The following is a 71,084-nucleotide window of genomic DNA, read 5'->3' on the forward strand; positions in this document are numbered from 1 at the left end:
TCATTTTGTTATTCATTTCCTCTAGACACATCTTTTGTTTCTTTACCTCTTTTACGACATTCAAGCTTACTCCTTTGACAACCTATTAGTCACCTCACATCTCTTGTGTGGCTCAGTGTCAAATTCTTTGCACATGCTTTTGTGACATACTTTGGGATGTTTTACTACATTAAAGGTGCTATATAAATACCAGATTTTGTTCAAAAACATGGCGTCTGAGTGGAGTATGCTTGGGAGGAACAGGTGATTTTGGACTTGTGGTTCCCAAAGTTCTCCATCACCGCTGTTTTCCTCACCTCATGTCTGCATCTGTTGCAGACTAATTGATAGAGAATGATTGCTGTGATTAGTCAACCCAATTATTGTTGGATCATGTGATCAAGTTGGTAGAAGGTAAATTAGACAGACCATAGTCTGTTTTTGTTCAGATATTATGCTCCCATTGTTGGAGCACTCCAGACTTGAGTAAAGCATAATTGGATGCCCTCTGCACTCTGCCGCAATAATGTCCCTCAATCCTGACCCCTGTGGCCTCTGAATGAGATAGGAACAGGAGGAGACCGTTTGCCATTCAATGTGATTATGGCCGACCTGTGACCTAACTCCATAAAGCCGCCTTTGCCCCAAATCCCTTCCTACCTACGGGTAACAAAAATCTGGCAAGTTCAGATTTAAAATTAACAATTGTTCCAGCATCATTTGCCATTTGCAGAAGAGAGTTCCAAACTTCTAACACACTTACTAGTAAGGGAGATGCATGAGGGTGTTGATTAATAGATGGGAATATGATGATCTTGCCATCACTGAGACATGGTTGAGGGAAAGGCAGGACTGGCAGCTTAATATCCCAGGGTATAGAATCTCCAGACGTGATAGGGGAGGGGATAAAAGAGGAGGTGGCATTGCACTGTTGATTAGAGGCAATTACTGCAGTAAAGAGGGATGATATCTTAGAAGGTTCCTCTAATGAGCCCATATGGGTAGAACTTAAAAACAAAAAGGGAGCTATTACTTGGCTGGGAGTGTACTACAGGCCTCCAAAAATCTGGCAGTGGTAGAGGAGCAGATATGTAGGCAAATCTCAGAGAGGTGTAATAATAGTAGGGGATTTCAACTTCCCCTATGTTAGAGGGGATAGTATTTGTGCAAAAAGCTTAAAGGGGGTGGAATTCTTCAATTGCATTCAGGAGAGCTTTTTGATTCAGCACGTAGAGAGTCCTACAAGAGGAGCGGTACTGGACTTAATCCTAGAGATTGAAGCTGGACAAGTAGAAGTGTCGGTCGGGGAGCATCTCGGGGATAGCGACCATAACTCTGTAAGATTTAAGGTTGTTATGGAAAAGGACAAAGAGGGTCCGGAAATAAGAGTACTGAATTGGGGGAAGGCAGATTTCAATATAAAACAGGATCTGGCCAAAGTGAACTGGGAGCAGCTTCTTATAAGAAAGTCTACATCAGACCAGTGACAGTCATTTAGAGGGGAAATTGTGAAGGTTCAGGTGCAGCATGTTCCTGGAAAGGTGAAGAGTAGGATCAACAGGGCAAGGGAACCCTGGATGTCAAGGGATATAGAGGATTGGATAAAGAATAAAAAAAGGGGCGTATGGCAGATTCAGAGTGCTGAAAACAGCGGAGGCCCTAGAGGAGTATAGAAAGTGTAGGGGAGTACTTAAAAAAAAAAAGTAATTCGGAGAGCGAAGAGAGGGCATGAAAAATCACTGCAGACAAGATAAAGGAAGATCCCAAGGCGTTTTATAAGTATGTTAGGGGCAAGAGGATAACCTGGGGAAAAGTGGGGCCCATTAGGGATCAAAGAGGCAATCTGTGTGTGGAGCCGGAGGACATAGGTGAGGTTTTGAACGATTACTTTTCATCTGTGTTCACTGGAGAAGGACGATGGAGGTGTAGTGATCAAGGAGGGGGATTGTGATATATTTGATCAAATTAGCATTTAAAAGGAGGACGTTTTAGCCGGCTTAAAAGTGGATAAATCCCCAGGCCCAGATGAGATGTATCCCAGGCTGTTATGTGAGGCAAGGGAGGAGATAGCAGGAGCTCAGACACAAATTTTCAAAGCCTCTCTGGCCACGGGAGAGGTATTAGAGGATTGGAAAACAGCAAATGTACCATTATTCAAGAAGGGTAGTAGGGATAAACCAGGTAATTACAGGCTGGTGATTCTAACATCAGTGGTAGGAAAATTATTGGAAAAAGTTCTGAGACAGGATTAATCTCCACTCGGAGAGGCAGGGACTAATCAGGGATAGCATGGCTTTGTCGGGGGAGATCATGTCTAACTAACTTGATTGAATTTTTCAAGGAGGTGACTAGAGGCTATAGGAAGGATGTAATTGCACTGGAGAGGGTGCAGAGGAGATTCACCAGGATGTAGCCTGGGCTGGAGCATTTCAGTTATGAAGATAGCCTGGGCTAAAAGCAAAATACTGCAGATGCTGGGAATCTGAAATAAAAATAAGAAATGCTGGAAATACTCAGCAGGTCTGCTCCTCTCTCCACAGATGCTGCCAGACCTGCTAGATAGGCTGGGGTTGTTTTCCTTGGAGCGGAGAAGGCTGAGGGGGGACATGATTGAGGTGTACAAAATTATGAGGGGCATTGATAGGATAGATCGGAAGAAATTTTTTCCCTTAGCAGAGAGGTCAATAACCAGGGGGCATAGATTTAAGGTAAGGGGCAGGAGGTTTAGAGGGGAGTTGAGGAGGAATTTTTTCACCCAGAGGGTGGTTGGAATCTGGAACACACTGCCTGAAGGAATGGTAGAGGCAGGAACCCTCACGACATTCAAGAAATATTTAGATGAGCACTTGAAACGCCATAATATACAAGGCTATGGGCCAAGTGCGGGCAAATGGGATTAGTTAGGACGGGTGCTTGATGGTCAGTGTAGGTGCGTTGGGATGAAGGGCCTGTTTCTATGCTGTCAAACTCTGACTATGTGTGAGGATGTTTTTCTTAACTTCACTCTGGAAAGATCTGGATCTAATTTTTAGACTATGTTCCCTCGGCTCCCCAAACAGCAGAAGTAGTTTCTCCCTCTCGACCCTTAATCTCTTGAAAACTTCGATCAAATCACCCCTTAACCTTCTAAATTTCAGGGAATACAACCCGAGTTTGTGTAATCTCTCCCTCTAATTTAACTCTTGGAGTCCGGGTATCACTCTGATAAATCTACCCTGCACCAAGGTTATCCAAGGTTAATATATTCTTCAGGTAAGGTTGGTTATGGACAATTTTGTGCCTTGCCCCTAGGAATTGGACTGAAACCGCCCCCAGCCTCGTGAACCATGCAGCCAGCAGAGAGAGCAGACACAAACGCCATCAGCCCAGTTTGGCTTTGAGCCCAACTCCCAAAGTTTAAAGAACCACCGCCTAACCCATCATTCCAGCCATTTCCTCACTGTAATTGTCAGCAGTGGCTCAGCGGGTAGCACTCTTGCTTCTGAGTCAGAAGATTGTGAGTTCGAATCCCATTCTGGAGGCTTGAGCACAAAACTGGTGCCCTCTTTCACAGTGCTGGGGGAGCGATGCACTGTCAGATGAGTTGCTAAACTGAAAGCCCATCTGCCATTCGAGGTGGATTTAAAAGATCCCTGGCATTATTTTGAAGAGCAGGGGCATTCTTCCCGGTGTTCTGGTCAATATTTATCCCTGAACCAATATCACAAAAAAAAAATCTGGTCATTTATCACATTGCAGTTTATGGGAGATTGCTGTACGTAAATTGGCTGCCACGTTTCCTGCAATACATCGGCTGTTACACTAATAAACTAATATAAGCAATGTCATCTGGCAGAATGAGGCCCAAAGTTCTTGCATGTCTGTCACAGCCTGGGTATGGTTACTGTCAATTTGTATTCAATAGTTACTGTGCTATTATATACAGTGAAAGTCTCATGTAAATGCAGGCTCCAATATCATTTTTACATTTCTTGGGTTTTTTTTTAATGCTTTAAGCCCACTAGTGAACCTCCCATGGCATTGCTTATGGGTAGATGAGGAAGTACGTTTGTTGAAACAGGCAGGGCAGCTACACACCACTTCTGGACAAGCAGGTACACCAAGCTGCCTTTTGATGTGGATTTTAGTGATTAAATTGACTGCTGTATTCGCCGCCTACAGTTCAATTGCCAAAAAAAAAGTTAATAGGCTGTGTAGATCTTTGGGATTTCCTGAGGGCATGAAAGGGAAATGTAAATACAAGTTTCTTGATCGTATGTGTTACAAGCTGTGGTCTTGCACTCCTTCGCACATTGATGGGTTATGTCACATTTCTCCCAGTTGATAATGCAGCTGCCACAGTGAGAGAGAAATAAATCAGGATCTTTGTGGTAACCGGCCAAAGGCTATGTGCAATGTTACTCTCTGTTCACTTGTGCAAACAAACTTGGGCTGCTTTTGTTTGTCGCAGATCATTTAACAGCGAAATGATCTTATTGACTCTGGATAGTTTTATTAATGTTAATGATTAAGCTCAATGTTGTCTAGCCTGCTTGACGACCTCAACCCCTCAATGTGGATTCCTTGAAGGATTGATGCCCCTCTTAAGACGACTTGTTATTGTCTGCGACTCCATGTTGTAGGTTCTGGACCAGTCGTCAATCAGCGTGGATCTTTTCACTTGTTCCACGGTTATAAATGTTTAAGTAGGTGAATAATTGCAACAGTCAGAAACAGGGAGTGGCCTGTAAATACATAGTTTGGGGCATGCTGTAATGTGCATGGTTTGGGCCAAGCCCATATTGACTGGTTGACTATCTCCCTCTGATAACTGTAGGGGTTCTTGTCGACATTGCTTTCACCTCAGAGTCGGGAGCTTGTGGGTTCAAGGCCCACCCCAGAAAGTTGAGCCCTAAAATCTAGGCTGGTGCTCCCAGAGCAGCACTGAGGGAGCACTGCACACTCGGAGGTGCCGTCTTTTGGACGAGTCATTAAACCAAGAGCTGTAGCTTCTCAGGCGGATGTAAAAGTTCACTTTCAGAGAAGAGCAGGGGAGCTATCCCCGATATCCTGGGCCAATATCTGTCCTTCAATCAAGATCACTTAAATTTTTAAAAACTATCTGGTCATCACATTGCTGTTTGTAGGAGCTTGCTGTGCACATTGGTTTCAGCGTTTCCTACATTGCAACACTTTGAAAGCAATTAATTTGATGTAAAGCGTGTTGGGATGTTCTGAGTCCATGAAAGGTGTGATATAAATGCAAGACTCTCTCTTTTATAACGAGATTGACACAGTCGCCAAACAGCTCCCAGTGACTCATTGACATACTTAGATTCCATTAATGCCTTTCGTACTGTTCCATTGGAAAGCCTGGCACTGAAAATTAAAGAATGCGGGGCGAATGGGGATGTTTTACAATGGATCTGTAATTAACAAGCCATAGGCTAGAGTTGCTGGGATGTCGTCTGCCTTGGCTTAACAGTGGGTTCTCACAAGGGTTTATTTCAGGACCTCTTTTGTAAAGGATCTGGAGCTCGGAATCTTGCACGGTCAGGCAGCGTTGATACAAAGGGGCTGCTCTTGTGATTTCGGGTTAGTGTAGAGAGGACTCTACTTTGCATCAAACTGTGCAGTGACTGAGGGTGAAGTAAACAGACTTGTATGACTTCCATATGTGCCAAAGTGCTTTACAAGGAGCAAAATTGTTTAGGAGGCTAGTCACTGGAAAACACGGTGGCCAATTTTTGTAAAGCAAGATCCCACAAACAGCAATGAAACTTAAATGACCAGGTCAACTGTTTTAGGTATTGAGGGATAAATGTTGGCCAGGACCCAGGGGAGAACTCCACTGGAGGGATTCCCTCTCAGGTGAATGTAGAAGATACCACTGCACTATTGGAAGAAGAGGGGTGGAATTCTCCCCTGGGTCCTGGCCAATATTTATCCCTCAACTTACACCTATGAAATAGATTACCTAGTCATTACTGTCTGTGGGATCTTGCTGTGTGTGAATTGATGGTTGGGTTTCCTACATTCTGAAAGTACTCCATTCGTTGTGAACACTTTGGGATGTCTTGAGTCTGTGAAAGGCACTATTCTCATCCATGTTCTTTTCAGACCCCATCCTAGTATCTTTCCAACAGTCCCCCAATCATTCTGAGCTTAGGAGGTATAAAAGCAGGATTTTGAATATCTGAATCCTTTACACATAGAGGGTATCAGAGGGTATCTTCAGTCAGGTCACCTATGAAAGGAGCAGTGATAACCAACAATGGTGAAAACCACTCAACTTTAGAAGGAGGGAAATGCGTTTTTTAATTAATTCACAAGATTTGGGGATCGCTGGCAAGGCTAGAATTTACAGGCCAGACCGGGTAAGGACGGGAGATTTCCTTCCCTAAAGGGCATTAGTGTTTGGCAATCCTGTAGTTTTTTGGTCACTATTACTGATACTAGCTTTTTATTTCAGATTTATTTAGTTAACTGAATTTAAATTGCCCAGCTGCCGTGGAGGGGTTTGAACTCGTGTTGCCAGAGCATTTGTCCGTTCCTCTGGATTACTGGTCCAATATGCAACTGTACCCTTGTCACTCTGCAGACTCGCCCCACTCTACGCAGCAGAATTCAAATTGCTTCCCCCCCCCCCCCCCCCCCCCCACCACAAAGGACATTAAAATGATTTGAGGTCATTTAGTCAGGCAACTGATTTGAAGGGGTTTTTAAAGGGTTAATGTTTTGTGTGTGTTTGGCTTGAATTCAGATTCTGAAATAACCCAGGAAGTCACAGCCAATTGGTTCAGGAGCTTCCTTGGCTCTGGTCCAGTCTAAGTGACACGAGTTTCATGAGCGCTGTGTGGCCGAGGATTACAGCAGAGAGGAGACCGATCGAGGGCAGGTCACCAGGTTTGAGAGGGGAGAGCTTGGATGATTCTGGCAGGTCAGTAGATCTGTGTTAGCAATAGGAGAGCCTGGAAGTTTGTCACTGACTGCAGCCACCTTGCTGCTACACAGTCAAGTGAGGGAATTGCATTTGCGAACTGGCAGATAGTTCAAATCAAAATTGGTCAAGCACCGTAAATCCCGATTTCACTATTTACCTTTTATCATTGGGCTATTCATTTTCTGAAATGCCCCATTGAAGCCTCCGTGTATGAATAACTCACTGCCTTTCAAAGTCTGTTTGTAAAGGAGTGTTTAAAAGTTGCAAAAGGGAGTGTCAGGAAAGTTGTGGAGGGAGTTCATATCAGGAATGAAACTGACAGTGTACAGGAGGAGAGGTGATTCCGATGCAATTATTCTGGCTTTCGGTTGTACGAGCCGAGTTACTCAGATGACCCTGCCTCTATTTAAGCATTGTCTGCATTTCGAGAGCTTAATTAACCAGCCACAAGCTTGCTGTCACTCAGAGTTCACCCCGATGGAGCAGACAAGTTGGTTCAATGAATAAAGTGTTAGAGAGAGAGAGAAGAGTGAGAAATAAGCCTGCTCTTCGACAGCATTTAATGGGTTGTGGATCAGTCCAGCTGTCTTGCCTCTGAGACAGAAAGTTGTTAGTTCAGTTCCACTCTAGAGACTTGAGCACGTAATCTGGGCTGATACTCCCAGTACTGAGGGAGTGCTGCACTGTCAGAGGCACTGTCTTTCAGATGAGGTGGCACAGTGGCGCAGTGGTTAGCACCACAGCCTCACAGCTCCAGGGACCCGGGTTCGATTCTGGGTACTGCCTGTGTGGAGTTTGCAAGTTCTCCCTGTGTCTGTGTGGGTTTCCTCCGGGTGCTCCGGTTTCCTCCCACATGCCGGTTGATAGGTTAATTGGCCATTATAAATTGCCCCTAGTATAGGTAGGTGGTAGGGAGATATAGGGACAGGTGGGGATGTGGTAGGAATATGGGATTAGTGTAGGATTAGTATAAATGGGTGGTTGATGGTCGGCATAGACTCGGTGGGCCGAAGGGCCTGTTTCAGTGCTGTATCTCTAAACTAAAAGGTGTTAAACTGAGGCCCTGTCTGCCCTGTCAACGGCAGATAGGCAAGTTTGAGGTATATGAAGGTAAGTGGGGTTGAGGGATATGACGAGTGTGTTGGTTGGCCTGTTAAAGAGGGATCATCGTGTTGGCTTTAAAGACCATTTTCTGCAAACAATCAGGTTCTGTCTGGGGAAACAAACCTGCAGACGTGAGGTGGAAAGGACCACGCCTTCAAACCTCATACACCCAGTGCTCACCAAACTGGCTCCAGTGTTGTTACAAGTAAACACTCATGACGATACAGTGACGTCTCTGTGACGCACTGCAAGGAATTACATTCTTGTGATAGTTTTTCGTTGAACAAAGAGAAGAGGTTGGACTTAATTACTGAGCCCTTTGTGGAGTGGAGGGGGTTAACGGGAGTTGGGAAATCAGCCAGGTTTCCCACAGCTCGTAGCAAACCAGTGACCCCCTCACCCCCCCCCCCCAAACCCTCGCTGATAGTGAGGTGATCGGCCTCCATCAACCTTGGCTGTGAGGGCTGACGGATAAATACCAGCCTTGCCTGTGATGCCCATGTCCTGATGGTGGCGCTAAGCAAGATTTTGCGCCCATTCCTGTGGGCTAGCGGCAGAAATTTGTGGATGAATGGCAGGAAAGGGCAGGAGCCAGCTCGGCTGTGGTGCCCTCCTCAGTCAAATAGCCATTTTTGCTATGTTGGCTCACACCTGAAGGATGGCACGCTTGGCATCATATTGCTGGGGGTGTGAAGACATATAAAGCCACACCCAAATTCAGCACCTTCGCGGGGGGGGTGCTGGCTGAGGGGGAAGAGGGATTCCTCTCTTCCAGATGTCAAGTGCACACAAGATGATCTGCTGGAGTCTGTTTAACTCCTCCACGACTGTAAATGTTTCGTTGCTGCAGACACAGACGCATAGAGGCCCCCTGTAAATACTGACACACTCCTCGGGGACCCCCCTGTAACTATTGACACACTCCTCGGGGACTCCCCTGTAAATACTGACACACTCCCCGGGACCCCCCTGTAAATATTGACACACTCCCGGGGTCACCCTGTAAATACTGACACACTCCCTGGGGACCCCCCTGTAAATATTGACACACTCCCGGGGACTCCCCTGTAAATATTGACACACTCCCGGGGACTTTAGGGAACCCCCTCACCAGGATTCCGATGACGACCAGCCTGAAATTCTACTGACAATCGGGATAACCTCTCTCTCACTATGATTCCCAGGCAACCTCCGCGAACACGGCACTGCCAATATAAAATGCTGCAGCGTGTGAGACACTACAAGGACCAGAATTACCGGAAACTACGGAAAGCGTGTCAGCGGGAGAAGGTTCTCTTTGAGGACCCTTTCTTCCCCATCACTGATGATTCCATCTATTACAACCGATCCCCTCCTGGGAATATAGAGTGGAAACGCCCGAGTGTAAGTAGGGAATGTTAACTGGTGGCGTTCTTTAATTGATTGAGTCTTTTAAAAAAATTAATTAATTGAATTTAAATTCCACCAGCTGCTGTGCTGGGATTTAGCCTCGAATACCACCACCCCCCCCCATCCCCTCCCCTCTCCTCCACTCTCCTCCACTCCCTCAGTGTGTTGTGAGTCTGTTATCTCTCTCCGTTCAACGAAAGGTCCCACAATGGACCTGTCTGCCTGGGTTTGTGGAGGCCCAGTCAGCGAGGGATCCCGCGCACATGGGAGCGTCGGGTTGTTAGCGATGCCTTCCACAGTTGAACATCCTGCCACCATTTGCTCTTTTGACTCACCTTCTCAATAATGGCCAGTCGGTGAGGGAGGGAAGCGACCAAACCAGAAGTGGTCTAGTAGAGCTGAATGGCCTCCTTCTCTTCCTACCCTTCTTGATTTAGGAACCTTTTGGCAGGGTTATATTTAGCGACGGGTCTCTGCTTGCCTTTGTGGGTTATTATTAGATCAGTGTGTGTGTTTGACATTATGCTCATGTTCCAGCTAATATTTGTGTTTGTTTTTGTCTCCGTCACTTTAAGACGGAGCCTAAGATCCGACCTCTGACTTGGTCACAGTCAGATTCCCCGAACAATTGGACCTGCCATCGTTGGTGTTTCTCTCTTGAGAAGCCAAGGCTGCAGATACGGCTCGTGATATTTGAAACCATTGCCTTGGCATAGCCCCTAGTTATGCTGATCTTCCTCTTGGACCTGTCAGTAGGATTTAGTTCAGTGTTAATGGGCTGCCTCACGTGACTCTCTGTTCTCACTCTCTGTCTCTCCATCACCCTCTTACTTTTCCTTCATACCTTTCTTCTTCCTTCTCTTTCTCTCGTTCTCTCTCTCCATCCCATTGCTTATCTCCACTGGCGCACTTTCTCCCTCACTTCTTCCACGAAACTACTTTCTTGTATAAGCACCTGGTTTCTTCTTCGTTTTATTCATGACCTCCCTCTCTCTCATCCCAGGCCCCCTTTCTCTCTCCCCACCCCACCCCATTTTCTCTCTCTCTCTCTCTCTCTCTCTCCCCTCCTGCCTCAATCTCTCTCTCTCTCGCTCTCCCCATCCCTTCTCTCTCATTCTCCCTCACCCCTTCCCTCTCTGCCTATCTCTCTCTCTCTCTCTCTCTATCCCCTTGCCCCTCTCCCTCTGTCTCCCCCTGCGCCTCTCTCCTACACCTATCCCTTTCTCTCCCTCCCTCTTTCTTCCCGCTGTCTCACCATGGTTGGACTATCTCCCTGCTGAAAGCTCTCTGATACTCTGCCACTGTGGCAAGCCCCCTACCCCACATTTCCCTGCCCTTCTTCACATGTCAGCAGGCAATTTGACCATAGGGGGCATCACCTGACGGTGACTTTCCAGTCTTTCTCTGCCGCTTTCTTCAACAGAGTGCTGTGCCTTGGCCCTCAACGCGAGTCCTCAGTTATGAAAGTGAAAGATAACGGGGATTGGTTCAGCTGTTGGTTTATGCGGGCCTGTCAGTTATTTACATCGAATCTGCTGCCCGCAATCCCAACCGTCCTGAATCCACCAACACAAATCTGCAATCAGATATCATGGAATCACAGAGCACAGGAGGAGGCCATTCGGCCCATCGTGCCTGTGCCAGCTCTTTGAAAGAGCTATCCAATCAGTCCCACTCCCTCCTGCTCTTTCCCCACAGCCCTGCATATTTTTCCTTTTCAAGTATTTCTCCAATTCCCCCTTTGAAAGTTACTTTTGAATCTGCTTCCACCGCGTCTGTTGCAACCAAGGCTGGAGGAGTGCACTGTCTTTCTCCACTTCCACGGGTCACAACATCTATTTAAATGTTTTACCCAGTTACCGATATGGCCAATTATATACCCAATTTTTATTTCAGAATAAAATCCACCAACCAGGTTTCTTTCATAAACAACAAAATTATTAATTTATTATAAAACAAGACTTTTTCAATAAAGAAATAAAGCATTAACACACAGATTGAAATATGAAAGTTCCCTTCCAAATTAGCCCATCACATTCTCACACACGCGTCTGCACCGGTTAGAGAAAAAAAAAAGTTTTCTCTGCGGAGATCTCTTTACGAAAAGACAAAAAAAACTTTGACCAAATACTTATTAATTCTTGAAGGAAAGAAGGACAAGATATGTGACTTTCTCCGCTGGCCCTTTTAGTCTGGCGTCCAGACACTCATAGACGGCTGTCACTGAGATCTTTTCTGGAGCAGTTCTATTCGGGCGAGGTCGAGGATGAGTCTGAATAGCCTGCCAGGAGAAATGCGGCATCAGTTTCTCGGGTGTACACTGGACTCTTCGGGTTTCTCAAAGGGGGGGAAATGGATGAGCTGGTAGCTTCTCTTTAGCAGGCTGACCCACAACTGACTCAAAACAATATTCAAAATGAAACCAACTCTTGATCACCATAAATCTTGACCTGTCACTTCTCTGTAAACCACTCCCCTAGTCACCAAGGCTCCTGCTGTTTATTTAGCTTAAGGCATGTGACATCCAGTAAGGATTTGTTTTTAAACAACATCTCAAGTCCTTCCTGTGACCGTTTTAAAAAAAAAATACAAAGTCTTTCAAACGAATCCATTTCCACAATTTTTAAACACGGGTCCTCAAAAAATATTTTTAAAAATGGAAGCACTTTCATAACACAGTCGCAACTCGCTGTGTAAAAAACACAATTCTCATCTCCCCTTCTGGTTCTTTTGCCAATTATCTTAAATCTGTGTCCCTCTGGTTACCGACCCTCCTGCCAGCGGAAACGGTTTCTCCTTCTTTACCCTATCAAAACCCTTCATGATTTTGAATACCCCTATTAAATCTCCCTTTAATGTCTCTCCATGTAACTAAAGTCCCTCGTCCTGATATCATTCCAGATTTGAAGGCAGCGTTTTCAGTTGCAATCCCCAATAGCTCAGTGTGATTGTGTGATGACATAACTGAATCATAGAATGGTTACAAAAGGAGACCATTCAGTCCATCGTTTCCTACATTACAACAGTGACTATACTGCAAAAGTACTTCATTGGCTGTAAAGTGCTTTGGGATGTACTGAGGTGGTGAAAGGCGCTATTGAAATGCAAGGCCCTCTTTATATTCCGCAGGCCCCTTCCCATGTATTTTCTCATGTCCGCTTTCCGTCATTTCTTTTTCCACGGCTCCCGTGACCCTGAACTCCGTTTTTTTTCCCCCCTCAGGAGCTTTGCACGGATCCACGGCTGTTTGTGGACGGGATCAGCTCCCGGGATCTCAACCAGGGGAGCCTGGGAAACTGCTGGTTCGTGGCAGCATGTTCCTGTCTGGCTACAGAGCCCTCAATTTGGAAAAAGGTCTGGAACTTTCCATTCTCGAGTATCGTCCGGCTGGGAGAGGAGGAGTGAGGGGGGAGGGGGTTACAGGTGTGCCGCTGTCCATTACAGCATCGTGTTCCAACATGAGCGAATCTCCTCTTGGTATTCAACGGAATTACCATCGCTGATTTCCCCCCCATATCAACATCCTGGGGGTTACCATTGACCAGAAACAGAACTGGACCAGCCATATAAATGCTCTGACTACAAGAGCAGGTCAGAGGCTGGGAATTCTGCAGCGACTAACTCACCTCCTGTCTCCCCAAAGCCTGTCCACCATCTACAAGGCACAAGTCAGGAGTGTGATGGAATACTCTCCACTTGCCTGGATGGGTGCAGCTCCAACAACACTCAAGAAGCTCGACACCATCCAGGACAAAGCAGCCCGTTTGATTGGCACCCCATCTACAAACATTCACTCCCTCCACCACCGACACACAGTGGCAGCAGTGTGTACCATCTACAAGATGCACTGCAGCAACTCACAAAGGTTCCTTAGACAGCACCTTCCAAACCCGCGACCTCTACCAACTAGAAAGACAAGGACAGCAAATGCATGGGAACACCACCACCTGCAAGTTCCCCTCCAGGTCACACACCATCCTGACTTGGAACTATATCACCGTTCCTTCACTGTCACTGGGTTAAAATCCTGGAACTCCCTCCCGAACAGCACTGTGGGTGTACCTACCCCAAATGGACTGCAGCGGTTCAAGAAGGCAGCTCACCACCACCTTCTCAAGGGCAATTAGGGATGGGCAATAAATGCTGGCCTAGCCAGCGATGCCCACATCCCAAGAGCGAAGTGTTTGATGGGGACAGTGTAGAGGGAGCTTTACTCTGTATCTATCTCCATGCTGTGCCTGTCCTGGGAGTGTTTGATGGGAACGGTGTAGAGGGAGCTTTACTCTGTATCTATCTCCGTGCTGTACCTGTCCTGGGAGTGTTTGATGGGAACGGTGTAGAGGGAGCTTTACTCTGTATCTAACCCCCGTGCTGTACCTGTCCTGGGAGTGTTTGATGGGAACGGTGTAGAGGGTACTTTACTCTGTATCTAACCCCTTTTTTTTAAATGCAGAATTTGGAATCTCTTCTTTCTTAATAGTGTTTCCAAATCTCTCTGATTCTCCAGGGGTCTCTGGGGATTAAACATAAAGCTCAGTATCTAACCTGCTTGGCAGTGTTTAATGGGGCAGTGCGTTACCTGTTCTTGGCCCATCGTGTCTGTGCTGGTTGTCTAAGAGCAAGTCCCACTTGCCCACTCTGCAGACTCCTCTATAGAAAATACATCTCCCGCTCCCACGGGTCACTGAAATCCAGTCCAGGGAAAATCTGGAGATCGGGACACAGAGATCTATTAGTATCGAGGATCTGGGAATTAATGGGAAATGGGGATTGAAACATTTCACCGTGATGCTTCCCGACGCGACGACTCCCTCATTAGTTCCTTTTTCCGGGAGAAGGTTTTCCACCAATGTTGACATTTGGAATTGCTTTTGCAGGTCATCCCAGACCACAAGGAGCAGGAATGGGACCCGAGACACCCCGCCAGCTACGCCGGGATCTTCCGCTTCCGATTCTGCCGTTTCGGCAGCTGGCTCGACGTGGTGATCGATGACCGACTCCCGACTATCAACGGCCGCCTCATCTTCTGCCACTCCAACGACATCCGGGAATTCTGGTGCTCCTTGTTGGAGAAAGCCTACGCCAAGTGAGTCGGGATTGTGCGTGCGGAAGTGAGAAGGCCTCCCCTTCCCGGTGCGGGTTGCTCTCGGTGTCTAGACAGTTGTTCTCTCGGTTGAGCTTTTGGAGGAGGTCACTAGCGATGGTAGAGGACTGTGGATGTTGCTTACATGATCTTCCAGAAAGCATTGGGTGAGGTTCCACGTGAGAGAGAATTGGGAAAAATGAAAGCACACGGGACTGGAGAAAGTCTTTTGACTTGGGTTGGAAATTGGATTGGAGGTAGCAGAGAGATAAATTGGAAGGATGTGACGAGTGGGGATTCCCAGGAATCTGTGCTGGGCCCCAGCTTTTCACCATATTTATCAATGATTTATCAGGACAAAGCAGCCCGCTTGATCAATACCCCATCCACCACTTTAAACATTCACTCCCTCCACCACCGACGCACAGTGGCAGCAGTGTGAACCATCTACAAGATGCACTGCAGCGACGCACCAAGGTTCCTTCACTGTCGCTGGGTTAAAATCCTGGAACTCCCTTCCTAACAGCACTGTGGGTGTACCTACCCCACATGGACTGCAGCGGTTCAAGAAGGCAGCTCACCACCACCTTCTCAAGGGGCAATTAGGGATGGGCAATAAATGCTGGCCTGGCCAGTGACGCCCACATCCCATAAAAGAAATTGGAATGAAGAAACAGAGAATGATTGATCCAAGTTTGCCAATGACTCTGAGCTAGGAGGGACGGGGACTTGGGCGAGTGGGAGCAGGATGTTTCAAGGACTCAGAGACAGATTAAATGTGTGGGCAAAACTACAGTAGGTGGAGTTCAATGTGGGGACGTGTGAGATCCAGAAAGATTCTGACTATTTTCTTGATGGTGAGAGACTGGAGGAGTAAAGGGATTTAGGGATCCGAGTACAGGAATCAAAAAAGTAATACAAAAGGCCATTAACTGGAGGGGATCAGGGTACAAAGAGGAGGAAATTATTTTCATTTGTATAGAGCCTTGGTCAGACTCCATCTGGAGTTACTGTGTCCAGTCCTGGGCTCCAAACCTGAGGAAGGACATTGGAAAACACTCAGCAGGTCAGGCAGCATCTGTGGAGAAAGAAACCAGGGTTAATGGGGGAGGTCTGTACCTGCAGACTCAAAAATAAATTCACATCAGGAACTAAACCGATCCCCCTCTCCCAGACTAAATGGCTGAATTGCACACTGGCCCGACTGGGTCAGGATGGTTTGGGCCAGGACAAAGAGTGACAGCACCCCTTTCAATTCAAAATGAGTTTTTTTTTTTGTTTCTCGAGAAGAGGGGTGACCTGATGGAAGTCTTTCAGATTATGAAGGAGTTTGACGGGGCAGACGTAGAGAAGATGTGCCCGCTTGTGGGGGGAGACCAGAACTCGGGGGCCATCAATATAAGACAGATAAATCCAGAAGGGAATTCGCTCCGGAGAAAACGTCTTTACCCAAAGAATGGTGAGAATGTGGAACTCGCTACGACAGGGATTGGGAAGCTAGGATAAACACATGAGGGAGAAAGGATTAGAAGGATGTGCTGATCGGGTGAGACGAAATAGGGGGTGTGGAGCATAAATCCCAGCACAGAGCTGAAGGGCCGAATGGCCTGTTTCTGGGCTGTAAATTCTGCCAGGTCACTGGTGTGTAGCAATAGCGGAAGGGTTAAATGGAGTCACCTCTGTGCACGCATTGACCACATGTCATGCCCCTGTGACAGGCTGAATGGCTGCTATGAGGCCCTGGAAGGGGGCAACACGGGCGAGGCCTTGGTGGATTTCACTGGGGGGATTTCTGAGCCGGTGGCCCTGGACAAGGAAAACTACAGCAATGACCTGGACAAGAGGAAGAAGCTCTACCAGAACCTTCTGAAGGCTCATGGTCGGAGATCGCTGATCAGCTGCTCCATTCGGGTAATGCACGGTTTCTCCTGCGCTATTTCGATCCCCTCGAGTCAGAAGGTTGTGGGTTCACGGTCGTCTCCAGGCACCTGAGTCCATAATCTAGGCTGACGCTCCCAATGCCAGTACTGAGGGAGTGCTGCACTGCCAGAGGTGTTGTCCTTTGGAGCAGACACTAAACTGAGGCCCTCCCCCCGCCCATCCCCCCTCCTCGCAGGTGGATTTATAAGATCTCACGGCCGCTATTTCATGGACGAGCAGTGGGGGAGTTCTCCCCGATGTCCTGAGGCCAATATTCATCCCTCAGCCAACATCACTAGAGCAGATTATCGGGTCATTATCACATTGCTGTTTGTGGGATCTTGCTGTGCACAAATTAGCTGCCACGTTTCCTATATTACAACAGCGACTGCGTTTCAAAAAGCACCCCATTGGCTTGCGAAGAGCTTAGGGACATCCCAAGGCTGTGAAAGTCACTATAGAAATGCCAATCTTTCCCGTTTCCTCGCAGTGGGTTTGGAGATGGAATTGGGCAGTTTCTTGTCAACAAATGGGGTTCAGAGCTACTGGAAACACACCATGGGAATGCTGGGGATAGGTGGGCCAGATGGGCCGATTGTCCAGCTTGAAACGCTCCATCCCTCTCTCTCTCTCCACCTTTAAGACTCTCCTTAAAAACCTACCTCTTTGACCGAGCTTTTGGTCACCTGCCCTAATATCATCACACGTGGCTTGGTGTCAAATTGTGTTTGGTAACACTCTTGTAAAGCATCTTGGGATGTGTTGTGATGTTGAAGGCGCTACATAAATGCAAACTGTTGTTGTGTGCAAATGGATTACGGCGCTGACTGCCTTTTGAGTTGCCAACGGCCGATCAGTGTCCTCTCTGTGAATGGTCAGTTAGGGCGGGTGCTGTGAGGAAGTACACTGATTATCAACCCCACTGCCCCGCATTTGTTCTGGATTTGTTACAGCCCGAGTCTGGCGATCAGCTGGAGGCCCAGATGGGCTGCGGCTTGGTGAAAGGTCACGCCTACGGCGTCACAGACATACGCAAGGTGCGCCCCGGTGTGGGCCTCCTGTCCTTCTTTAAGAACGAGAAGCTGTTCATGATTCGCATGCGGAACCCCTGGGGCAGCACAGAATGGAACGGTGCCTGGAGTGATGGGTATGTGTGAGGCTTAACATAGGGAGGGATATCAGTGCAGCTCTGGACCCCAGTCAATTCATGCTCAGGACAGGTACAGAAGGGGTTAGATAGAGTAAAGCTCCCTCTACACTGTCCCCCATCAAACACTCCCAGGACAGGTACAGTACGGGGGGTTAGATACAGAGTAAAGCTCCCTCTACACTGTCCCCCATCAAACACTCCCAGGACAGGTACAGCACGGGGGTTAGATACAGAGTAAAGCTCCCTCTACACTGTCCCATCAAACACTCCCAGGACAGGTACAGTACGGGGGTTAGATACAGAGTAAAGCTCCCTCTACACTGTCCCATCAAACACTCCCAGGACAGGTACAGTACGGGGGTTAGATACAGAGTAAAGCTCCCTCTACACTGTCCCATCAAACACTCCCAGGACAGATACAGCATGGGGTTAGATACAGAGTAAAGCTCCCTCTACACTGTCCCCCATCAAACACACTCAGGACAGATACAGGACAGGGTTAGATACAGAGTAAAGCTCCCTCTACACTGTCCCATCAAACACTCCCAGGACAGGTACAGTACGGGGGTTAGATACAGAGTAAAGCTCCCTCTACACTGTCCCATCAAACACTCCCAGGACAGATACAGCACGGGGTTAGATACAGAGTAAAGCTCCCTCTACACTGTCCCATCAAACACTCCCAGGACAGATACAGCATGGGGTTAGATACAGAGTAAAGCTCCCTCTACACTGTCCCCATCAAACACTCCCAGGACAGGTACAGTACGGGGGTTAGATACAGAGTAAAGCTCCCTCTACACTGTCCCCATCAAACACTCCCAGGACAGGTACAGTACGGGGGTTAGATACAGAGTAAAGCTCCCTCTACACTGTCCCCATCAAACACTCCCAGGACAGGTACAGTACGGGGGTTAGATACAGAGTAAAGCTCCCTCTACACTGTCCCCCATCAAACACTCCCAGGACAGGTACAGCATGGGGTTAGATACAGAATGTTATGCTCCTTGATCACTGAGAATGACCCTGGAGCCACCTAGAGACTACCATCCAATCAGAACATGGGCCAAAGAGTTGAAAGGTCACTCTTTGATCCAATGTACCAATTGGTATTAAGTCCAGTGAATGTTTCAGGTGGACGCAGAGAGGGGGCGAGGGTAACATGAGCAGTGAAATGGTCAATAAAGCTGCAGGAGATGTAGGGACAAGGATGGTGAAGAATGGTGAAGAGTGTGAAGCTAATCATGGCCGGCCTATAGCTGGGGCTCTGCAATTGAGCACAATTTCAGTTGGAAATGCTGGGCTGGGAATGAAGCCTGAGATTTTGCTGCCTTTTACCACACGTTGACGTGCGTTTGTGCAGGGCTGTCGGATGTAGCTGAGTTCTGGGCTACACTGTGAGGCCCCCTCACTTCCTCCATGACTGGGGACCACTCGCTGCTGAAGGTTGCACAGTGAGGAGCGACCACTTGTGCAAGGGGCTGAGGGGAGGGGACGCAGGTGAGGGGAGGGTGGTGCGGACTGCCACCAGTGAGAGCCCTGCCCGTTGGGGGAGGAGGGGACGATATTTGGGATAAGGCACCATGTTGGGCCTGTGTCAAACCTTTTGCCCGGTTTTATGTCCAGGTCTGAAGAATGGAAACGTATCGGCCAGGCTGAGCGGGAGAAGATGGGGGTCACCGTCCGGGATGACGGAGAGTTCTGGTAAGATTTTAGAGCTTTCAATAAACACACTCCGTCTCTGCGCTCCTCCAATTCCGGCCTCTTGCCCATCCCCCGATTTCCATCGCTCCACCATTGGCGGACGTGCCTTCAGCTGCCTGGGGCCCCAAGCTCTGGAATTCCCTCCCTAAACCTCTCCACTTCTCTCTCCTCCTTTTAAGACGCTCCCTTAAAACCGACCTCTTTGACCGAGCTTTTGGTCGCTTGTCCCTAATATCTCCTTACGTGGCTCGGTGTCAAATTTTGTTTGATAATCGATCCTGTGAAGCACCCTTGGAACGTTTTACTCTGTTAAAGGCGCTATATCAATGCAAATTGTTGTTTCTGTGCAGGCGTACTCTGTGGGCGACCCAGTGCTCCTGTTGTCCAATAGCAAAGCAGTATTATGTGCCGGGCTAGAATTCCAGGACACTGAGAAATTTCCGGAGATTTCAGGGTTGAACCTAATTAATGCCAATGCTCCCGAGATTGGGGGGGGTGGGGGGTGGGTTTAAAACCCGTTATCCTCGTTGTCCTTTCTCCCTCGTGTAATTAACGAGCTTCCCTTTAAAGGCGTGAGAAAGGAGTAACAGTTAGAAGGATAGTATTAGATGAAGTAGGGGTTGGGAGGGAACAGCATGGCCTGTTGGGCTGAATGGCCAAGTCTCTGCGCTAAATTCGATGGATGTGACGAGTTAACTCGGGGTGTTGTCTTCCTTCCTTGCAATGTAGGATGAATTTCGATGACTTCTCCGCTTACTTCACGGACCTCGTGGTGTGCCGACAGATCAATACATCCTTGTTCAGCTTCCATAAGACCTGGGTGGAGGCCACACGTTTGAGTGAATGGCTTGTCCTTGCCCATCCACTTCAGAACCGCAGTGGTGGCTGCGTCAACAACCGGGACACGTTCCTCCAGAACCCTCAGGTCTGTGCTGGTCAAGCGCGTTCACAAAGTCCTGTTCGCCTATCAATCCCCCCCCCCCCGCCCCTCACTGTGCTCGCTCACCTGCAACGGCTTCCAGTCTGGCAGCACCTGAGTTTTCAAAATTCTCATCCTTGTTTTCAAATCCCTCCTTGACCTCACTCCCTCCCCTATCTCTGTAACCCTCCTCCAGCCCCACAACCCTCCGAGATCTCTGCACTCCTCCAATTCTGACCTCTTGTGCATCCCCGATTCCCATCGCTCCACCATTGGTGGTTTGCCTTCAGCTGCCTGAGGCCCTGAGCTCTGGAGTAAATGGAGGTCTCACTTTGAAAAGAGGTGGAAGTGCAGAGATGTCGGAATCTTGTTTCAGGGAAGTACAGCTGTCGTTAATGAGCGTTGTCAGTGCTGAGCTCTCACCGTGCCCTCTTGTTCTCTCTCCGGCCTCCCGCAGTTTGTGTTCAATATTCCAAGTGATGACTCCGCACTGCTGTCCTTGCAGCAGGAAGACAGGAGGCTGTACCGCAAAGAGGGATCAGGGCAGAACCTCTCCATCGGCTTTGAGATCTTCCGGGTGAGTGGCAACAAGGGCCCCGGGCGCACTCGCGAGTGGGGAGCAGAAATGTTACGGTCAACTATCCCGATCACAGGGCGTCCAGGCGTTTAGCGGACGAGGCAGGGGAGGGGTGCCACAGTGCGGGGCGGAGTTCCTGTCTCTGTGTGAATAACAGCGGAGGTAGAGGCACGTGGAGCTTAAAGTGGGAGCTCCGAGGACACCTCAGATGGTCCCTTGCCTCTGAGGCAGCCCCTCAAAGATCAACCTGCCCTTCCCGACCTGTGTGGGAGGAACAGTTTGACATTTAATGTAATATGTTGACCGTACGGACAAACGAACTAGGAGCAGGAGTGGGCCATTCGGCCCTTCGAGTTTGCCCTGCTGTTCTATAAGATCATGGCTGATCTGCTTGTGGACTCAACTCCACTTTCCTGCCGACCCCCCCCTACCTCCCGATACCCTTTGACTCCCTTCTTGGTCAAGAATCTGTCGACCTCTGCCTTTAAAACATTCAGTGACCCTGCCTCCATCGCTGTCCGGGGAAGAGAGTTCCACCAACTCACCCTCCTCAGGGAAAAACGTATCTCCTCACCTCTATCCTCATAAGATAACCCTCTCATCCCAGGAATCATTCCAGTGAACCTTTTGAAAAGAATTAAATGAATGTGTGTGTTGAGTCTGATCAGGTTCAGGTGTCACTTGGTGAGTGCTCTCTCTCTCTCTCTCCCTCTCTCTCAGAACTATTCTTGCATTAGTCGCCACAGCATGTGAGAGGGCAGACGGTTTAACGTCTCCCCTGAAATACAGCACCTCTGACAGTGCAGCACCCCCTCAGTACTGCGACCGAGGGTCAGCATGGATTATGTCCTCAAATCGCAGGAGCGGGACTCAAACCACAACCTACTGACCCGAAGGGCAGAGTGAGTGAGAGAGAGAGAGACTACTACCCGCTGAGCCATGGCCCTCACACTGAATTACAACTCCAACCCCTCCTCTGGTTACCAGGTGGAACTGAACCGGGAGTACCGGATGCACGTGTTCCAGGAGAAGGTCACGGGGTCGACCTACATCAACGCGCGGAGCGTCTTCCTCAGGGCCGAGCTGAAGCAGGGCAGTTACATCATCGTCCCGAGCACCTTCGAGCCGGCCCAGTCCGGAAGGTTCATGCTTCGACTCTTCACCGAGATGCCCGCCAAGCTCAGGTACCCGCTCTGCGACCCGGTCTCCCCTCCCCCCCCACCCCCCCCACAACCCATAATTCGCCAGCCTAGTGGACAACTCATGAACCGGCCTGTTCTGTTTCTCCTCCCTTCCCCCTCCCACCAGGGAGCTGACGTTGGACCAGCCCAAGCCATCGTTCTGGAGCTGTTGCCTTGGTTACCCGAAGCGCGTCACTTCCATCCACGTCCACAGCGCCGCTGGGTTACGGCTTCCGGAATCCTCCCGCTGTAAGTAGGAAATTCCTCCTCAAACTCTGCCCAGACTGAGCCACACAAACCGAGATCGAATCCCACCTCGGCCTTCAAGAGGTGCAAAATGCAGCTACAATCCCCTGCCGCAATGCCCCATTTAACCGGTAGCTCTACGTCAGTCCTTCCCTTTGCAGACTTTACCCTTTGCCTTCCTGGTTATAAACTGGGGATAATCTCTCTCCAAGGAACACAGACACTAGAGGAGGCCATTCAGCCCCTCAAGGCCTGTTCTTCCCGCCATTCAATCTGGCCGTGGCTGTCCCGTACCTCAACTCTATCTACTCACCTTGGCTCTACAACCCTTGGTGTCCTGCTCCAACACAAACCCTCAGTTTTCAAGCTGTGTCTTGCATCATCTTCTGAACTCGGCTAGCTTAGATCTGAGTGCAAGTGCCAATCAATGACCATCTCAGTCAATAGAGAATCCAACCATCACTCCTTGATGTTCAATGGCATTACCATCACTGAATCCCCCACTATCAACAACCTGCAGGGGCGCGGGGGGGGAGGTTACCATTGACCAGAAACTGAACTGGACCAGCCACATAAATACCGTGGCTACAAGAGCAGGTCAGAGCTGCAAATTCTGTGGCAAGTGACTCACTTCCTGACTCCCCCTCTAGAAGGCACAAGTCAGGAGTGTGATGGAATACTCTCCACTTGCCTGGATGGGTGCAGCTCCAACAACACTGAAGAAGCTCGACACCATCCAGGACAAAGCAGCCCGCTTGTCTGGCACCCCATCCACAAACATTCACTCCCTCCACCACCGACGCACAGTGGCAGCAGTGTGTACCATCTACAAGATGCACTGCAGCAACTCACCAAGACTCCTTCGACAGCACCTTCCAAACCCGCAACCTCTACCAACTAGAAGGACAAGGGCAGCAGATGCATGGGACCACCAGCACCTGCAAGTTTCCCTCCAAGTCACACACCATCCTGACTTGGAACTATATCGCCGTTCCTTCATTGTCGCTGGGTCAAAATCCTGGAACTCCCTTCCTAATAGTACTGTGGATCTACCTACCCCAAATGGACTGCAGCGGTTCAAGAAGGCAGCTCACCACCACCTTCTCAAAGGCAATTAGGGATGGGCAATAAATGCTGGCCTGGCCAGCAATACCCACAATCCCCATAAACAAATGAAAAAAATCTACTTGCTCGATTTCCTATCCATTGATGGGTTTTCTGGCCCTTGAAGCCTGTATGTTTGTTTTGTCTGAGGTTATGTTTTAGCAGTCCTGCTTACCAACCCTATTTCGTAGCTCTAGGAGACCAAGAACAAAAATTTGCATTTGTATAGTGCCTTTAACACTCTAAGGTGAAAAAGAAGAAAGAAAAGAATTTCCATGGAGGATCTCAAGGTTATTGGTGGAATAGCTTCTTTGTTTGAAACCAGTGTCTCTTCGAACAAAATCTTGATTCTTGGCTTCAGTGCACCTTTACAAGTGACAGAGTCTACATCACAGGCCATTCGGCCCATCTGCTCCGTTCTGGTGTTTCTGCTCCACACGAGCCTCTTCACCTCACCCAATCGCCACATCCTTCTATTCCTTTCTCCCTCATGTGTTTATCCAGCTTCCCCTTAAATGTATCGACACAATTCACCTCAACCACTCCCTGTGGTAGCGAGTTCCACATTCTCACCACTCTCTGGGGAAAGACGTCTTTCTTCACTAAAAAGGGTTGTGAATCTTTGGGATTCTCTATCCCAGAGGGTTGTGGATGCTCTGTCGTTGAATTTATTTAAGGCTGGGACAGACAGATTGTTGGTGCCTCAAGGAATCGAGGGATGTGGGGAGTGGGCGGGAAAGTGGAGTTGAGTCTGAGGATCAGTCATGATCGTATCAAAGAGGCCTTATGGTCTACTCCTGCTTTTTCTTATGTTCTCCTTGGAGGAGAGGAGACTGAGGGGAGATTTGATCGAGGTGTACAAGATTAAGACAGCCTTAGGTAAGTTAGAGAAAGAGAAGTTATTCCCATTGGCTGATGGTACAAAGACTATGGGGACACAGATTTAAGGTTTTGGACAAGAGATGAAGTGGGGAGGGGGATGTGAGGAAGAACTTTTTTACACAGCGAGTAGTAATGACCTGGAACTCGCTGTCTACGAGGGCGGTGGAAGCGGAGACGATCGATGATTTCAAAAGGAAATTGGATGGGCACGTGAGGGAAATAAACTTACAAGACTACGGGAATAGAGCGGGGGAATGGGACTGACTGGATTGCTCTACAGAGAGCTGGCATGGACTCGATGGGCCGAATGGCCTCCTTCTGTGCCATAATGACCCTACGTTTCTCCTGAATTCCCTACTGGATTTATTAGTGACCATGTTATATTTATGGCTCCTTGTTCTGGTCTTGCTATCATCTCTACGTCTACGCTATCAAACTCCTCCTTGCTGTGTAGAAGTGTTTCCTAATTTCACTCCTGAAAGATCGGGCTCTAATTTTTAGACTCTGCCCCCTAGTCCCAGACTCCCCGACCAGCGGAAATAGTTTCCCTCTATCGACCCTGTCTGTTCCCCGTAATATCTTGAATAATATCTCCGTGCCCTCCTTTAGGGAAGGAAACCTGCTGTCCTTATCTGCTCTGGCCCTATATCTGACTCCAATCCTACATCAACCTGATTAACTCTCAGCTACTCATTGAAAGTGGTCAAGGGAGCTGGGAGCTGGGACCAGGGAAGGCCCAGCACCACCACCTCAGGACAGTGAGGAATGAACAATGAATGGCAGCTTTGCCCACCTCTCAAAGAAAACACAAAGGCTCTGGGCAGGGTGGGCATGAGGCGCTATGTCGGCCCAGGTTCTCTATCTGCTGTCATCTTCTTCTCCCTTTGCTCTCAGTGCCTGATGCCTACGTGGAAATCAGCAGCGAGGGAACCAAAGTGAAATCCAAGGTGCACAAGTCAAACTGCAACCCTGACTTTGACCTGAAGGGATTGTTCTACAGGAGGAATGAGAAAAAGCCCATCAAAATTCAGGTGTGTGATGTGTTTTTCACTCGGCTGGGGCCCTTGGAGTGGGGAGGCGGTGAATTCACCAATCTTACCCTTCACCTCTTGAAGGCATTCTCACTGGGGTACAGGGTCTGTGGGCACTGACTCTCACTGGGGTATAGGGTCTGTGGGCACTGACTCTCACTGGGGCATAGGGTCTGTGGGCACTGACTCTCACTGGGGCATAGGGTCTGTGGGCATTTACTCTCACTGGGGCATAGGGTCTGTGGGCACTGACTCTCACTGGGGCATAGGGTCTGTGGGCACTGACTCTCACTGGGGTATAGGGTCTGTGGGCATTTACTCTCACTGGGGCATAGGGTCTGTGGGCACTGACTCTCACTGGGGCATAGGGTCTGTGGGCACTGACTCTCACTGGGGTATAGGGTCTGTGGGCATTTACTCTCACTGGGGCATAGGGTCTGTGGGCACTGACTCTCACTGGGGCATAGGGTCTGTGGGCACTGACTCTCACTGGGGTACAGGGTCTGTGGGCACTGACTCTCACTGGGGCATAGGGTCTGTGGGCACTGACTCTCACTGGGGTATAGGGCCTGTGGGCACTGACTCTCACTGGGGTATAGGGCCTGTGGGCACTGACTCTCACTGGGGTACAGGGTGAGTGGGCACTGACTCTCACTGGGGTATAGGGTCTGTGGGCACTGACTCTCACTGGGGTATAGGGTCTGTGGGCACTGACACACGGGGGTATAGGGTCTGTGGGCACTGACTCACTGGGGTATAGGGTCTGTGGGCACTGACTCTCATTGGGGTACAGGGTCTGTGTGCACTGATTCTCACTGGATGATAGGGACTGTGGGCACGGATTCTCACTGGGGTATAGGGTCTGTGGGCACTGACTCTCACTGGGGTATAGGGTCTGTGGGCACGGATTCTCACTGGGGTATAGGGACTGTGTGCACTGATTCTCACTGGATGATAGGGACTGTGGGCACGGATTCTCACTGGAGTATAGGGTCTGTGGGCACTGATTCTCACTGGGGTATAGGGTCTGTGGGCATTGACTCTCACTGGGGTATAGGGTCTGTGGGCACTGACTCTCACTGGGGTATAGGGTCTGTGTGCACTGATTCTCACTGGATGATAGGGACTGTGGGCACGGATTCTCACTGGAGTATCGGGTCTGTGGGCACGGATTCTCACTGGAGTATAGGGTCTGTGGGCACTGATTCTCACTGGGGTATAGGGTCTGTGGGCACTGACTCTCACTGGGGTACAGGGTCTGTGGGCACTGACTCTCACTGGGGTATAGGGTCTGTGGGCACTGACTCTCACTGGGGTATAGGGCCTGTGGGCACTGACTCTCACTGGGGTATAGGGCCTGTGGGCACTGACTCTCACTGGGGTACAGGGTGAGTGGGCACTGACTCTCACTGGGGTATAGGGTCTGTGGGCACTGACTCACTGGGGTATAGGGTCTGTGGGCACTGACTCTCACTGGGGTATAGGGTCTGTGGGCACTGACACACGGGGGTATAGGGTCTGTGGGCACTGACTCACTGGGGTATAGGGTCTGTGGGCACTGACTCTCATTGGGGTACAGGGTCTGTGTGCACTGATTCTCACTGGATGATAGGGACTGTGGGCACGGATTCTCACTGGAGTATAGGGTCTGTGGGCACTGATTCTCACTGGGGTATAGGGTCTGTGGGCATTGACTCTCACTGGGGTATAGGGTCTGTGGGCACTGACTCTCACTGGGGTATAGGGTCTGTGTGCACTGATTCTCACTGGATGATAGGGACTGTGGGCACAGATTCTCACTGGGGTATAGGGACTGTGTGCACTGACTCTCACTGGGGTATAGGGTCTGTGTGCACTGATTCTCACTGGATGATAGGGACTGTGGGCACAGATTCTCACTGGGGTATAGGGACTGTGGGCACTGATTCTCACTGGGGTATAGGGTCTGTGGGCATTGACTCTCACTGGGGTATAGGGTCTGTGGGCACGGATTCTCACTGGAGTATCGGGTCTGTGGGCACGGATTCTCACTGGAGTATAGGGTCTGTGGGCACTGATTCTCACTGGGGTATAGGGTCTGTGGGCATTGACTCTCACTGGGGTATAGGGTCTGTGGGCACTGACTCTCACTGGGGTGCAGGGTGTGTGGGCACTGACTCTCACTGGGGTATAGGGTCTGTGGGCACTGACTCTCACTGGGGTATAGGGCCTGTGTGCACTGACTCTCACTGGGGTATAGGGTCTGTGGGCACTGACTCTCACTGGGGTATAGGGTCTGTGTGCACTGACTCTCACTGGGGTATAGGGTCTGTGTGCACTGACTCTCACTGGGGTATAGGGTCTGTGGGCACTGACTCTCACTGGGGTATAGGGTCTGTGTGCACTGACTCTCACTGGGGTATAGGGTCTGTGGGCACTGACTCTCACTGGAGTATAGGGTCTGTGTGCACGGATTCTCACTGGGGTATAGGGTCTGTGGGCACTGACTCTCACTGGGGTATAGGGTCTGTGGGCACTGACTCTCACTGGGGAATAGGGTCTGTGGGCACTGACTCTCACTGGAGTATAGGGACTGTGTGCACGGATTCTCACTGGGGTATAGGGTCTGTGGGCACTGACTCTCACTGGGGTATAGGGACTGTGGGCACAGATTCTCACTGGAGTATAGGGTCTGTGTGCACGGATTCTCACTGGGGTATAGGGTCTGTGGGCACTGACTCTCACTGGGGTATAGGGACTGTGGGCACAGATTCTCACTGGAGTATAGGGTCTGTGTGCACGGATTCTCACTGGGGTATAGGGACTGTGGGCACTGACTCTCACTGGGGTATAGGGTCTGTGGGCACTGACTCTCACTGGGGTACAGGGTCTGTGTGCACTGACTCTCACTGGGGTATAGGGTCTGTGTGCACTGACTCTCACTGGGGTATAGGGTCTGTGTGCACTGACTCTCACTGGGGTATAGGGTCTGTGTGCACTGACTCTCACTGGGGTATAGGGTCTGTGGGCACTGACTCTCACTGGAGTATAGGGTCTGTGTGCACTGATTCTCACTGGAGTATAGGGTCTGTGTGCACTGACTCTCACTGGGGTATAGGGTCTGTGTGCACTGACTCTCACTGGGGTATAGGGTCTGTGGGCACTGACTCTCACTGGAGTATAGGGTCTGTGGGCACGGATTCTCACTGGGGTATAGGGTCTGTGGGCACTGACTCTCACTGGAGTATAGGGTCTGTGGGCACGGATTCTCACTGGAGTATAGGGTCTGTGTGCACTGATTCTCACTGGAGTATAGGGTCTGTGGGCACTGACTCTCACTGGGGTATAGGGTCTGTGGGCACTGACTCTCACTGGGGTACAGGGTCTGTGTGCACTGACTCTCACTGGGGTATAGGGTCTGTGTGCACTGACTCTCACTGGGGTATAGGGTCTGTGTGCACTGACTCTCACTGGGGTATAGGGTCTGTGGGCACTGACTCTCACTGGAGTATAGGGTCTGTGGGCACGGATTCTCACTGGAGTATAGGGTCTGTGTGCACTGATTCTCACTGGAGTATAGGGTCTGTGGGCACTGACTCTCACTGGGGTATAGGGACTGTGGGCACGGATTCTCACTGGGGTATAGGGTCTGTGTGCACTGATTCTCACTGGAGTATAGGGTCTGTGGGCACTGACTCTCACTGGGGTATAGGGTCTGTGTGCACTGATTCTCACTGGGGTATAGGGTCTGTGTGCACTGACTCTCACTGGGGTATAGGGTCTGTGGGCACTGACTCTCACTGGAGTATAGGGTCTGTGTGCACTGACTCTCACTGGGGTATAGGGTCTGTGTGCACTGACTCTCACTGGGGTATAGGGTCTGTGTGCACTGACTCTCACTGGGGTATAGGGTCTGTGTGCACTGACTCTCACTGGGGTATCGGGTCTGTGTGCACTGACTCTCACTGGGGTATAGGGTCTGTGTGCACTGATTCTCACTGGGGTATAGGGTCTGTGTGCACTGACTCTCACTGGAGTATAGGGTCTGTGTGCACTGACTCTCACTGGGGTATAGGGTCTGTGTGCACTGACTCTCACTGGGGTATAGGGTCTGTGTGCACTGACTCTCACTGGAGTATAGGGTCTGTGTGCACTGATTCTCACTGGGGTATAGGGACTGTGGGCACTGACTCTCACTGGGGTGCAGGGTCTGTGGGCACTGACTCTCACTGGGGTATAGGGACTGTGGGCACTGATTCTCACTGGGGTATAGGGTCTGTGTGCACTGATTCTCACTGGGGTATAGGGTCTGTGTGCACGGATTCTCACTGGAGTATAGGGTCTGTGTGCACTGATTCTCACTGGGGTATAGGGTCTGTGGGCACTGACTCTCACTGGAGTATAGGGTCTGTGGGCACTGATTCTCACTGGGGTATAGGGTGTGTGGGCACGGATTCTCACTGGGGTATAGGGTCTGTGTGCACTGATTCTCACTGGAGTATAGGGTCTGTGGGCACTGACTCTCACTGGGGTATAGGGTCTGTGGGCACTGATTCTCACTGGGGTATAGGGTCTGTGTGCACGGATTCTCACTGGGGTATAGGGTCTGTGTGCACTGATTCTCACTGGGGTATAGGGTCTGTGTGCACTGATTCTCACTGGAGTATAGGGTCTGTGGGCACTGATTCTCACTGGGGTATAGGGTCTGTGGGCACTGATTCTCACTGGGGTATAGGGTCTGTGGGCACGGATTCTCACTGGGGTATAGGGTCTGTGGGCACTGACTCTCACTGGAGTATAGGGTCTGTGGGCACTGACTCTCACTGGGGTATAGGGTCTGTGGGCACTGATTCTCACTGGGGTATAGGGTCTGTGGGCACTGACTCTCACTGGAGTATAGGGTCTGTGTGCACGGATTCTCACTGGGGTATAGAGTCTCTGTGCACTGATTCTCACTGGGGTATAGGGTCTGTGGGCACTGACTCTCACTGGAGTATAGGGTCTGTGGGCACTGACTCTCACTGGAGTATAGGGTCTGTGTGCACGGATTCTCACTGGGGTATAGGGACTGTGGGCACTGACTCTCACTGGGGTATAGGGTCTGTGGGCACTGATTCTCACTGGGGTATAGGGACTGTGGGCACTGACTCTCACGGGGGTATAGGGTCTGTGGGCACTGATTCTCACTGGGGTATAGGGTCTGTGGGCACGGATTCTCACTGGGGTATAGGGTCTGTGTGCACTGACTCTCACTGGAGTATAGGGTCTGTGTGCACTGATTCTCACTGGGGTATAGGGTCTGTGGGCACTGACTCTCACTGGGGTATAGGGTCTGTGGGCACTGACTCTCACTGGGGTATAGGGTCTGTGTGCACTGACTCTCACTAGGGTATAGGGTCTGTGGGCACTGACTCTCACTGGGGTATAGGGTCTGTGGGCACTGACTCTCACTGGGGTATAGGGTCTGTGGGCATGGATTCTCACTGGGGTATAGGGTCTGTGGGCACTGACTCTCACTGGGGTATAGGGTCTGTGGGCACTGACTCTCACTGGGGTATAGGGTCTGTGGGCACTGACTCTCACTCGGGTATAGGGACTGTGGGCACTGATTCTCACTGGGGTATAGGGTCTGTGGGCACTGACTCTACATATCGACGGGGTTTCTGAGTGTATTTGAAAACATGCCTTGTTTGTAGATAAATAATGCCCGTGGACTGAAACTTACCCCTTCGTTTCCCTCTCCCCTCCTTTCCCCAAAGGTTTGGTCGAGCAGCTTTCTGAGGGATGTGTTCCTGGGCCAGGTCAGTGTTGCAGCGGAGCAGAATGAGAGTGGGTCGAGTTGTGTCGTTCAGCTCCTGGACAAGTCCAACAGGCAGCACCCGCTGGGCTCCCTCCTGATCGAAGTAACTTCCAATGATGATCTGACTGCTCTTTGACCCACCGTTTCAGAGTGAAGGCTATCACAGCTGATCAGCCCCTTTCCTCCCCAACCCGGAAGGATCAAATCTGGGACCTTCTTGAACTGTGTGGCTCAGGACCAAAGATTGCAGCTGATTGGCCCATCAGGGACACTGGCTTTAATCCCCCCTCAAATGACTCCGAGGTGATGTCTGAGGGTTACAGACCAGCGCGTCCCTGGTTCAATTCCTGGTTTGGGACTGCTTTACCTTTGCCCTGTGACTGCCTGTCCCTCGACCGCCCCCACTACCTCCTGCCAGAAAGGTAGGCAAGTTGACAACCAGTGGGGGGGGGGGGGGAGGGGCAGAGTCAGGTTCAGCCGTGATGCCCCCCCAGGTCGACCAGCCGCCTGGACTCGCATGTGAGGAACGGCCGCTTGTGCAAAGGAAAGCAGGGTGCCTGGTGTCAGTGGACATCTCGCCATCAGTGCCCTGTTGGTCTCCCAGTGTCACAAGGCAAGCTGGATGGGCCACAGTCTGGGTGTGGGCTGCCTGGCTGGAGAGGAGACACTGGGCGAGTCGCTCTTGGCATGGCCACTAGGTGGGGTGAGAGCGCCCCAGTTTTGATTCACGCCCCTCAACTGTAGGGGGCACCAGATCACCACGTGCATTTCTGTAGCACCATTCTCGACCTCAGGACATCCCAAAGCTCTTTGCAGTTTTGCTTTTTTGAAGTGTGGTTGTATTGTAGGAAACGGGGTAGCCAGCTTGCGCACAGCATGCTCCCGCGTGATAAATATTGGCCCAGGACACTGGGGAGAACTCCCCTGCTCTCCTTCCAGTCGTGACAGAGAGTTCTGAGTGTCACCTGGGGCTTCAGTGAGCTGCTCTCTTGCCTCTGAGTCCGCTCCGGGTACAAAAGTACACAAATCTGCGCCGGCCTGTGTTCTTGTGCCCAGGTCTGTGGAGTGGGGCTCGAACCCACAGTCTTTACAGGTGAGAGATGGTGGTGTAGTGGTAACATCACTGAGCTAGTAATCCAGAGGGCCAGGCTGATGCCCCGGGGTCACGGGTTCAAATCCCACTTGGCAGCTGGTGGAATTTAAATTCAATTAATTGATAAATAAATCCTTACCTGGTCTGGCCGACATGTGACTGTCCCCTCACTCATTTGTCAAGGGCAATTAGAGATGGGCAATAAATGCTGGCCTTGCCCCAGTGATACCCACATCCCATGAAAGAATAACAAAAAAAGACAGTGCTGCCCACTGCGCCAAGGCTGAACTCTCTGTGCCTCAGCATTTTGTGAACGGTTAAAAGGTGTTGTGTGGTGTGATGACGGTAATAGTGAAGTGCCCCGATTCTAATAATGGTACAAACCGACGTCTGCGTTGGGACAATATTACTGTCGGTCACCACATGACTTGCTGACATGGTTTGCAGTCAGTTGCCCACTGCTGGGTAATGGGCACACTGGTATCGGCACAGTGGGCGCTCACTCGCTTCGCCATTTTGCGGTTTTGTAATCCTTGAATAAAATAATTTTTAACTTAACGTCTTGAGCCCAATCTGTTTGATTTGTTCCGTTTGGAGCTTCAGAGCCTGAACTGTTTTGTAAATCGCTGGTGAGGCCTCCGCAGAAGTATTGTGTCCCATTCTGGGCACGCGCGTGAGGGCTTGGAGTGGGTGCAGAGGAGATTTACTGGAATGTTACCAGGGATGAGGGAGTTCAGTTAATGTGGAGAGACTGGGAGAAGCTGGGATTGTTCTCCTTAGAGCAGAGAAGGTTAAGGGGGAAGATTTAATAGAGGCGTTCAAAATGATGAAGGGTTTTGAGAGACTGAATAAGGAGAAACTGTTTCCACTGGCAGGAGGGTCGGTAACCAGAGGGACACAGATTTAAGATAATTGGCAAAAATACCAGAGGGGGAAGATGAGGAGAATTGTTTTTACACAGTGAGTTGTTGTGATCTGGAACGCGCTGCCTGAAAGGGCGGTGGAAGCAGATTCAATAGTAACTTTCAAAAGGGGAATTGGAGAAATACTCGAAAAGGCAAAATTTACAGGAGTGTGGGGAAAGAGCAGGAGGGAGTGGGACTAATTGGATAGGCACAGGCACGATGGGCCGAATGGTCCCTTGTGAGTGTTGTTGGTTCAAACATGGAGTTGCGGGAGAGATGGGCACAAACCTCCAAAGTTGCAAGGAAGAGGGATTTAAAGGGGCCGTTGATGGTGGGGAATAACATGAATGGGTGAACGCTACCTTCGATGCCATTCGGCCCCTTAGTAAGATCATGTCTGATCTTCTACCTCAATCCACTCTCCCGCCCTACCCCCATATCCCCTCGATTCTCTCAGTGCCTAAAAATCTATCGACCTCAGTCTTGAGAATTCCAAAGATCCCGAAGAAATTTCTCCTCTTCTCAGTCCTAAATGACGACCCCTTTTCCTGAGACTCTGACGACCGGTTCCAGACTGTCCAGCCATGGGGTAACAGCCTCTCAACATCTACCCTCAGAATTTTATACATTTCGGTGACATCACCTCTCATTCTCCTAAACTTCCGGGAATATCGGCTCATTCGACTCAATCTCTCTTCATAGGACAATCCCCTCATCTTGTCGCGCTCCCTCTAGATAAGGGGGCCGGAACTGTACACCATACTCCCAGCGTGGTCTCACCAAGGCCCCGTACAACTAACGCAAAGGTTGACTCTGACATTAATATCACGGCGTAATGATGTCAGAAACATGTTAATATCGGTAAGTAACTTATCTGTTCCTCTACCCCTCTGTACGCACAAGAGTTATACACCAATATCAAATCATTTTACCTTCTAATTTAATTCCTCTTTCTCCAAAATTCACCAGTCATGGGCCATTCAGCCCCTCGAGCCTGTTCCGCGTCATTCAACGAGATTATGACTGATCTGTATCTTAACCCCATCTACCCGCCTTGGTGCTGTAACTTCTGTAATCCCTCTTACCCAACAAAAATCTATCAATCTTAGTTTTGACATTTTCAATTGACTCCCCACCAGCCTTTTTGAGGGGGGTGGGGCGGGGGGTGGGGGGGCGGGTGGTGGGGTCTGGGTTAGGGGGAGAATTCCAGATTTCCATTCCCTGGAAAAAAGGCCAACATCCCATCAGTCTTCTGAATTTTTTTGGCCTTTCCACTAGCTTTTACTGATACACGGCCTCCCTAAATCTAACTGCTCCCCTACAGTTCCCAGGTTTTCAGCTCATTGCCTGAAAGCGATGAGGCCGTACGGGCAGCAACAGCCTGCATTTATATAGCGCCTTTACCGTAGTAAAACATCCCAAGGTGCTTATCAAACACAATCTGACACCGAGCCACATAAGGCGATTTTAGGGACCGGCGACCAAAAGCCCGGTCAAAGAGGTCGGTTTTAAGGGAGCGTCTTAAAGGAGGAGAGAGAGGCGGAGAGGTTTAGGGAGGGAATTCCAGAGCTCGGGCGCCCCAGGCAGCTGAAGGCTCGGCCGCCAATGGTGGAGCGATGGGAATCGGGGGGATGCACAAGAGGCCGGAATCGGGGGAGGGCAGAGATGGTTGTGGGGCTGGAGGAGGTTACAGAGATAGGGAGGGGAGAGGTCATGAGCAAAAACAAGGAAACAGTCACCCTGATTTAAACTGTGGTGAAATCAAACAATAAGAATACAGAATCAACACCAGTCGAGAAGGGTCAGAACATTTCCCCAAGATCGTAAACAATCGATACTACAGGCATTACTCTGTGAAAAGTTCTTGAAAGGCTCCCCCTCCTTCACTCACAACTTTGAGTCTTCCCTTCCTGTCTTGCACCCAGATGTATCTCAGGTTTCTTCTCGTCACTTGGTGAAACTAAAACTAACTGTAGATAATTCTGATTTTCAAGATAAAACGACAAGTCTAAGCCAGTCAGAAAGAAACCACCAGTGAGCTGTCCATGAAAGGTAAGAATTGTAAAGCTGGGCAGTGATGTTAAACTTGTATGGAACCTCGGTTACACTCCACTTGGTGGATCACCGTGCACAGTTCCGGTCTCCATATCACACTTGGATCACCGTGCACAGTTCCGGTCTCCATATCACACTTGGAGCACCGTGCACAGTTCCAGTCTCCATGTCACACTTGGAGCACCGTACACAGTTCCAGTCTCCATATCACACTTGGAGCACCGTGTACAGTTCCAGTCTCCATATCACACTTGGAGTACTGTGCACAGTTCCAGTCTCCATATCACACTTGGAGCACCATGTACAGTTCCAGTCTCCATATCACACTTGGAACACTGTGCACAGTTCCAGTCTCCATATCACACTTGGAGCACCGTACACAGTTCCAGTTTCCATATCACACTTGGAGCACCGTGTACAGTTCCAGTCTCCATATCACACTTGGAGCACCGTGTACAGTTCCAGTCTCCATATCACACTTGGAGCACCGTGTACAGTTCCAGTCTCCATATCACACTTGGATCACTGTGCACAGTTCCAGTCTCCATATCACACTTGGAGCACCGTGTACAGTTCCGGTCTCCATATCACACTTGGATCACTGTGCACAGTTCCAGTCTCCATATCACACTTGGAGTACTGTGTACAGTTCCAGTCTCCATGTTATCAAAAGGATATAGAGGGACCAGAGAAAGTGCATAAAAGGTTTACAGGAATGATGGCGGAACTGAGAAGTTATAACCATCAGGAATGATGGAATAGACTGTGAGCCTGTTCTGCAAAAAAGAGAATGCTGATCAGTGATCTGATCGAGATCTTTAAAATAATGAAAGGGTTTGAATGGGTAGTTGTTGAGAAGATATTTGTGGGGGAGACACCAAAACTATAGGAGTGGGGGGGCGGGTTCATAAATATAAGACAGTCACTAATAAATCCAATCAGGAATTCCGGAGAAACTTCTTTCCCCAGAGAGTGGTGACAATGTGGAACTCGCTCCCACAGGGAGTGTTTGAGGTGAATAGTGTCTACGTTTAAGGGGAAGCTGGATAAACACACGAGGGAGGAAGGAATAGAAGGATGTGCTGATGGGGTGAGATGAGTCAGGTGGGAGGAGGCTCGTGTGGAGCATAGACACCAGCACGGAGCAGATGGGCAGAATGGCCTGTTTCTAACGCTGTAAATTCTCCCCAATGTGATTTTACTGGTTTAGTGCATGGGGAACCCTGATAAGAATGTGAGTAAACTGATATGTAAGAACAGGAGCGGTGCTGTTAAATTCAGTGAGTTTCAGTTTCTCTCTGTCTCCTCATTCTGGGTTCGAGATAACATTAGGCCAGCGCACTTCACTACATCTGACACTGAGCCAAAGCACGAGATCAAAGTTCTATTTTGATTTAATTCCATTAGGATTCAGGTGGAGTGAGCCCATCTGTCCTGGCCTGTCCCTCGATCATCTGTGGTAAATTGGCCAGGTCCGGGTACCTCAGTCCCGCCCATTGCTCTCCCTGCTACTCCTGGTTTGTTCCTTGAGCTGGTTTCGATGTATGGGGCACAGAGCTCCTCACAGCATTACTGAGGGAGTACCGCACTGTCGGAGGTGCTGTCTTTCAAATGAGTTGTTCAACCAAGGGCCCCGTCTGTCATAGCGAGTGGATGTAAAAAAGATCCCATGATTTTGAAGAAGAGTGGAGGAGGGGGAAGAGGGGTGGGGGGGGGGGGGAGGGGCGGGTGGTGGGGTTTGGTTTCTCCCCGGTGTCCTGGGGCCAATATTTATCCCTCAATCAACAGCACAAAAACTGGTCATTATCACATTGTGCTGCTTGTGGGATCTTGCTGTGTTACAACAGTGGCTGTGCCTCAAAAAAACGACCTCATTGGCCCTGACGCACTTTGGCATGTCCGGTGGTCGTGCAAGACGCTTTCGAAATGTAAGACTTTCTTTTCTAGTTTTAACCCATTTGTCTACTTTCAGATCAAGTGTCCTCTTGGAGCTTGTGTGACCCACAATGACAGTCAGAGACTGTCTAACCAACACATTGGATGAGCTGCAGGACCTACAGAGATTTATTCATAAGCTCTGTGAACACAAGTTTAAAAACATTGAACCGATAGGATTAGGACGCATCAAATGTACTGTTCCTGATATTGTCCATCTTATCATCAGCCAATATGGAGTAAAAGATGCTGGCAAGGTGACCGTAGATGTCCTGGAGGCAATTAACGAAAGAAATCTTTCCTCTAAGTTGTCCACAGATTTGGCAAACAGTAAGTAAGGGGTCGTCTGTAGATTTGTCCATTTTTTTTCCCTGCCCATTTCACATGAACAGGCTGGCACTTGCTGGGGAACAGGTAAACATAGAAAATAGGAGCAGGAATAGGCCATTCGGCCTCTCAAGCCTACCCCACCATTCAATAAGATCATGGCTGATCTGCCCTAGACCTCAACTCCTCTTTCGTGCCAGCTCCTCATTACCCTCAACTCCCCGACATTTCAAAAATCTATCTACCTCCTCTTTAAATACATTCGGTGATCTAGCCTCCACAACTCTCTGGGGTAGAGAATTCCACTACCCTCTGAGAGAAGAAGTTCCCTCGCATCTCAGTTTTAAATGAGTGTCCCCTTATTCTGTAACAATGTCGCCTAGTTCGAGATTCCCCCACTTGTGGAAACATCTTCTCAACATCTACCCTGTCAAGCCCCCACAGAATCTTGTACGTTTCAATAAGATCACCCCTCATTCTTCTAAACTCTAATGAATAAAGGCCTAACCTGTTTAGCCGTTCTTGATAAGTCAACCCCTTCATCCCAGGAATCAGCCTAGTGAATCTCTTTTGAACTGCCTCCAATGCTAATATATCCTTTCTTAAATACAGGAACCAAAACTGTACACAGTACTCCAGGTGCGGCCTCACCAACACCCTGTACAGTTTTAACAAGACTTCCCTGTTTTTAAACTCCAACCCACTTGTAATAAAGGCCAAAATTCCATTTGCCTTCTTAATTACTTGCTGCACCTGCATGCTAACTTTTTGTGTTTCATGCACAAGAAAACCCAGATCCCTCTGTGCTGCACTTTTTTGAAATCTCTCTCCATTTAAATAATAGTCTGCCTTTTGATTCTTCCTATCGAAGTGTATGACTTCACACCTTCCTACATTAAACTCCATCTGCCAAGTTTTTACCCACTCACTCAACCTATCTATATCCCCTTGCAGATTCCTTATATCCTCATCACAACATACACACCCACCTATTATTGTTTCAGCAGCAAATCTGGATATATCACACTCTGCCCCCTCCTCCAAGTCATTAATATAGATAGTAAATAATTGAGGCCCTAGGAGTGATCCTTGTGACACTCTACTAGTTATGTCTTTCCAACCTGAAAAAGACCCATTACTCTGAGCGTAACAGTCGACAGGTGTAGATTCAAAGCTCCGACAAGCTTGTTCCACAGAGAGCGACAGGTCAGCAATACCTAGCGGACAGGGAGGAATATTCTGGATTTTGCTTGATCATCTTCGAAGAGTGTTAATGTCGAGTTTCATCTCACTCGCTTCAATGGGTGAGACTATAATATTGAACATGGCCTCAGGGTCTCTGTCCAGTCTCCATTGCTTACAGCTTTCTGAAAGCTCTTCAATTTTGTCTTCTTTTCAGCGGAGAATGGTGAGAATGTTGCAGACGATGAGATTGATGCACCAGGTAATTCATTATTCATTCCTTTCTGGCTCTCTGTCTCTCTCTTTCTTTCTGTCTCTTTCTGTCTCTCTCCTCTGCCTCTGTCTTTCTCTCTCTCTGTCTGTCTCTGTCATTCTGTCTCTATCTCTCTGTCTGTCTCTGTCTGACTCTCTATCTGTTTCTCTCTGTCTTTGTCTTTTTGTGTCTCTCTCTATCCCTCTGTCTGTCTGTCTCTCTCTGTCTTGCTATCTGATTCTCTCTCTCTTGCTCTCTCTCTCTTTCTTGCTCTCTCTCTCTCTTTCCCTCCCTCTTGTTCTTTCTGAATTTTTGACCTTGTGTTGGAAGAAAGAGCAGAAACTCTCGAGCCACGGGCTTGTATTAGGTTCTTGCAGGATATTCTCATCTATAGTCCTACAGTGGAAGTATTTTAAGAGACTACTGTACACCCCGTACCTGTAACATATGTTTGAGCAGGTGGAAAAACAGGGACACGTATAATATTGATCATATCAATGGTTATAATACAATTCCTTTCGTGCGGTGCCCATATCATCTTGGCTGCCTGAGCTAGTCTCACTGGGACTAGGCTGAAGTGCCTAGGAATTATGTCAATTACACCCCGCTAACTACCTTATCTCTTCCCACGGGCTGCTTTTTGAAGCAATTTCTGTTCGACTCCAGGCCGCGCCCGCTTTAGTTAAGTTTAAATAAACTCCCGCGGAGCACGAGCTGCTGTCTAGTCGGGCCGAATGGTCTGTTTCTGTGCTGTAAATTCTCTGCAAACGGCACCGAGCGGTCGTCAGTCTGCCGGCTATTTTCCAGTGTGAATCCTGAGCTTTTGTCCAGGGGTGATTCAACATCTGCGGGCCCTGTTTCTTGAAAATGTTTTCATTCTGTTAGCAGCGTGCACCCAAGCAAAACCATCCGAGGACACAGCGATCTCCGCCTGGGGTAAGTATTCCACAAGAGAAGACGAGGTTGAGTAGAATGGGTGGATCTTTGGATCATCGTCGAGGGAAACAAACCCCAGAGTGTCAAATCCCCTTTTACCCTGTTCCCCTCTTCTTAAAAAAAAAACTTTCACATCCACCGGACATCTCAAAGCACTTTACAGACATTAATGTAGGAAACGCAGCAGCCATTCTGTGCACAGCAGGATCCCACAAACAGCAAGGTGATAATGACCAGATCGTCTGTTTTAGTGATGTTGGTCACGGGATGACTATTGGCCCCAGGACACCGGGGGGAACTCCCCCCCCCCCAAAATCCCCTTCACCCCCCCCCAAATCCCCTTCACCCCCCCCCCCAAATCCCCCCCCCCAAATCCCCTTCACCCCCCCCCCCAAATCCCCTTCACCCCCCCCCCAAATCCCCTTCACCCCCCCCCCAAATCCCCTTCACCCCCCCCCAAATCCCCTTCACCCCCCCCAAATCCCCTTCACCCCCCCCCAAATCCCCTTCACCCCCCCCCCAAATCCCCTTCACCCCCCCCCAAATCCCCTTCACCCCCCCCCAAATCCCCTTCACCCCCCCCAAATCCCCTTCACCCCCCCCCCCAAATCCCCTTCACCCCCCCCCCAAATCCCCTTCACCCCCCCCCCCCAAATCCCCTTCACCCCCCCCAAATCCCCTTCACCCCCCCCCAAATCCCCTTCACCCCCCCCCAAATCCCCTTCACCCCCCCCCAAATCCCCTTCACCCCCCCCCAAATCCCCTTCACCCCCCCCCCAAATCCCCTTCACCCCCCCCCCAAATCCCCTTCACCCCCCCCCCCAAATCCCCTTCACCCCCCCCAAATCCCCTTCACCCCCCCCCAAATCCCCTTCACCCCCCCCCAAATCCCCTTCACCCCCCCCCAAATCCCCTTCACCCCCCCCCCCCAAATCCCCTTCACCCCCCCCCCAAATCCCCTTCACCCCCCCCCAAATCCCCTTCACCCCCCCCAAATCCCCTTCACCCCCCCCCCAAATCCCCTTCACCCCCCCCCAAATCCCCTTCACCCCCCCCCCAAATCCCCTTCACCCCCCCCCAAATCCCCTTCACCCCCCCCCAAATCCCCTTCACCCCCCCCAAATCCCCTTCACCCCCCCCCCAAATCCCCTTCACCCCCCCCCCAAATCCCCTTCACCCCCCCCCCAAATCCCCTTCACCCCCCCCAAATCCCCTTCACCCCCCCCCCAAATCCCCTTCACCCCCACCCCAAATCCCCTTCACCCCCCCCAAATCCCCTTCACCCCCCCCCAAATCCCCTTCACCCCCCCCAAAATCCCCTTCACCCCCCCCAAAATCCCCTTCACCCCCCCCCAAATCCCCTTCACCCCCCCCCCAAATCCCCTTCACCCCCCCCCAAATCCCCTTCACCCCCCCCCAAATCCCCTTCACCCCCCCCAAATCCCCTTCACCCCCCCCCAAATCCCCTTCACCCCCCCCCCCAAATCCCCTTCACCCCCCCCCCAAATCCCCTTCACCCCCCCCCCCAAATCCCCTTCACCCCCCCCCCCAAATCCCCTTCACCCCCCCCCAAATCCCCTTCACCCCCCCCCCCAAATCCCCTTCACCCCCCCCCCCAAATCCCCTTCACCCCCCCCCCCCAAATCCCCTTCACCCCCCCCCCAAATCCCCTTCACCCCCCCCCAAATCCCCTTCACCCCCCCCCCCAAATCCCCTTCACCTCCCCCCCCCAAATCCCCTTCACCCCCACTCTTCTTCAAACGAGTGCAAGTATCCAACTTGAGAAACGGAGTCTGTTTATGTCCAAAAGATTGCTTTTGCTATCAGTGGTCATAAACTCGTAGAATGGTTATTTTTATTTATTTAGAGATACAGCACTGAAACAGGCCCTTCGGCCCACCGAGTCTGTGCCAACCATCAACCATATTCCATATTCCTACCAAATCCCCACCTGTCCCTCTATTTCCCTAACACCTACCTATACTAAGGGCAATTTATAATGTCCAATTCACCTATCAATCTGCAAGTCTTTAGCTTGTGGGAGGAAACCGGAGCACCCGGAGGAAACCCACGCAGACACAGGGAGAACTTGCAAACTCCACACAGGCAGTACCCAGAATTGAACCCGGGTCCCTGGAGCTGTGAGGCTGCGGTGCTAACCACTGCGCCACTGTGCCGCCCCTACTGGGCAGAAGGAGGCCATTGGGCCCATTGTGTCCATTCTGGCTGTCTACAAGAGCAACTCGGCTTGTCCCACTGCTAGCACCACCCCCCCCCCCCCTTCCCATCACCATCACCACGATCAGAGTCAATCTATGGAAAGGGATTGAGACAGAGACAGCGAAGGGTAAGAGATAATTGAACGGGGGAAGAAGGTAATAGATTCCCAGCTCCTGGGAGCATTGAAGAGCCACTCAAAGGAAAGCGGCTAGTTGTAGATGTGGGCTGTAAGGTTAGATGAATGTAAACTTTGGTATCGGGGTAAACCTTTCAGGAGTTTTGGCGTGTTGGGAAGCTGGAATAAGAGGGGAGTTTTTTAGGAAGGACGCTGACGGCTGTTTTCGTGCGTTTTTATTGCACATCTACTTTTTAACCTAGGCATATGGAGTCTCTCTGCGATGGAGCGTTTTGCCACCGAGAACATGGATGAGTTGTACAAAGCCCTCGAAAACAATATTACAATGGAGGAAGTGAAAATGATTAAAGATACTGTACGGAGAAGGAAGCTGAAATCCGCATTCCTTATCACCGCCAAGGATGCAAAGCAAATTACCAGCAACAAGCAGCTGCGACAATACCGCTCTCAATCTAAGGGACACGTCACGGGTTTCCCCCTAAAACTTGTGGCAGGTTATTTATTTGAAGGGATGACCTCTGGAGGTCAAAGGCCAAGTTACGGGCAAAGGTCAGAGGCGCCCGCCGGGGCCTCATCTGTCGATGCGCCAATGCCAAAGTCTGAGAAAGAACCCTCTAGAAGGTGTGACGATAGTCCGAGGAAGCCTGAGGCAGCGTTCACAGGGGAATTACATACCTCAGAGCCCACTGAAGCTATTGATTGTTTAGATGTTGCAGACAATAAGGGGATGGATCAAGGGGCTATCCAAGATTCGGGATTCGAGCACAGTCTTTCTGTCCGTGAGAGCACACTGCTCGAAGACGGGGAGGAGAAAGAGGCGGCTCGTGACGCAGGAGATTCACAAAGTCGCTCCCAAGTGACATTCTCGTCAACCTCTGGGAATGCCAGTCAACCCATTGGCAGTAAGAGGGCTGAGTTTCCGCCAAGTGGTGCCAGGCTAACTGCAAAGGTGAGGAGGAAGGATAGTTGGGATGTGGAGAACGAGATAAGAGAGAAAAGAGAGGCCCAGCAGTGCTGGCTGAACGAGCAGGCCAAGCAGATATTGAAAGAGAGTGGCGCAGGAAAGCGAGAGCAAGTGGTCAGAGAGCTGGAAGCCAGTTTAGAGCAAGTGCACAACCGAGAACACTCGGTGTTCTGCAGTCTCCAAGCACGGAACTGCCTGGTTTACACAATCCGGAAGGGCGATTCCCTGGGGAAAGTCATTCTCTTGCTGCAGCTTCCCACCGAACCAGATGGCGACACATTCAGCTCGTTGGTGAAAAGCGGAGACCTGAAAAAGGCGAACCGCTTCTACATCCAGTACAACATGGGGGTCCTGGGAGGGATATCTCGCACCTACGTTGTCTTTTACACTAAGGGGCATGCAGATATCCGCCAATATGACTATGATGAGAGTGAGTTTAGCAGCATCAGGGCATCCCTGGAAGTATTTATTGAACAGGCTGTCCTTCCTGTGCTAGCCGTCTTCCTGAGGGAGAAAAGGAAGCAGGGTGTGTTTTTGGAAGCGGAAGGTTAGAGTTGGCATTCCAGGGTGGCTTTGGCACCTTGAATACCAACCCTGGATGCAGTCGACCAAAATAGACCCTTGAGGGGAGAATACGGCCCACCCCTGCTCTTGTTTTAAAGGATCTTAACATAAGAGATTGACGATGGGTAGAATTATCGGTAAGGTTTTCGAAAAAAATAATTGGGGAAAATATCAACAGGAAAGGTTTGAGTTAATTAAGGAGAGCCAGCACGGATTTATAAAAGGCAGATCGTGCTTGACTAATCTAATTGAATTTTTTGATGAAGTAACAGAGAAGGTTGATGAAGGGAATGAGGTGGATGTTGTCTATGTAGATTTTAAGAACACATTTGATAAAGTACCACATGAAAGGCTGGTTAACAAAATTGAGGTTCATGGAATAGGAAGATCAGTGTCCAATGAGGTAAAAAAATTGGCTTAAGGAGGGGCAACAGTGAGTCGTGGTAAATGGTTGTTTTTCAGACTGGAGGATAGTAGACTGTGGTGTTCCCCAAGGGTCAGTGCTGGGACCATTGCTTTATTTGCTTTATATAAATGACTTGGATCTGGGAAGTTATCAGAGCTTTATTATCTCGCGAAATCTGTGAACGGAATGGCCTTGATGGGCCAAACAGCCTCTCATGTTCCATATATTCCCACTGTTTGTCGACAGTGAGGTAGTTTGCTTTGTACTGTGACATCCAGACAGGATGATGAAAGTTTGAATATTTGTGAGACAAAAAATAAAGTTGACTTGAACATCCGTCTTACTGTGAGTCTTGTCTGCGTCTGCTGGTTGGATGAGCTTCAACCTCCGAAAGAACTTGCATTTCTATAACGCCTATTGCAGCCTCAGCCATTCACAAAGCCCTTTAGAGCCAACGAAGCCCCTTTTGAAGCGTAGTCACTGTTTTGAGGTACAACAACAACACCTTGTATTTGTATAGCGCCTTTAACGTAGTAAAAGATAGACTGGAGAGTTGGGCAGAGAAATGGCAGATGGAGTTCAATCAGGGCAAATGCGAGGTGATGCATTTTGGAAGATCCAATTCAAGAGTGAACTATACAGTAAATGGAAAAGTCCTGGGGAAAATTGATGTCCAGAGAGATTTGGGTGTTCAGGTCCACTGTTCCCTGAAGGTGGCAACGCAGGTCAATAGAGTGGTCAAGTAGGCATACGGCGTGCTTTCCTTCATCGGACGGGGTATTGAGTACAAGAGTTGGCAGGTCATGTTACAGTTGTATAGGACTTTGGTTCGGCCACATTTGGAATACTGCGTGCAGTTCTGGTCGGCACATTACCAAAAGCATGTGGATGCTTTGGAGAGGGTGCAGAGGAGGTTCACCAGGATGTTGCCTGGTATGGAGAGCGCTAGCTATGAAGAGAGGTTGAGTAGATTAGGATTATTTTCATTAGAAAGACGGAGGTTGAGGGGGGACCTGATTGAGGTGTACAAAATCATGAGAGGTATAGACAGGGTGGATAGCAAGAAGCTTTTTCCCAGAGTGGGGGATTCAATTACAAGGGGACACGAGTTCAAAGTGAAAGGGGAAAAGTTTAGGGGGGATATGCGTGGAAAGTTCTTTACGCAGAGGGTGGTGGGTGCATGGAACGCATTGCCAGCGGAGGTGGTAGACGCGGGCACGATAGCGTCTTTTTAAGATGTATCTAGACAGATACATGAATGGGCAGGAAGAAAAGAGATACAGACCCTTAGAAAATAGGCGACAGGTTTAGATAGAGGATTTGGATCGGCGTAGGCTTGGAGGGCCGAAGGGCCTGTTCCTGTGCTGTAATTTTCTTTGTTCTTTGTTCTAAAACATCCCCAGGCGATTCACAGGATCGATTATCAAACAAGGTTTGACACCGAGCCACATAAGGAGATATGAGTGACAGGCGACCGAACGCTCGGTCAAAGAGGTCAGTTTTAAGGAGCGTCTTAAAGGAGGAGAGAGAGGCGGAGAGGGTTTAGGGAGGGAATTCCAGAGCTCGGGGCCCCCAGGCAGCTGAAGGCACGGCCGCCAATGGTGGAGCGATGGGAATCGGGGGATGGGCGAGATGGCGGAACTGGAGGAACACAGAGTTCTCGGAGGGTTGAGGGGCTGGAGGAGGGTTAGAGAGACACAGAGGGGAGTGAGGGCGATGGAGGGATTTGAAAACAAGGATGAGAATTTTAAATCAAGGTGTTGCTGGACCGGGAGCCGATGTAGGTCAGCGATCACTGGGTGGGGGCAGTATGACGGGTGAACTTGGTGCGAGTTAGGACACAGGCAGCAGAGTTTTGGGTGACCTCAAGTTTACGGAGGGTCGAGTGTGGGAGACCGGCCAGGAGTGTGTTGGAATGGTCAAGTCTAGAGGTGACAAAGACGTGGATGAGGGTTTCAGCAGCAGATGAGCTGAGACAGGGTCAGAGTTGGGCGCTGTTACGGAGGTGGAAGTAGGTGGTCTTAGCGAGGTAGCACCTTGTGCCACCCTCTCTCTGTCACTGCCCTTTTCCAGTGGGAATCTTATCTTCGCCAGGGTTAGATACTAGAGTCCAGATTCAATGCTGGCATCTCTCCCTCTCTCTTCCCCTCCCTTCCACAACTTCCTCCTTGAGACTATTCCAGGCTTTGTGATGTAGGTTCCAGCAAACTCCTCCAATGGTAACATACCAAAGTCCATCTGAGCAATGCCAAAGTGTTAATGAATAACTTCCTACTATTCCCCAACTACTGTCGTGCAGATGTTCGAGCAGTGATTCCCGCTAAAGGTACGTTTTTTTTCCGGCCGAGTTGTAATCCTCTGGTTATTTGCAAGGGAAGAATAACAATTGGGGACCCCTTATCTCCACCCCATGCTCTCCCCAAAAATGTAAAGTCTCAGGAGAGGGGATTTTTTCTTTCCCGTTAAGGGTAGAGATGAGAGTTACTGCGGAATGAAGGAGAAGTGAGCTGGGAACCTGTTATGGAAACAGGTCCCTCAGAGGGGCCTGGAGACAAGTTGCAAACTGCAGTTGATGTATTCCTGGGGACTTTGTCTCTCACTTTTGCACCATAATGCAACATCCTGCAAACCTCCCCATTCCAATGATAAATGAAAACGTTCAAAGAAGTTGAAAGGGGCTCAATTCTTTTTCAATTGTTTTTTTTATTCTCTCTCTTCCTCGACTGGCTCACAGTAACATCCAGGAAATTAATCTTCCATTCCTGGAGATTCCTGGAGAATCCTGTTCGCAACTCTTGGACTGGCTGCACACTCCTGGGTCCGGTTTGCACCCACTCCAGGACTTGGAGCCCGTCTTAAATCCCCACCCCCACCCCCGGGGTTCAGGGTCATAACTGTTGTAAACAGCCAGGCAGCCCCGAAAGAAAGGGCACTTGCTTTACACCGACAGCGAGAGGCTGGAGAACACAGTCCAGGCCGACACTCCCGGTGTCAGTACTGAGGGAGTGCTGCACTGTCGCAGGTGCCGTGTCATAAACCAAGGCCCCGTCTGCCCTCTCGGGCGGATGTAAAAGATCCGCTATTTGGAAGAAGAGCAGTGGGGGAAGTTCTCCCCGGCGTCCTGGGACAATTCCCCCTTAATCACCATCACAAAAAAACAGATGATGTGGTCATTGTCTCATCGCTGTTTGTGGGAGCTTGCTGTGCGCAATTTGGTTGCTGTGTTTCCTACATCCCAACACTTTCAAAATGTACCTCATTCGCTGTAAAGAGCTTTAGGACGTCCTGGGGGGGGGGGGGGGGGGCGGGGTGAAAGGCGCTATTGAAATGCAAGCTCTGCCTTTTTTCTGACAGTACTCCATGGACCAGATGGATACCACTTCCGTTGCTAAGCCAACTGTCTCCATGGCGCTCTACACCGTGATGTACCCGGTCTTCAGTGAGGTGGGTCTATTCGGAATCGGACGAGCTTCTCTTAAGATAGATCGCGGGCACCACCCGCTGTCCCCTGGCTCTCTACCCCTCCCCCCCCACCCCCCCCACCCCACCTCCTGCACAGACTGCAAGGGAAGATCCCACTGCCATAAGCCGTTGGCAGCCTGCGTTGCAGGCCCGATATGAGGCCCTATCTATTTACTGATCCTCCCTCAGCTGCCTCTCCTTTTTTTTGTCCATAGGTAGGCCGTAGCAGGTTATTTGACCACGTGTGGCCTCACAGCCCCACCCAGTCCCGTTCTCCCACCCGTCGTGCAGCTGTCTGGCCCTTCCTGACCGCTTCGGCCCGGGAACGGAGGCGCAGAGGTTTCGTTACCGAACGGATAATCCGGAGACGTTTGAGAATTTGAATTCAGTTTAAATTGAAGCCAGAGAGGAATTAAACTGGAGTCTCGACTGATTCTCCCCAACCCTCCTCCTTCTCTGGGCCGAATGGCCTGTTTTCTGTGCTGTACATTCTGTGTAATCCTATGTATGTGAAGCATCAGCATTGCATTGGGGAATCTCTCTCAGTCCCATTCCCAATCTGGACCAGCAATGGTATAGACCCTCCCCTACCCAGCTGGGAGCGCAGGCTGGGATCCTCCCATGTGTATAGGACAGCCCCGCACCGGCCTCGGGCTCAGTGGCCGAGCTATCAAAGACGGGATGGTGGGAGAGCTTTGGAAGTCGGCGGTGATTGTCCGATACTTCACGATGTTTTCTTCATTTCAGCTGGAGCAAGAAGTCAGCTCTGCCGCTGCTCAAACTCTGAAGGCCGTTTTCACCAAGGTAGGGGAATATTTCTTGGTGTTGCCCTGTTCCATGCCGGCAATCTTTCCTCCAGCGTTCACTACGCCGCTCTCTTGGGGGAGGCTTTGTCGAGAGGAGGCCAGGTGTATCTCCACAAGGAGACGGATAGTCTCAGAGGGGCGGCCTGTGGATCCAACACTCCCCCTCCCCCCTCCCCCCACCCCCACTCCATAGTTCCATTGTCGCAGGGAAACAGGGGACCATCGAAGAAAAGTAGAGAGACTTTACCTCAGATAATTGACAAAAGAATGAAACCGTGCTCTTCTCCCAGGTCAATTCCATCTGTATCTCACTCCCAGGCCTCTCTCTCTCTCTACCTCACTACCAGGCCTCTCTCTGTCCCAGGCCTCTCTCTCTCTACCTCATTCCCAGGCCGCTCTCTGTACCTCACTCCCAGGCATCTTTCTACCTCATTGCAGGCCTCTCCCTGTATCTCCCCAGGCCTCTCTCTGTACCTCACTCCCAGGCCTCTCTCTGTCCCATGCCTCTCTCCTTAACTCACTCTCAGGCCTCTCTCTGTACCAGGCTTCTCCCTGTGGCTCCCCAGGCATCTCTCTGTCCCTCACTCCCAGGCCTCTCTCTGTCTCAGGCCTCTCTCTCTCTCACTACTTCATTCCCAGGCCTCTCTCTGTACCTCACTCCCAGGCCTCTCTCTGTCCCAGACCTCTCTCTGTACCTCACTCCCAGGCCTCTCTCTGTCCCAGGCCTCTCTCTGTACCTCACTCCTAGGCCTCTCTCTGTCCCAGGCCTCTCTCTGTAGCTCACTCCTAGGCCTCTCGCTGTCCCAAGCCTCTCTCTGTAGCTCACTCCTAGGCCTCTCTCTGTCCCAGGCCTCTCTCTGTAGCTCACTCCCAGGCCTCTCTCTCTAGCTCACTCCCAGGCCTCTCTCTGTCCCAGGCCTCTCTCTGTAGCTCACTCCCAGGCCTCTCTCTGTAGCTCACTCCTAGGCCTCTCTCTGTCCCAGGCCTCTCTCTGTAGCTCACTCCCAGGCCTCTCTCTGTAGCTCACTCCCAGGCCTCTCTCTGTCCCATGCTTCTCTCCTTAACTCACTCCCAGACCACTGAGACTCATCTCACTTCGGGTTTCCATGTCAAGAAATGACAGAGAACATGATGAGGATATTTATCTCTGCCACTTTGTGAGGGAACGTGGCTCATTGGCACTGTTTTCTGTGTTGAATGAAGGCCGAGATGAAGAACCCAGGCCTGTGTCAGGACCTCCTCCTGAAAATTCTGGAACAGGAGACTGTAGATGTGGACGTTAGCTACACTGAGGCCCTGCTTCGCATGTCTCAGCTAGATGCCGCAGGTAGGTTTCAGTTTGAATCTGCTGGATGGGATGGTCACGGCCTCAGCTCATTATCAACTCAAAATAGGGACACAAGACAGGGAGCAAGCAAAGGCCATTGGGCCCATCAACTGCTCCTTCTACTGACCAAATACAACCTGCTCCAGCGAGGCTCAGTGACTCTTGCCTTGGAGTCAGACGATTGTGAGTTTAAATCCCCCTCCAAAACTTAACTGTCGAGCACAGTTCTGGTTACTGTATTGTAGGAAGGTTGTGATCGCACCAGAGAGGGTCTGGAGGAGATGTACGAGGATGTTGCCAGGAATTTTGGATAGGCTGGAGTCGATTTCTTTGGAGCAGAGGAGGCTGAGGGGCTATTTAATTGAGCTGAATATAATTATGAGGGATCTAGATAGAGTGGAGAGGAAGGACATATTTCCATTAGCAGGGAGGTCAATAAACAAGGGGGGATAGATTTAAAGTATTTGGGAGAAGGATTAGAGGGGACGGGAGGAGGTGTTTTTCCACCCAGAGGGTGAGGGAGGGTCTAGAACTCACTGCCTGAATGGGCGGTAGAGGCATTTGAAAAACATGTGCCGTAACAGACAGAGCTACGGAGCAAGGACTGGAAGGTGGGATGAGGTTGGATGACGTTTTCTTGGTCAACACAGACACAAAGGGCTGAATGGCCTTCTTTTTGTGCTGCAAGTCTTTCTGTGTTTCTATATCTATCTGGCTGGCGCTCCAGTATGGTACGAGATGGTCGCCACCTTTGAGAGGAGCTGTGATTGTTAGAGATAAAAAAAAAACCTTTTTGAAGAAGGGCAGGAGCGTTCTCCCCTGGTGCCTTGGCCAATATTTGTCCCCCAGACCAAAACGGGTCAACTGGCCAATCATCTAATTGTTGTTTGAGGGACTTTGCCGTGTGCACAATGGCTGGCATGTTAGCAGAGAGACATAATGCGCCCCATCAGGGTGAGAATCTTCAGTGTCCAGTCCCTGGTGCCCAGTGATGCCCGGTCTCTTTGCTGAATTCCCCCACTGGGCAAACGCTGTCTGGGGGGAATGGGGCTGTCAAGTGTAACCATGTGTTCTTTTCTCTATGTAGGGCCCTTGGATGAGAATAGTAAACAGGAAGATTTATCAGAGCTGAGAGAAAAGGGACGGGCACTGAGAAATGTCCTCAGTGAGATTGCAGACAGCATCAACAACAGAAAGCAGTTCATTAAGACTGTCAGGTCAGTCAGTGTGGTGTTGCCGGGCAATGTGACAGCTGACGCCCATCGCTCTACTTACTGGCGAGTCGCTAACTTTCATCATGAGCATGTGTGAGTCCGCCATTGAGTGGTCCCCGCCCGTGTGCACGCAGAACCTTGGAGCCAGCTGGTTGGCAGAGTGGCTCCGAATAAGGAGGTATTGGCGTTTGTGGGATCGTGCTGTGCAGACTTTGCTGTGGAATCCTGGTTAGAAATCTGTCCACGTGTTCGGTCCAAGAGCTCCCCCCCTTGACCCCCAACCCCCACAAGCTCAATACGGATGAGACGTTAATTCGATGCCCCCTCACAGGAGGACGTGCAAGATCGCGCGGCTACTATTTCGAAGACGAACGGGGTTAGGGTGGCGGGGTTGGGGGGTGGGGGGTGGGATAGGAGTTCTCCCCCTGGTGTCCTGGGGCCAATATTTACCCCTCAACCAACATCATTTTAAAAAAACCCCACATGGTCATTATCACATTGCTGTTTGTGGGATCTTGCTGTGCGCAAATTGGCCACCGCATTGCAACAGTGACTACACTTCAAAATTACTTCATTGGCGGTGAGGCGCTCTGTCAGATGTGCCAGGCACTATATAAATGCAAGTCTTGCCAACTTAACAGCTGCTGATGAGCATGTTCCAATCCTCTTCTCCAGGGAGTCAGCCGTAGCGATTAAGAACATGTTGAACACATGTTCTGAGGTGATAAAGCGTGTTCCACCGCCGACCCGTCAGGTAATCTATGATGCTTGCCTTCCAGCCTCCAACATTCCACCCTCCGTAAACCTCAGGTTGTCCAAAGCTCTGCACCCCGTGTCCTAACTCGCACCGAATCCCATTCACCCGCCAACCCCCACCGTGCTCGCTGACCTACACTGGCCCGATCTTTAAAATTCTCATCCTTGTTTTCGAATCCCTCCGTGGCCTCGCTCTCTCCCGATCTCTGTAACCCTCCTGCAGCCCCCACAACCCTCCGAGATCTCTGCGCTCCTCCGATTCCAGCCTTTTGCGCATCCCTCCGATTCCCATCGCTCCACCATTGGTGGCCGTGCCTTCAGCTGCCTGGAGCCCTGAGCTCTGGAATTCCCTCCCTAAACCTCTCCGCCTCTCTCTCCTCCTTTAAGACGCCCCTTAAAACCGACCTCTTTGACCGACCTTTTTAGTCACCTGTCCTAATATCTCCTTAAGTGGCTCAGTGTCAAATTTTGTTTGATTATGCCTCCTGTGAAGCACTTTGGGATGTTTTACTAGGTTTTAGGCGCTATATAGATAAATACATATATACATAAATTGTTGTTGCTGTTAATAACCCACCAGTGTGTTATAAACCAAGGTATTTGGGGCGGCACAGTGGCGCAGTGGTTAGCACTGCAGCCTCACAGCTCCAGGGACCCGGGTTCGATTCTGGGTACTGCCTGTGTGGAGTTTGCAAGTTCTCCCTGTGTCTGCGTGGGTTTTCTCCGGGTGCTCCGGTTTCCTCCCACAAGCCAAAAGACTTGCAGGTTGATAGGTAAATTGGCCATTATAAATTGTCACTAGTATAGGTAGGTGGTAGGGAAATATAGGGACAGGTGGGGATGTTTGGTAGGAATATGGGATTAGTGTAGGATTAGTATAAATGGGTGGTTGTTGGTCGGCACAGACTCGGTGGGCCGAAGGGCCTGTTTCAGTGCTGTATCTCTAATCTAATCTAATCTAATCATTACACTCAGCTGTATTACAAATCAGTTTTTTTAACCATCAGATATATTACACCCCAGTGTTCATGCGATACTTTAACTGCCGATGCCATGTTTGTGATCTTATTTCCATTGCAGGAACTCGATGAGAGGAAAAAGGAGTTTGTAATCGCCTCCAGAACATTTAGCGATACTTTGAAAAAGTATTTTAGAGACCACAGGTGAGATTTGGTTTTGTTTTTTTAAGTTGTGAAACACCCTTCGGGACCTTAGCTTCCCCTTGGGTGCTGACGCTTAATGGTGCACCCTCCTCAAATGCCCCACCCTGGCAGCCATTCCGGTGCTTGTGGGCTATTCGACTGCAGCAGGCATCGCGTCCCACAATATGCACTTCCCAGCTCGAAAGCTGACTTTTTTTTGTTGTTTTTTTTTTATCAAGCACTCCTGTCTCGGAGACACTGGTCACAACCCCACAGTGTCCCGAAGCGCTTGACGGCCAGTGATGAGCTTTTTGAAGTGTAGTCACTGCTGTAGTGTTGGGAGCAGGGCGGCCCAACTGGGCACAGCAAGATCCCACAAGCAGCATTGTGACAGTCAGATCAGATAACCTGTTTTTTGTGACGTCGATTGGTGGATAGATATTTGCCAGGACACTTGAGGGGAAGAACTCCCCCCCCCCGCTCCACTTTACAACAGCGACCGTGGGGTCTTTTACGAGCACCCCAGAGGGCAAACGGGGACTCGGTTTAGCTGATGCAGAAACAAACCCGGCGGAAATGGGTTCAACTCCCACCTTGGCACTTTGAGAATTTTGACTGCAGTTTTTCAAAACCTGGGGGTAAAAAGCTGGTAACAGCAAAAATGAGCGTGTCAGATTATTTGAGAAAAAAACCCCCCAACTGGTTCACGAATGCCTTTCGGGGAATGAAACCTCCCCTCTTTATCCGATCTGGGACAAAAAAAGATGGCACCAACCCCACCAAAACCAGGGTCAGATGTACCCGCTGGAGGCTTCGATGCATGAACAACCCAGTCAAACAGCTTTTGACCACCCGCGCCCCCCCCCCACTCCATCTCCAATATTTATACAATTAACAATTTTTAAAAAGTGCTCAAAAGAATGAAAAAGAAAATGTTTTGTTTAATGCCTCTGTGTTTCCCACAAGCAGCTGCTCGTGCCAGTGTCCTGCGATTAACCTATCAGGCTGGGCAATGCCAGGGCAATCCTGGAGGGCTGGCAACTGCCTCCTCAAGTGGCCAAACAAGCCACTCAGTCGTATTAGCCAGAATAAGGAGGCCCAGCACTTTCCATGGGACGGGCTGTCGTCTCATAATCATTGGTGTTGAATTGAAGTCTATTTATGGTGTCAAATGTACTGAACTCACTCTTGGCTGGCTGGGTCTGTTGGAAATTCCAGAGCGGTTTTCAACAAAGCTGTTGGAATGGACTGGTGCCGACCAAAAAAAAAAAATCTGGACAGGATCTTACCTTTTGGAATTAGTTTGTAACAGATTTCTGACTGTCTCCAATTCCCTCTGCCAGGAATTCTGATGTGATTGTTGGCGCGTTGTCCCTCATTCATCAGATCAATCTGCTGGTGCAGACGTTTGCCAGGGCCCTGTAGAAATTGCTTATATGATGCGAGAACCAGCGGTGAATCTTTTCCCACAACTTTTCAGATTTTGAGGGCAGGAAGATCACAGTCAGGATTAAACAGATTGAAATTGATGTTGTGTGCAAAAGGTTTGCATAATTTAAGCAGTTATGTCCAGCATTTATCTGCAGCATCGCCAATTTTCATCACCCGACTTCGCCTCTGTCTCAGCTCATCTGCTGCTGAAACCCTCACTCAAGCCCTCGTTACCTCTGGACTTGACTATTCCAATGCACTCCTGCCTGGACTCCCACATTCTCCCCTCCGTTAAAACTGAGGTCATCCAAAGCTCTACTGCCCCAAGTCTCAACCCGCACCAAGTCCCGTTCCCCTATGGACCTCCAATCTCTCTACACCTCCATCCCCACCAGGACGGTTTGAGGGCTCTCCGCTTCTTCCTTGAACAGAGGCCCAACCAGTCCCCATCCACCACCACCCTCCTCCGCCTCGCTGAACTTGTTCTCACATTGAACAACTTCTCCTTCAACTCCACTACTTACTCCAAATAAAAGGTGTTGCAATGGGTACCCGCATGGGTCCTAGTTATGCCTGTCTTTTTGCAGGATATGTCGAGCATTCCTTGTTTCAGTCCTACTCAGGCCCCCTCCCCCAACTCTTTTTCCGGTACATTGATGACTGTATCGGTGCTGTTTCCTGCTCCCGCCCCGAACTGGAAAACTTTATTGACTTTGCTTCCAATTTCCACCCTTTTCTCACCTTTACATGGTCCATCTCTGACACTTCCCTTCCCTTCCTCGACTTCTCTGTCTCCATCTCTGGGGATAGGTTGTCTACTAATATTCATTATAAGCCCACTGACTCCCACAGCTACCTCGACTACACTTCTTCACACCCTACCTCCTGTAAGGACTCCATTCCATTCTCCCAGTTTCTCCATCTCCGACGCATCTGCTCTGATGATGCTACCTTCCATGACAGCGCTTCTGATATGTCTTCCTTTTTCCTCAACTGAGGATTCCCTCCCACTGTGGTTGACAGGGCCCTCAACCATGTCAGGCCGATTTCCCGCACCTCTACCCTCACCCCTTCCCCTCCCTCCCAGAACCGCGACAGGTTTCCCCTTGTCCTCACTTTCCACCCCATCAGCCTCCATATCCAAAGGATCATCCTCCGCCATTTCCGCCACCTCCAGCGTGATGCCACTACCAAACGCATCTTCCCCTCCCTTCCCCTGTCAGCATTCTGAAGGGATCGTTCCCTCCGCGACACCCTGGTCCACTCCTCCATTACCCCCACCATCTTGTCCCCTTCCTGTGGCACCTTCCCCTGCAATCGCAGGAGGTGTAATACCTGCCCATTTACCTCCTCTCTCCTCACTATCACAGGCCCCAAACACTCCTTTCAGGTGAAGCAGCGATTTACTTGTACTTCTTTCAATGTAGTATACTGTATTCGCTGCTCGCAATGTAGTCTCCTCTACATTGGGGAGACCAAACGCAGACTGGATGACCATTTTGCGGAATATCTCCGCTCAGTCTGCAAGCGTGACCCCGAGCTTCCAGTTGCTGGCCATTTTAACACTCCCCCCTGCTCTCATGCTCACATCTCTGTCCTGGGATTGCTGCAGTGTTCCAGTGAACATCAACGCAAGCTCGAGGAACAGCATCTCATTTACCAGTTAGGCACACTACAGCCTGCCGGACTGAACACTGAGTTCAATAATTTCAGAGCATGACGGGCCCCCATTTTACTTTCATTTTCAGTTATTTTTTTCTTTTTCCTTTTTTAAAAATATATTTTTTTTGTGTTTATTTTATTTTATTTCATCTTAGTTTGTTCAGTTTGCTTACCCACTGTTTTTTTTCGTGTTTGTACTTGCGACTGTTCAATATTCAGTCCGTTAACACTCTATCTGTACTAATGCTTTGTCTTTCAACGCACCATTAACATATTGTTTGCCTTTGCTCCATGACCTTCTGGTCAGCTATTCTGTGATCTTGTCCTATCTACACCTTCTCCTTTGTTATCTCTTGCCCCACCCCCGCTTTACTTGCTTATAACCATTTACATTTCTAATATCTGCCAGTTCTGAAGAAGGGTCACTGACCTGAAATGTTAACTCTGCTTCTCTCTCCACAAATACTGCCAGACCTGCTGAGAGTTTCCAGCAGTTCTTGTTTTTATTCCCGTTCCCCTATCTTGCCTGTGCTTGCTGGTTAAGCAACACCTCCCTTTTAAAATTCTTGTTTTCAAATCCCTCCATGGCCTCACCCCTCCCTATCTCTGGAACCTCCTCCAGCCCCACAACCCTCCGAGATCTCTGCACTCCTCCAATTCTGGCCTCTTGTCCATCCCCCGATTCCCATCGCTCCACCATTGGCGGCCGTGCCTTCAGCTGCCTGGGGCCCCAAGCTCTGAAATTCCCTCCCTAAACTCTGAAATTCCCTCCCTAAACCTCTCCGCCCCTCTCCCCTCCTAGAAAACCGACCTCTTTGATCGGGCATTTCGTCATGTACTGATATCTCCTTATGTGACTTGAGGCCAAATTTGTTTGATAAGGTCTCTGCGCCTTGGGAAGTTTTATTATGTTAAAGATACTGTAAAATGTAAGTCATTCTTTTTGTTATAAATTGCGTTGAGTGATAAAATCTAATCTTGCTGGAATTTGTGATATTTGTGTTTTTTGTTATTGGAAGTGATTTGTAAACTATGAGCAGTGGAAAGTTGGAATTCTCTCCTTTTAGAAAGCTGCTGAGGAAAATGTCAAAACTGAGCTTGGTGGATTTTTGGTAGGCGAGGATATTAAAAGGGAAGCAGAACCAAGGTGAGCAAACAGAGTTAAGATACTCGGAAAGCGTCGGCCTGCCTAGAATGGTAAGGGCACCCCCAGGTTCCTCTCCAAGTCTCACACCATCCTGACTTGGAACTATATCGCCGTTCCTTCACTGTCGCTGGGTCAAATTCCCGGATCTCCCTCCCTAACAGCACTGTGGGTGTACCTACCCCACATGGACTGCAGCGGTTCAAGGGGGCAGCTCTTGTTTCCCCTCACTGGGGAATCCAGAACACAGGGGTGCAGTCTCAGGATAAGGGGCTGATCATTTAGGACTGAGATGAGGAGGAATTTCTTCGCTCAAAGGGGTTGTGAATCTTTGGAATTCTCTACCCCAGAGGGTTGTGGATGCTCCATCATTGAATACATTTAAGTCTGGGATAGACAGATTATTTTGGTCTCTCAGGGAATCAAGGGATATGGGGCGTGGGCGGGAAAGTGGAATTGAGGCAGAAGATCAGTCATGATCGTATTGAATGGCGGAGCAGGCAAGAGGGGCCGAATGGCCTACTCCTGCTCCTAGTTCTCATGTTCTTATTCTGGGATGATTAGCCGGGCAAATGTCTTGCTTACACTGCACATCCCAGGGGACAGATCTCGCCAGACGTTTTCAATGTGTGAAGTTTCTATTATTAAACGTGCGACTAATATGTGACCTCCACAGTTCCTCTTTTATGGTTGGATTTTGGTTTTAACTTGGCAGCCACTAACCATTCTGTCTTCACTGTCGCTGGGTCAAAATCCTGGAACTCCCTCCCTAACAGCACTGTGGGTGTACCTACCCCCCCAAGGACTGCAGTGGTTCAAGAAGGCAGCTCACCACCACCTTCTCAAGGGCAATTAGGGGTGGGCAATAAATGCTGGCCTAGCCAGTGACGCCCATGAGTAAAGGGAAAATAACCCTGCGTTTATTCAAACTGAATGCTTACAGCGATTTTATTTGCACTTAATAGCGAGAGGAGGATGACGGGGAATCTGCCTCCAGTTCTACATCTACTGGTGCAGGGAGACTTTGAAAGTCAGTTTCCTTATCCTGATTGCCAACCCATCTCCGCCTCCGACTCACGAACAGGGAAAGAGTGCGAATGTTGAATGACGGTGGGATTGGGCTCAGTTCTAGTGAGACTTCATGGTCGAATAGCTACCTCCCCCCGAGTCTTAAAGTCAGCAAAGCTGATGCATTCCCTCCCATTGTACACAATCCCAATGGACCCAAACCCCTTCCCGTTCACTCCCACTGTACACAATCCCAATGGACCCAAACCCCTTCCTGTTCACTCCCACTGTACACAATCCCAATGAGCCCAAATCCCTTCCCGTTCCCTCCCATTGTACACAATCCCAATGGACCCAAACCCCTTCCTGTTCCCTCCCACTGTACACAATCCCAATGGACCCAAACCCCTTCCCGTTCACTCCCACTGTACACAATCCCAATGAGCCCAAACCCCTTCCCGTTCCCTCCCATTGTACACAATCCCAATGGACCCAAACCCCTTCCCGTTCACTCCCACTGTACACAATCCCAATGGACCCAAACCCCTTCCCGTTCCCTCCCACTGTACACAATCCCAATGGACCCAAACCCCTTCCCGTTCCCTCCCACTGTACACAATCCCAATGGACCCAAACCCCTTCCCGTTCCCTCCCACTGTACACAATCCCAATGGACCCAAACCCCTTCCCGTTCACTCCCACTGTACACAATCCCAATGGACCCAAACCCCTTCCCGTTCACTCCCACTGTACACAATCCCAATGGACGCAAACCCCTTCCCGTTCACTCCCAGTGTACACAATCCCAATGGACCCAAACCCCTTCCCGTTCACTCCCACTGTACACAATCCCAATGGACCCAAACCCCTTCCCGTTCCCTCCCACTTTACACAATCCCAATGGACCCAAACCCTTTCCCGTTCCCTCCCAGTGTACACAATCCCAATGGACCCAAACCCCTTCCCGTTCACTCCCACTGTACACAATCCCAATGGACCCAAACCCCTTCCCGTTCACTCCCACTGTTCACGATCCCAATGGACCCAAACCCCTTCCCGTTCACTCCCACTGTACACAATCCCAATGGACCCAAACCCCTTCCCGTTCACTCCCACTGTACACAATCCCAATGGACCCAAACCCATTCCCGTTCCCTCCCACTGTACACAATCCCAATGGACCCAAACCCCTTCCCGTTCCCTCCCACTGCACACAATCCCAATGGACCCAAACACCTGCCCGTTCCCTCCCACTGTACACAATCCCAATGGACCCAAACCCCTTCCCGTTCCCTCCCACTGTACACAATCCCAATGGACCCAAACCCCTTCCCGTTCACTCCCACTGTACACAATCCCAATGAACCCAAACCCCTTCCCGTTCCCTCCCACTGTACACAATCCCAATGGACCCAAACCCCTTCCCGTTCACTCCCACTGTACACAATCCCAATGGACCCAAACCCCTTCCCGTTCACTCCCACTGTACACAATCCCAATGGACTCAAACCCCTTCCCTTTCCCTCCCACTGTACACAATCCCAATGAGCCCAAACCCCTTCCCGTTCCCTCCCACTGTACACAATCCCAATGGACCCAAACCCCTTCCCATTTACTCCCACTGTACACAATCCCAATGGACCCAAACCCCTTCCCGTTCCCTCCCACTGTACACAACCCCAATGGACCCAAACCCCTTCCCGTTCACTCCCACTGTACACAATCCCAATGGACCCAAACCCCTTCCCGTTCCCTCCCACTGTACACAATCCCAATGGACCCAAACCCCTTCCCGTTCCCTCCCACTGTACACAGTCCCAATGAGCCCAAACCCCTTCCCGTTCCCTCCCATTGTACACAATCCCAATGAGCCCAAACCCCTTCCCGTTCACTCCCATTGGGCACAACCCTAATGGACCAAAACCCCTTCCCATTCACTCCCACTGTACACAATCCCAATGGACCCAAACCCCTTCCCGTTCCCTCCCACTGTACACAATCCCAATGGACCCAAACCCCTTCCCGTTCACTCCCACTGTACACAATCCCAATGAGCCCAAACCCCTTCCCTTTCCCTCCCATTGTACAGAATCCCAATGAGCCCAAACCCCTTCCCGTTCCCTCCCACTGTACACAATCCCAATGGACCCAAACCCCTTCCCGTTCACTCCCACTGTACACAATCCCAATGAGCCCAAACCCCTTCCCTTTCCCTCCCATTGTACACAATCCCAATGAGCCCAAACCCCTTCCCTTTCCCTCCCATTGTACAGAATCCCAATGAGCCCAAACCCCTTCCCGTTCACTCCCACTGTACACAATCCCAATGAGCCCAAACCCCTTCCCTTTCCCTCCCATTGTACAGAATCCCAATGAGCCCAAACCCCTTCCCGTTCACTCCCATTGGGCACAATCCTAATGGACCAAAACCCCTTCCCATTTACTCCCACTGTACACAATCCCAATGGGCCCAAACCCCTTCCCGTTCACTCCCATTGGACACAATCCTCATGGACCCAAACTCCTTCCCGTTCATTCCCATTGTACACAATCCCAATGGACCCAAACCCCTTCCCGTTCTCTCCTACTGTACACAATCCCAATGGACCCAAACCCCTTCCCGTTCCCTCCCACTGTACACAATCCCAATGGGCCCAAACCCCTTCCCGTTCACTCCCATTGGACACAATCCTCATGGACCCAAACTCCTTCCCGTTCATTCCCATTGTACACAATCCCAATGGACCCAAACCCCTTCCCGTTCTCTCCTACTGTACACAATCCCAATGGACCCAAACCCCTTCCCGTTCCCTCCCACTGTACACAATCCCAATGGACCCAAACTCCTTCCCGTTCACTCCCACTGTACACAATCCCAATGAGCCCAAACCCCTTCCCGTTCCCTCCCACTGTACACAATCCCAATGGACCCAAACCCCTTCCCGTTCACTCCCACTGTACACAATCCCAATGGACCCAAACCCCTTCCCGTTCACTCCCACTGTACACAATCCCAATGGACGCAAACCCCTTCCCGTTCACTCCCAGTGTACACAATCCCAATGGACCCAAACCCCTTCCCGTTCCCTCCCACTGTACACAATCCCAATGGACCCAAACCCCTTCCCGTTCACTCCCACTGTACACAATCCCAATGGACCCAAACCCCTTCCCGTTCCCTCCCACTGTACACAATCCCAATGGACCCAAACCCCTTCCCGTTCACTCCCACTGTACACAATCCCAATGGACCCAAACCCCTTCCCGTTCCCTCCCACTGTACACAATCCCAATGGACCCAAACCCCTTCCTGTTCACTCCCACTGTACACAATCCCAATGGACCCAAACCCCTTCCCGTTCCCTCCCACTGTACACAATCCCAATGGACCCAAACCCCTTCCCGTTCCCTCCCACTGTACACAATCCCAATGGACCCAAACCCCTTCCCGTTCCCTCCCACTGTACACAATCCCAATGGACCCAAACCCCTTCCCGTTCCCTCCCACTGTACACAATCCCAATGGACCCAAACCCCTTCCCGTTCACTCCCACTGTACACAATCCCAATGAACCCAAACCCCTTCCCGTTCCCTCCCACTGTACACAATCCCAATGGACCCAAATCCCTTCCCGTTCACTCCCACTGTACACAATCCCAATGGACCCAAACCCCTTCCCGTTCACTCCCACTGTACACAATCCCAATGAGCCCAAACCCCTTCCCGTTCCCTCCCACTGTACACAATCCCAATGAGCCCAAACCCCTTCCCGTTCCCTCCCACTGTACACAATCCCAATGGACCCAAAACCCTTCCCATTTACTCCCACTGTACACAATCCCAATGGACCCAAACCCCTTCCCGTTCCCTCCCACTGTACACAACCCCAATGGACCCAAACCCCTTCCCGTTCACTCCCACTGTACACAATCCCAATGGACCCAAACCCCTTCCCGTTCCCTCCCACTGTACACAATCCCAATGGACCCAAACCCCTTCCCGTTCCCTCCCACTGTACACAATCCCAATGGACGCAAACCCCTTCCTGTTCACTCCCACTGTACACAATCCCAATGGACCCAAACCCCTTCCCGTTCACTCCCACTGTACACAATCCCAATGAGCCCAAACCCCTTCCCTTTCCCTCCCATTGTACACAATCCCAATGAGCCCAAACCCCTTCCCGTTCACTCCCATTGGGCACAATCCTAATGGACCAAAACCCCTTCCCATTCACTCCCACTGTACACAATCCCAATGGACCCAAACCCCTTCCCGTTCACTCCCACTGTACACAATCCCAATGGACCCAAACCCCTTCCCGTTCCCTCCCACTGTACACAATCCCAATGGACCCAAACCCCTTCCCGTTCACTCCCACTGTACACAATCCCAATGAGCCCAAACCCCTTCCCTTTCCCTCCCATTGTACACAATCCCAATGAGCCCAAACCCCTTCCCGTTCACTCCCATTGGGCACAATCCTAATGGACCAAAACCCCTTCCCATTCACTCCCACTGTACACAATCCCAATGGACCCAAACCCCTTCCCGTTCCCTCCCACTGTACACAATCCCAATGGACCCAAACCCCTTCCCGTTCACTCCCACTGTACACAATCCCAATGAGCCCAAACCCCTTCCCTTTCCCTCCCACTGTACACAATCCCAATGGGCCCAAACCCCTTCCCGTTCACTCCCATTGGGCACAATCCTAATGGACCCAAACCCCTTCCCTTTCACTCCCACTGTACACAATCCCAATGGGCCCAAACCCCTTCCCGTTCACTCCCATTGGGCACAATCCCAATGAGCCCAAACCCCTTCCCTTTCACTCCCACTGTACACAATCCCAATGGGCCCAAACCCCTTCCCTTTCCCTCCCATTGTACACAATCCCAATGAGCCCAAACCCCTTCCCGTTCACTCCCATTGGGCACAATCCTAATGGACCAAAACCCCTTCCCATTCACTCCCATTGTACACAATCCCAATGGACCCAAACCCCTTCCCGTTCACTCCCATTGGGCACAACCCCAATGGACCCAAACCCCTTCCCGTTCACTCCCACTGTACACAATCCCAATGGACCCAAACCCCTTCCCGTTCACTCCCACTGTACACAATCCCAATGGACCCAAACACCTTCCCGTTCCCTCCCACTGTACACAATCCCAATGAGCCCAAACCCCTTCCCATTTACTCCCACTGTACACAATCCCAACGGACCCAAACCCCTTCCCGTTCCCTCCCACTGTACACAACCCCAATGGACCCAAACCCATTTCCCGTTCACTCCCACTGTACACAATCCCAATGGACCCAAACCCCTTCCCGTTCCCTCCCACTGTACACAATCCCAATGGACCCAAACCCCTTCCCGTTCACTCCCACTGTACACAATCCCAATGAACCCAAACCCCTTCCCGTTCCCTCCCACTGTACACAATCCCAATGGACCCAAATCCCTTCCCGTTCACTCCCACTGTACACAATCCCAATGGACCCAAACCCCTTCCCGTTCACTCCCACTGTACACAATCCCAATGAGCCCAAACCCCTTCCCGTTCCCTCCCACTGTACACAATCCCAATGAGCCCAAACCCCTTCCCGTTCCCTCCCACTGTACACAATCCCAATGGACCCAAACCCCTTCCCATTTACTCCCACTGTACACAATCCCAATGGACCCAAACCCCTTCCCGTTCCCTCCCACTGTACACAACCCCAATGGACCCAAACCCCTTCCCGTTCACTCCCACTGTACACAATCCCAATGGACCCATACCCCTTCCCGTTCACTCCCACTGTACACAATCCCAATGGACCCAAACCCCTTCCCGTTCCCTCCCACTGTACACAACCCCAATGGACCCAAACCCCTTCCCGTTCACTCCCACTGTACACAATCCCAATGGACCCAAACCCCTTCCCGTTCCCTCCCACTGTACACAACCCCAATGGACCCAAACCCCTTCCCGTTCACTCCCACTGTACACAACCCCAATGGACCCAAACCCCTTCCCGTTCACTCCCACTGTACACAATCCCAATGGACCCAAACCCCTTCCCGTTCACTCCCACTGTACACAATCCCAATGAGCCCAAACCCCTTCCCTTTCCCTCCCATTGTACACAATCCCAATGAGCCCAAACCCCTTCCCGTTCACTCCCACTGTACACAATCCCAATGAGCCCAAACCCCTTCCCTTTCCCTCCCACTGTACACAATCCCAATGAGCCCAAACCCCTTCCCGTTCCCTCCCACTGTACACAATCCCAATGGGCCCAAACTCCTTCCCGTTCACTCCGATTGGACACAATCCTCATGGGCCCAAACCCCTTCCCGTTCACTCCCATTGGGCACAATCCTAATGGACCAAAACCCCTTCCCGTTCCCTCCCACTGTACACAATCCCAATGAGCCCAAACCCCTTCCCGTTCCTTCCCACTGTACACAATCCCAATGGACCCAAACCCCTTCCCATTTACTCCCACTGTACACAATCCCAACGGACCCAAACCCCTTCCCGTTCCCTCCCACTGTACACAACCCCAATGGACCCAAACCCATTTCCCGTTCCCTCCCACTGTACACAATCCCAATGGACCCAAACCCCTTCCCGTTCCCTCCCACTGTACACAATCCCAATGGACCCAAACCCCTTCCCGTTCCCTCCCACTGTACACAATCCCAATGAGCCCAAACCCCTTCCCGTTCCCTCCCATTGTACACAATCCCAATGAGCCCAAACCCCTTCCCGTTCCCTCCCACTGTACACAATCCCAATGGACCCAAACCCCTTCCCGTTCACTCCCACTGTACACAATCCCAATGGACCCAAACCCCTTCCCGTTCACGCCCACTGTACACAATCCCAATGGACTCAAACCCCTTCCCGTTCCCTCCCACTGTACACAATCCCCATGAGCCCAAACCCCTTCCCGTTCCCTCCCACTGTACACAATCCCAATGGACCCAAACCCCTTCCCATTTACTCCCACTGTACACAATCCCAATGGACCCAAACCCCTTCCCGTTCACTCCCACTGTACACAATCCCAATGGACCCAAACCCCTTCCCGTTCCCTCCCACTGTACACAATCCCAATGGACCCAAACCCCTTCCCGTTCCCTCCCACTGTACACAATCCCAATGAGCCCAAACCCCTTCCCGTTCACTCCCACTGTACACAACCCCAATGGACCCAAACCCCTTCCCGTTCCCTCCCACTGTACACAATCCCAATGGACCCAAACCCCTTCCCGTTCCCTCCCACTGTACACAATCCCAATGAGCCCAAACCCCTTCCCGTTCCCTCCCACTGTACACAATCCCAATGAGCCCAAACCCCTTCCCGTTCCCTCCCATTGTACACAATCCCAATGAGCCCAAACCCCTTCCCGTTCACTCCCACTGTACACAATCCCAATGAGCCCAAACCCCTTCCCGTTCCCTCCCACTGTACACAATCCCAATGAGCCCAAACCCCTTCCCGTTCCCTCCCATTGTACACAATCCCAATGAGCCCAAACCCCTTCCCGTTCACTCCCACTGTACACAATCCCAATGAGCCCAAACCCCTTCCCTTTCCCTCCCATTGTACACAATCCCAATGGACCCAAACCCCTTCCCGTTCCCTCCCACTGTACACAATCCCAATGAGCCCAAACCCCTTCCCGTTCCCTCCCACTGTACACAATCCCAATGGACCCAAACCCCTTCCCGTTCCCTCCCACTGTACACAATCCCAATGGACCCAAACCCCTTCCCGTTCCCTCCCACTGTACACAATCCCAATGAGCCCAAACCCCTTCCCGTTCCCTCCCACTGTACACAATCCCAATGGACCCAAACCCCTTCCCGTTCCCTCCCACTGTACACAATCCCAATGAGCCCAAACCCCTTCCCGTTCCCTCCCACTGTACACAATCCCAATGGACCCAAACCCCTTCCCGTTCCCTCCCACTGTACACAATCCCAATGGACCCAAACTCCTTCCCGTTCGCTCCCATTGTACACAATCCCAATGGACCCAAACCCCTTCCCTTTCCCTCCCATTGTACACAATCCCAATGAGCCCAAACCCCTTCCCGTTCCCTCCCACTGTACACAATCCCAATGAGCCCAAACCCCTTCCCGTTCCCTCCCACTGTACACAATCCCAATGGACCCAAACCCCTTCCCGTTCCCTCCCACTGTACACAATCCCAATGGACCCAAACCCCTTCCCGTTCCCTCCCAATGTACACAATCCCAATGAGCCCAAACCCCTTCCCGTTCACTCCCATTGGACACAATCCTCATGGACCCAAACTCCTTCCCGTTCGCTCCCATTGTACACAATCCCAATGGACCCAAACCCCTTCCCTTTCCCTCCCATTGTACACAATCCCAATGAGCCCAAACCCCTTCCCGTTCCCTCCCACTGTACACAATCCCAATGAGCCCAAACCCCTTCCCGTTCCCTCCCACTGTACACAATCCCAATGGACCCAAACCCCTTCCCGTTCCCTCCCACTGTACACAATCCCAATGGACCCAAACCCCTTCCCGTTCACTCCCATTGGACACAATCCTAATGGACCCAAACCCCTTCCCGTTCCCTCCCACTGTACACAATCCCAATGAACCCAAACCCCTTCCCGTTCACTCCCATTGGACACAATCCTCATGGACCCAAACCCCTTCCCTTTCACTCCCATTGGACTCAATCCTAATGGACCCAAACCCCTTCCCGTTCACTCCCATTGGACTCAATCCTAATGGACCCAAACCCCTTCCCGTTCCCTCCCACTGTACACAATCCCAATGGACCCAAACCCCTTCCCGTTCACTCCCATTGGACTCAATCCTAATGGATCCAAACCTCATCCCGTTCCCTCCCATTGGACACAATCCCAATGGACCCAAACCCCTTCCCGTTCCCTCCCACTGTACACAAAACGAATGGACCCAAACCCCTTCCCGTTCACTCCCATTGGACTCAATCCTAATGGACCCAAACCCCTTCCCGTACCCTCCCACTGTACACAATCCTAATGGACCCAAACCCCTTCCCGTTCCCTCCCACTGTACACAATCCTAATGGACCCAAACCCCTTCCCGTTCCCTCCCACTGTACACAATCCTAATGGACCCAAACCCCTTCCCGTTCCCTCCCACTGTACACAATCCCAATGGACCCAAACCCCTTCCCGTTCCCTCCCACTGTACACAATCCTAATGGACCCAAACCCCTTCCCGTTCACTCCCATTGGGCACAATCCTAATGGACCCAAACCCCTTCCCGTTCACTCCCATTGGACTCAATCCTAATGGACCCAAACCCCTTCCCGTTCCCTCCCACTGTACACAATCCCAATGAGCCCAAACCCCTTCCCGTTCCCTCCCACTGTACACAATCCCAATGGACCCAAACCCCTTCCCGTTCCCTCCCACTGTACACAATCCCAATGAACCCAAACCCCTTCCCGTTCACTCCCATTGGACACAATCCTCATGGACCCAAACCCCTTCCCGTTCGCTCCCATTGGACTCAATCCTAATGGACCCAAACCCCTTCCCGTTCCCTCCCACTGTACACAATCCCAATGAACCCAAACCCCTTCCCGTTCCCTCCCACTGTACACAATCCCAATGGACCCAAACCCCTTCCCGTTCCCTCCCACTGTACACAATCCCAATGAACCCAAACCCCTTCCCGTTCACTCCCATTGGACACAATCCTCATGGACCCAAACCCCTTCCCTTTCACTCCCATTGGACTCAATCCTAATGGATCCAAACCCCTTCCCGTTCCCTCCCACTGTACACAATCCCAATGGACCCAAACCCCTCCCCGTTCACTCCCATTGGACACAATCCCAATGGATCCAAACCCCTTCCCGTTCCCTCCCACTGTACACAATCCCAATGAACCCAAACCCCTTCCCGTTCGCTCCCATTGGACACAATCCTAATGGACCCAAACCCCTTCCCGTTCCCTCCCATTGGACACAATCCCAATGGACCCAAACCCCTTCCCGTTCACTCCCATTGGACACAATCCTAATGGATCCAAACCCCTTCCCGTTCCCTCCCACTGTACACAATCCCAATGAGCCCAAACCCCTTCCCGTTCCCTCCCACTGTACACAATCCCAATGAGCCCAAACCCCTTCCCGTTCCCTCCCACTGTACACAATCCCAATGAGCCCAAACCCCTTCCCGTTCCCTCCCATTGTACACAATCCCAATGGACCCAAACCCCTTCCCGTTCGCTCCCATTGGACACAATCCTAATGGACCCAAACCCCTTCCCGTTCGCTCCCATTGGACACAATCCCAATGGATCCAAACCCCTTCCCGTTCCCTCCCATTGGACACAATCCCAATGGACCCAAACCCCTTCCCGTTCCCTCCCATTGGACACAATCCCAATGGACCCAAACCCCTTCCCTTTCACTCCCATTGGACGCAATCCTAATGGATCCAAACCTCATCCCGTTCCCTCCCACTGTACACAAAACGAATGGACCCAAACCCCTTCCCGTTCACTCCCATTGGACTCAATCCTAATGGACCCAAACCCCCTTCCCGTACCCTCCCACTGTACACCATTCCAATGGACCCAAACCCCCTTCCCGTTCCCTCCCACTGTACACCATTCCAATGGACCCAAACCCCCTTCCCGTACCCTCCCACTGTACACCATTCCAATGGACCCAAACCCCCTTCCCGTTCCCTCCCACTGTACACCATTCCAATGGACCCAAACCCCCTTCCCGTTCCCTCCCACTGTACACAATCCCAATGGACCCAAACCCCTTCCCGTTCCCTCCCACTGTACACAATCCCAATGAGCCCAAACCCCTTCCCGTTCCCTCCCACTGTACACAATCCCAATGGACCCAAACCCCTTCCCGTTCCCTCCCACTGTACACAATCCCAATGAGCCCAAACCCCTTCCCGTTCCCTCCCACTGTACACAATCCCAATGGACCCAAACCCCTTCCCGTTCCCTCCCACTGTACACAATCCCAATGGACCCAAACTCCTTCCCGTTTGCTCCCATTGTACACAATCCCAATGGACCCAAACCCCTTCCCTTTCCCTCCCATTGTACACAATCCCAATGAGCCCAAACCCCTTCCCGTTCCCTCCCATTGGACACAATCCTCATGGACCCAAACTCCTTCCCGTTCGCTCCCACTGTACACAATCCCAATGGACCCAAACCCCTTCCCTTTCCCTCCCATTGTACACAATCCCAATGAGCCCAAACCCCTTCCCGTTCCCTCCCATTGGACACAATCCTCATGGACCCAAACCCCTTCCCGTTCACTCCCACTGTACACAATCCCAATGGACCCAAACCCCTTCCCTTTCCCTCCCATTGTACACAATCCCAATGAGCCCAAACCCCTTCCCGTTCCCTCCCACTGTACACAATCCCAATGAGCCCAAACCCCTTCCCGTTCCCTCCCACTGTACACAATCCCAATGGACCCAAACCCCTTCCCGTTCCCTCCCACTGTACACAATCCCAATGGACCCAAACCCCTTCCCGTTCCCTCCCACTGTACACAATCCCAATGAGCCCAAACCCCTTCCCGTTCACTCCCACTGTACACAATCCCAATGAGCCCAAACCCCTTCCCGTTCCCTCCCACTGTACACAATCCCAATGGACCCAAACCCCTTCCCGTTCCCTCCCACTGTACACAATCCCAATGGACCCAAACCCCTTCCCGTTCCCTCCCACTGTACACAATCCCAATGGACCCAAACCCCTTCCCGTTCACTCCCACTGTACACAATCCCAATGAGCCCAAACCCCTTCCCGTTCCCTCCCATTGGACACAATCCTAATGGACCCAAACCCCTTCCCGTTCACTCCCATTGGACACAATCCTAATGGACCCAAACCCCTTCCCGTTCACTCCCACTGTACACAATCCCAATGAGCCCAAACCCCTTCCCGTTCCCTCCCACTGTACACAATCCCAATGGACGCAAACCCCTTCCCTTTCCCTCCCAGTGTACACAATCCCAATGGACCCAAACCCCTTCCCGTTCACTCCCATTGGACACAATCCTAATGGACCCAAACCCCTTCCCGTTCACTCCCACTGTACACAATCCCAATGAGCCCAAACCCCTTCCCGTTCCCTCCCACTGTACACAATCCCAATGGACGCAAACCCCTTCCCTTTCCCTCCCAGTGTACACAATCCCAATGGACCCAAACCCCTTCCCGTTCACTCCCATTGGACACAATCCTAATGGACCCAAACCCCTTCCCGTTCACTCCCACTGTACACAATCCCAATGAGCCCAAACCCCTTCCCGTTCCCTCCCACTGTACACAATCCCAATGGACGCAAACCCCTTCCCTTTCCCTCCCAGTGTACACAATCCCAATGGACCCAAACCCCTTCCCGTTCACTCCCATTGGACACAATCCTAATGGACCCAAACCCCTTCCCGTTCACTCCCACTGTACACAATCCTAATGGACCCAAACCCCTTCCCGTTCACTCCCACTGTACACAATCCCAATGGACCCAAACCCCTTCCCGTTCACTCCCACTGTACACAATCCCAATGGACCCAAACCCCTTCCCGTTCACTCCCATTGGACACAATCCTAATGGACCCAAACCCCTTCCCGTTCACTCCCACTGTACACAATCCCAATGAGCCCAAACCCCTTCCCGTTCCCTCCCACTGTACACAATCCCAATGGACCCAAACCCCTTCCCGTTCACTCCCACTGTACACAATCCCAATGAGCCCAAACCCCTTCCCGTTCCCTCCCACTGTACACAATCCCAATGGACCCAAACACCTTCCCGTTCCCTCCCACTGTACACAATCCCAATGGACCCAAACCCCTTCCCGTTCACTCCCATTGGACACAATCCTAATGGACCCAAACCCCTTCCCGTTCGCTCCCATTGGACACAATCCCAATGGATCCAAACCCCTTCCCGTTCCCTCCCACTGTACACAATCCCAATGAACCCAAACCCCTTCCCGTTCACTCCCATTGGACACAATCCCAATGGATCCAAACCCCTTCCCGTTCCCTCCCACTGTACACAATCCCAATGAACCCAAACCCCTTCCCGTTCGCTCCCACTGTACACAATCCCAATGGACCCAAACCCCTTCCCGTTCACTCCCATTGGACACAATC

General features: G+C 50.8%; 3 protein-coding genes across 6 annotated transcripts; all 3 read left to right on the top strand.

The window, feature by feature from the left end:
• The first annotated feature begins 6,835 nt into the window (after window positions 1-6,835).
• On the top strand, window positions 6,836-32,621 carry LOC137357407 (calpain-5-like). Its single transcript, XM_068023750.1, has 13 exons — window positions 6,836-6,898; window positions 9,190-9,388; window positions 12,617-12,748; window positions 14,272-14,480; window positions 16,196-16,388; window positions 17,351-17,544; window positions 19,174-19,251; window positions 19,981-20,176; window positions 20,628-20,747; window positions 21,735-21,931; window positions 22,056-22,177; window positions 25,055-25,191; window positions 30,930-32,621. Exons 2-13 carry the CDS (start codon window positions 9,224-9,226, stop codon window positions 31,104-31,106), a joined length of 1,920 nt encoding a protein of 639 aa, XP_067879851.1. The 5' UTR covers window positions 6,836-6,898; window positions 9,190-9,223; the 3' UTR covers window positions 31,107-32,621.
• A 2,298-nt stretch (window positions 32,622-34,919) lies between these two features.
• Window positions 34,920-44,274, top strand: LOC137357579 (uncharacterized). 4 transcript variants are annotated; one of them, XM_068024010.1, is made up of 5 exons: window positions 34,920-35,020; window positions 36,996-37,288; window positions 38,685-38,729; window positions 39,606-39,656; window positions 42,255-44,274. In XM_068024010.1, the coding sequence occupies exons 2-5, from the start codon at window positions 37,030-37,032 to the stop codon at window positions 43,526-43,528; spliced, it is 1,629 nt and encodes a 542-aa protein (XP_067880111.1). In that variant the 5' UTR covers window positions 34,920-35,020; window positions 36,996-37,029; the 3' UTR covers window positions 43,529-44,274. The 4 variants fall into 4 exon arrangements, with proteins under 4 accessions (XP_067880111.1, XP_067880114.1, XP_067880115.1 ...); XM_068024013.1 differs by having other exon boundaries at window positions 39,609-39,656; XM_068024012.1 differs by lacking the exon at window positions 34,920-35,020 and adding an exon at window positions 36,177-36,257.
• Window positions 44,275-46,225: 1,951 nt separating this feature from the next.
• Window positions 46,226-55,882, top strand: LOC137357291 (programmed cell death protein 10-like). The gene is made up of 8 exons (XM_068023517.1): window positions 46,226-46,272; window positions 47,301-47,390; window positions 48,156-48,212; window positions 49,418-49,541; window positions 50,629-50,758; window positions 51,431-51,509; window positions 52,592-52,674; window positions 53,997-55,882. Exons 2-8 carry the CDS (start codon window positions 47,307-47,309, stop codon window positions 54,076-54,078), a joined length of 639 nt encoding a protein of 212 aa, XP_067879618.1. The 5' UTR covers window positions 46,226-46,272; window positions 47,301-47,306; the 3' UTR covers window positions 54,079-55,882.
• Window positions 55,883-71,084: the final 15,202 nt, after the last annotated feature.

This window comes from Heterodontus francisci, chromosome 48 (genome assembly GCF_036365525.1).
Source record: "Heterodontus francisci isolate sHetFra1 chromosome 48, sHetFra1.hap1, whole genome shotgun sequence".
NCBI lineage: Eukaryota > Metazoa > Chordata > Chondrichthyes > Heterodontiformes > Heterodontidae > Heterodontus > Heterodontus francisci.

Coding starts and splice junctions, on each gene's coding strand:
- LOC137357407 (XM_068023750.1), top strand. CDS start 9,224: ATGCTGCAGCGTGTGAGACACTACAAGGACCAGAATTACCGGAAACTA. Junction 19,252..19,980: donor CGGGATGACGGAGAGTTCTG/GTAAGATTTTAG, acceptor CTTGCAATGTAG/GATGAATTTCGATGACTTCT. Junction 20,177..20,627: donor CGTTCCTCCAGAACCCTCAG/GTCTGTGCTGGT, acceptor GGCCTCCCGCAG/TTTGTGTTCAATATTCCAAG.
- LOC137357579 (XM_068024010.1), top strand. CDS start 37,030: ATGACAGTCAGAGACTGTCTAACCAACACATTGGATGAGCTGCAGGAC. Junction 38,730..39,605: donor CGATGAGATTGATGCACCAG/GTAATTCATTAT, acceptor TCATTCTGTTAG/CAGCGTGCACCCAAGCAAAA. Junction 39,657..42,254: donor CACAGCGATCTCCGCCTGGG/GTAAGTATTCCA, acceptor TTTTTAACCTAG/GCATATGGAGTCTCTCTGCG.
- LOC137357291 (XM_068023517.1), top strand. CDS start 47,307: ATGGACCAGATGGATACCACTTCCGTTGCTAAGCCAACTGTCTCCATG. Junction 50,759..51,430: donor CAGTTCATTAAGACTGTCAG/GTCAGTCAGTGT, acceptor CCTCTTCTCCAG/GGAGTCAGCCGTAGCGATTA. Junction 51,510..52,591: donor TTCCACCGCCGACCCGTCAG/GTAATCTATGAT, acceptor TTTCCATTGCAG/GAACTCGATGAGAGGAAAAA.